This window comes from Nelumbo nucifera, chromosome 6, assembly GCF_055504915.1.
Source record: "Nelumbo nucifera cultivar China Antique chromosome 6, China Antique-T2T, whole genome shotgun sequence".
Lineage (NCBI taxonomy): Eukaryota > Viridiplantae > Streptophyta > Magnoliopsida > Proteales > Nelumbonaceae > Nelumbo > Nelumbo nucifera.
Window position 1 is genome coordinate 22,438,752 of NC_142654.1, and position 72,089 is coordinate 22,510,840.

The window sequence follows — 72,089 nt, forward strand, 5'->3', positions numbered from 1 at the left end:
TTACATTTCTTAAAGAGATGTTTGCATGCAGAAGTGCATCATATCATTAAATTAAATGGAGCAATTATCAACACGATAGTGATGAATTACAAAATAAAAATATAAATGGGGCCAATGTTCCATGTAATAGTAAAACCTCAGAGAACATGGTATTTGTGCAAGAAAATGACAATGGTAATATTTGTAATGGATCTATCCGTCCAAAAACCCTAGATAGTTGGATCATAATTGGGTAATAAACCTTTTACCCTTAACTCTAAGAAATAAACTTGTTTCTACTTTATTGTCAATTTGGTGATGACTGTATTTGGAATATAATGTTAGCATCAGTACAATCTTGGCCGCCTCTTAAGCCACCTGAGCATAAGACATAATACCCTTGACCCCTTTGCATAAAGGTAAAGTGAACATTAACCGTCCATTTGGAAGCAAGGTTTTAAAAACTGAATCCGATATGAAATCATTTTGGGACCATTTTTTGGGTTTGAATGGATGGTCTGTTCTGATTTAAAAAATTATCAAAATAAAAAATGACCAAAAATTGTTGCCTTGGTCGATGGGTCAATGGTTTGACCACCAGGGTCAATGGGTCACTGATCAAATCAACAGTTTTTGAACTAAAAATGGTTTTAGGGTGAAATATAATCAATTGCCTGACTGATTACCAGGTCAACTGGTCCGATCCTCTGATTCAGTTTGGTTTGGAAGGGCTAAAACCCATTAAGCTTGAACCATGGACAAACACAACTCCACCCATTGTTTATGCTGAAATTTAATTAATTAATTATAATAAAACAGTAAGGATCAAACACTAGATCACTTGGTCAACCTAGCTTTGATACTATCTCAAGGAATGTTTAACCTAAAGGATTAAACTGTTAGATGAGAGTCCTGATACAATAGCTTTAGGCTTTCTAGGGTGAACCCCACATGTATAGTCTATAAAATTGTATTTGGTGAAAAATCAGGAAAGCCAACATCTACTGTATCGACTGTCAAAACAGTTGAATCAGCATAACTGAATCTTCAGCTCAGCTCTCCCAAACTGACCTTAAGTCAATAATGCATGGGCAATGCATATTATTTCCAAAATTCATGGACACACATGGTTGATTTGAAATATTGATTTGGGTCCTATATGATTATTATATATGCCCATCGGAGCGGCTCTCCTTTGTGCAAACTTCCACTCTGGCTTAGTAAGTAAAACAATAATCCAAATCAACAAAGTGAGATGCATGCATGTATGTGTATGGTTGTAGAAATCAAAGATCTGAGGTGTAAACGTTGTCATCTGGTGATTTGACATGTCCATGACAGATAAGACCCATGATCCATTTTGTTTCAAAAGGAACCATCTACCTCTATTTGCAAATGGAAGGTGTCAACCGGTTCAGTTGATAATTAGGCAATGTTTTTATTGGCTGATTGTAGCGGAAACTTAGGATCAAATATTGGAACAGAAAGAAAAAAAAGCAAAAAAAACCCAAACTTATAACCTCGGGGACCCCTGGGGAAATCATGATTAAAAGATCAAAAGGAAATTTAAAATTTACATCATTTACCCTTCAAAAAAATATAAAAGATAATAAATGAATAATAACATAATTAAAATTTCAAATTAATGTAAGTCATAATAAATGTTACTAGAAAAAAAAATGATTCTGAAAAATCTCTATATCAAGGTAGCTACCATATGAGTATTATTAATTTATTATAAAAGAATGCCGGAAGTAAAATCTAGTATAAATCAATTATTTGTGATGTAAACAAATATTAAAAAAAAATCCTCAGCCTTCAAGAAATGAGGTCAAAATTGTAGCGCAGGACAAAATGGAACAAAACAAACAAAGGCTAAGTGATTGCACGGTTTGCACCATTTCAAAACAAAGTAAATATTAACTACCGTATTGTAAGGTCAGTCATCTTAATTTGGTATCTCCCTTGCCACTCTAGTATGATTATAACTTTTTCGTTTATTTATTTATTTGTTTGTTTATGTATTGAGATTTTGTATTGCAAATGCGTTAAATGCATCTGGTCAGTGGTCAACCGTGTTATCCCCTTCTGTTTGAAGTCTTCAACCAATAATACCAGCCATTGGAATTTTGAAATTCCAAAAAGAAGAAAAATTAGCAGAGCAGCCATTTTTCCGTCATGTGGCAGAGAGAAAGAGAGAAGCTAGGAGTAGGTAGGTGTTCATGGGTTTACCGGTTTTGGATTGAAGTCCGTTCAGTTTAAAATCAATTTAGACGAATTAGATGGGCCAACAAGGCAGATTGGATTGGACTAATCCGGTCCAAAATATTTATTAGATTGGATTGGATCTGGTCCGTCTGTAATAAATTTATATTGGATTGGGTTGGATTAAGTTAATATCTGGTCCATTGATATAAGATAAGAATATATGTGTCAATGGACTGGGTTTGAGTTGAAATCAATCTAAATCAAAATGAATTTGAACAGATTGAACGGTCCAAACATTAAATTGGATCGGCCCAAAATATTCATTGGATTGGATTGGACCTGGTCCATTTATAATGGACTCACACTGGACTGGATCGGATTAGACCAAATCCAGTCCAATTGACACCCCTATAATCATAATCATGGGCGGTTTTTTATCTAAATTCTTGACCTGTTTGGTTAATTTCTCTATCCGGCCGGCACAGACCAATAAATTCTTAACCTACACCCGGCCAGCTTTCACTGGCCCGACCAACCTGGACTTGGACTAGTATATTCGGTTGTTGCACCAAAGCAACCGAATACTACTACCTCAGTTGTCCAACACGTTAAGTAATTCTAAGTTTCTCACCCTTAATTGGAACATTTCTATCAAATCCATTTAGCAATGACTTTCGTATAAAAAGCCCAAATCAAACCCAATTTTCACACTTGAATCCAGTTTATTCATTGAGAATAAAACAACTAAGTCGAAAATGTACATGACACATTAAGATTGGAGTAGATAGAGGAGTTGTTACAGTTTCTGCTAGATCTCAATTCATAATCTACGCTACAACCTTTAGCTCACAACATACGCATAACTGCACCAATTATTATTTCCCTAGTTATTGTATGCTTGGTTGCAATTAATTAATAGTTTGCTGTTTCTCGGTTGAACATCATTGGATAGTATCATGCTAGGCCATTGCCAACTAATAGTCCTGTAATGGGTAGCGTGTGTTTGCTCTTTCAGGCCTCCCTATGAACAGTTCGGTCTCCACATCTGCATTTTGATTGCTCTGACCAAATAACTCAGTTTGTCTATGGTGGTTCGGATGTTCCATTTTCTGCCCTCCACACTAAAAATCAAGAAGCATAAGAATGAATCAACCAACGAGACATTATTTATCAATTTTGAGGTGCAAAGCATGCTGTGGGATATGATAGCAGAATTTTCTATAATCTCAAATTTCTTGATGCTAGAAGGTATAAGAGATTGATGAAAATGAGGGGAAGAAGATTAGTAGATTACCTTCTTGCGTAACACTGCATTTTCCTCGTCCAGGAGTCTTTCCTGAATTTGATGAAAAAATAGTAATTAGTGGAAAACTTGGTGCAATTCTCAGAAGTGTGTCTTTCAAGAGCTCTTTCTATGAGTTTCCATCTAAGGAAATAATCTGAGTGCATCTTTTTCAAACTTTCTGTTTTACAAATTACCTTTTCCTTTAGATCCTCAATCTGCTCCCTGAATAACTGAGTCTGGAGTACAAGTAACATCGAGTGTGTAAATTATCAGTTCGGGATGTTGAAACAACTCTCCGAAAAATCTAGTATCAGTGGTTCAAATTGTGTACCTTTCTTGCTCTGATGGTGGTCAGGCTTCTCTCTAGCTGGTTCTCTATCTGCTGTAATTCTTCTAGAGAACATGACCCCAAGTTTTCTCCCAACAGTTTCCTGAGTGAATTCAATTTAAAGTTTTGAACAACAAAAAGAAAAAAATTATATGATGTATAGAAAAACAGAAGCAAGTGTTGTTTATAGTATGAGTAGGCTCAATGGTTTCAAAGTAGTCTTCAAACCTTTTGGAAACTTCAAGAAGTTCAATCTTCTTTGCCATGTTCGCAGCTTCGTACTTCAAATGCTGTATTTGAACTCAATTATTGTGAGAAAGCAGAAATGAGTGCTAGGTAGAGTTTTGGTGTCTCGGAAATGCTTTGCAGTATCAAATAGTAACTTGATCCAAGTGATATTAACAAAGGGTGCCAATGCCTCAGGCTGGCTAATGGGCTGTCTAAAGGTCGTCCTTGACATCCCCAGAATGGGAAGCATTCGATAGAGAAAGCTTGGACCCATCCAATTTTAGGATACACTGAACCAATACATTGGTATTTGGCTATTATGTGACAAATCAAATGATGGTCAGTATAGGAAGTTTTAGTAGGAATAGCCACCCCAACAAGGCAACAGAGCTAGGAGCCATTCTCCTTAACGAGTGTAACTAGTTGTATTCTTCCATGACAGACAAAGATAAAGTTATATGCTGTGTGAATCCCATCCCGTCCTCAAGTAAGAGATATGCCTACAGGAGGTGGTGGAGCTTCATGGAGAAGTCATCAAATCCTGTGACAACTTCGTCATTTGCAAGAAGGTTTTCATTACTCTTATCTTTGGACTTAGCTTGGATTTTCACTCTATTTTTGAAATTCCAAGAATCATAAAATGGAACATGGCAATCCTGATCAGTACAGGTAAAGTGACAGTTGATTATGCAAGAAAATGAGAGTCGTAGATATTTCTTTCAGGAAGTCAAAGCCAAGGCAGAGTCTAATCAGTATTGGTGGTTTGTTACAGATTAAAAGCAGAGTCCGGAGGTTTTCCTTGGGATCACTTCTGGCTCCTATAGCTCGAGGAAAACGAGGGAACAAGTAAGCGGTGAGAGCCACATCAAGTGAAATTGTTTCTCCTAATTAACATTCTATAATGTTCGGGCCAATTGAATAAAATTGGTATCATTAATTAAAGGGATGATTATGGGTGCAAAATTGAACTAGTTAGCATTTTCAAGAAACAATCTTATTTCTGTTTTTAGTTAACATTATAATAATTAATTCATTTAAAAATATTGATCTTATGCATTCAAATGCAGGGTGAAACCAGATGAAATTATTTCATTCCAGGTGGCATTAACCATTTGATTGATTAGAAAGACATCTTTAAGTTTGTGTTTTCACCTACTTCCCACAATTTCATGAATAATTATCAAGGTATCAGAGGATTTGTCATGGTTAAGCACAGACCTGTCAGCCACATCAATGAGTTACTGGAACCACTATAAATATAAGTATTCATGGTCTTCATTAACCATTTTGCTAATGAAAAAAAAAAAAAAACATGCTTAGAGAACTAAAAGTTGATTGTGAGTACTTCCAAGTAGTGTAAAAGGGAATATACACCTACAACTCAATTCTTCCTAACAGCATAACAGATCATAGAAAAGAATGTTAAAAAGAAGGCTTGACCTGCATACTCTGTTCTATTGTTCTGTCGACCTGCACATCTTTTGAATATCTTTGGTAGCGCTCTATTGTCTTATTCATGCTGAAGCATCAAGAGCCAAAAGAGTAGGTAATTAGTAGAAATTCATGCTGAAGCATCAAGAGGCAAAAGAGTAGGTAATTAGTAGAAAGTTATATTAGAGCAGAAACAAAAAAAAAAGGCAGAATTAAGCATAAGATCACAATTACTCCTGCTGCAGCACAGCTTAGATCTAATTGGGTTGGGAGTTTCCAACCATCTAAATTGACTTTCCCCATTAATGCACTCATTTTTAGTTCTATCCTTTCTAGTTGTAGTCCTGCATGCATTGACAAAGTTTAATAGGGTTTAGAGCACATCTAGCACAAAAGGTTGATGATTTACACAGTAACCCAAAAATTATAGAATCTAAGGCTAGTGGAAATTTGGGATCAGATTTGACAGGATGAAAGGTTGAAAAGATACACGGGGGCATCCAAACATGGAAGCAACTGAAGATGGTTTGGCACAGAATGAAAAAAATAAATAGAATGAGTGGCAGACGCACTGGCCAATCTAGCTTGTTACACCTATTCTAATAAATTTTTTTTATCACTCTCTCCATCGACATTAAAGTTAAGATAAAGTATGAATGGACAGAGATTCCTTTTCCTTGAATTTATTCAATTTTTCTATTTTCAAGACCTCCCTTTTTTCTTTTTATTGTATTTGAGTTAAAGAAGTTGAATGAGAATGGTTCGATGGGGAATCAGTCGAACCTTGTATATTTATAGATACAAGAGTTAGAGTTTATGTACAATACTCAATTAGGAGATCAGATTACACTGAGCTCTATCAGATAGAGTTTATCCAGACTGAACTCTATCTAATAGAGTTTACCAAGTTAGTGGAGATCTATCACAAAACAGATAGAGATATGTGATGAACTTACCACAAGTTCGGATGAGCAACAAGATAACATGCTCCCACATTATCACAGTAAAGTGACAGAGCTGATGGGAGACAGATTCCAACCAAATTAATTCAGTAGTATTTGCAAGAGACCTGAATTCAGCTTCTGTACTGGACCTGGCAACTATTTGCTACTTCTCGGCACTCTAGCTCACTAGGTGATAGACGAGATAAATACAATAGCCGCTAGTAAACCGGAGGTCATCAGGGCATCTAGCCCAGTCAACATCAAAGAAGGCAATGAGATGAATAGAGGATTGAGAGGAGAAGAATAAAGCATGAACTAGGGTATGTTTAAGATACCGAAGAATACACTTGACTGCTATCCAAAGTTCGCCTGTGGGACTATGTAAAAACTGGCAAGCCTTGTTAACTACAAAGCTGATGTCAGGACAAGTGAGAGTGAGATACTACAGTCCTCCAACAATACTCCTATACTGAAATGGGTCAGAGGGAGGTGAGCCATGAAGCCTGGAGAGCTTAGTAGTCGCCACCATGGGAGTGGAGAGAGGCTTTGCACCATCAAGGCCAACACGATGAAGCAGATCAATGATATAGCAGCACTGACAAAGATAAAGTCCAGTGTGATCTCTATGAGTTTCATTACCCAAAACATAATGTAGGTCACCAAGATCCTTAAGTTGAAACATTCGGCCCAGACTGGTCACCACGGATTTAATGAGTGTTGGGGAAGTCCCAGTGAGTATAACATCATCTACATATAATAATAAATAGATACGATGATCACCATGAGAGTAAATAAAAAGAGAGGGATCACAACGAGAGGTACGGAATCTAGAGTGCCTTGGATAATTTGCACACATGAGTAAGGCGATCAACATCTTCAAAACCCTTAGGCTGCCGCATATAGATATTCTCAATGACAATCCCATTGAGGAAGGCATTGTCAAAGTCCAGTTGTCGAATGACCCACTGATGGGAGACCGCAAGAGAGAGAATAGTATGAATGGTGGTAGGTTTAATGATAGGACTAAAGGTGTCAGAAAAATCAACACTTGGTATCTGAGTGAAGCCCTAGCCGGGCTTTATAGCGACCCACGGATCCATTAGGTTTCCTTTTGATCTTACATACCCACTTAGAGCCGACCACATTCATTGAAGATTGATATGGTACGAGGTCCCAAGTCTTATTTTTAACAAGAGCCTGAAACTCTTTGGACATCGCATCACACCAATGACGATGCTTAGAGGCTTGGGAGTAAGTAGTGGGTTCAGATTCAGTAGCCACAACAGATGCATTATAACAAAGAGGAAGAGGATACCAGGTGGCCAAAGAGGCCTCAGACCACATGGACCGGGTAATCATAGAGTGAGTTCGCTGATCAGGAGCAAGAACCAGTTGCGTGGAGTCTAAGAGATCATGAACCGGATGAGTGCAGGGTCGAGTGCGCGGCAGGTCATCCGATGTGGGAACAAGTCCAGCACTTGCTGCGTCATTGTTGCAGTTGTCCAATCTGTGTGCAGAAGGCATATGATCAGTCCCAGGAGATGTCACCGAAGGAGATGCAGGCGCAGACCCCCTCTGCTGATTTATACAAAATGGAAGGAAAGTGATGCCATTAGTATTAGAATCCGGAGATGATGTCAATTGTTGCAAACCAGGAAAGAACTCTTCATTAAAGATAACATGGCAACAAATATAGAGACGACTTGTCTTGACATCATAGCAGCGGTAACCCTTGTGAGAGGAACTGGAGCCTAGAAAAATGCAAAGAGATGACATGAAGTCCATCTTGTCCCAATTGTACGGTCGCAGAAATGGGTAACAAGCACAACTGAAGGTGTGAAGAAGAATGTAGTTTGGCGTGTGATTAAATAAAATTTCATATAGAGACTTGCCTTTGAGAGTCTAAGAAGGAATGCAGTTAATCAAGAAAACCGCAGTTTTAGTCGCATCAGACAAAAAATTCTAGGGAAGAGAGGCAAACGCCAGCAAGGTGAGAGTGGACACTCTCACATGGCGATGCTTCCGTTCAACGGTTCCATTCTGCTCAGGGCAAGTGAGCCGGTGTCTGATGCCTTGTGAATTGAGATACTGTGAGAGCTGTCGGTATTCCCCTCCCCAATCAGACTGAACAAATATAATTTTTTCATCAAACAATATCTCAACATGCTGTTTAAACTTTAGAAAAATATCAAATACATCAGACTTTTGACGCATAGGAAAAATCCAAGAAAATTTAGAAAAAGCATCCACAAATAACACATAATATCTAAACCCATTATCGGACTCAATTGGGGTTGGCCCCCATACATCTGAATAAAGCAATTCCAATGGACGACTATAAGAAGTAGATGAAGCAGAGAGGGGAAGACGATGACTCTTTCCTAGTTGACAAGCATGGCAAACTGGTAAATTAAATAAACCACTGTAGGGAAGACCGAACTGAGATAGCACACGCCGAACCACTTTAATGGAAGCATGTCCAAGACGATGATGCCAGATCCGAACTAATGATTTCTCACCAATAAATGCAGTACTACTTGATGACGGAGGAGAAGGGATAGATGTTGAAGTAGAAAATTGATAGAGTCCACCTTTATTGGGCCCGCGAAGTAGAACTCTCCTCATATGGTCCTTCAAAAGAAAATGAGAATGATGAAATTCAAAGACAACATTGTTATCTTTGGTAAACTTGCTGATAGAAAGTAGATTCTTTGTAATTGAGGGAACATGATAAATATCTTCGAGATAAAATTTATGGTCATTATGAGAAATAACAAAAGAACCAATATTTTTTATCTCCAAACCTATGCCATTACCGATTTTCACCTGATCAAACCCACCATAGTCTGATCGAATCTAAAGATTGTCTAGATCGGATGTAATGTGATATATTGCTCCAGAATCTGGATACCAAGCTAGGTCAAACTGAGACAAGGTACTAGTGTGAAAAGCAACTGGATCAGGAGTAGGATTTTGAGCAGGCTATCGATCACCACCAAGATAGGAAATATCAAAATGACGCTAACACTTCCAAACACCATGGCTAGGAATGTTACACAGTTGGCAAACAATGATGTTGCCGCATCCTCTACCATTGGGATTGTTGGGAATGATTTTTGTTGGTTGAAGCAAGATTGGCACCATCATCTGTCTTAAGATAGTGATTTCTTGGAGCCAATACTCATGATTAAGTAATTGGCTAACAACATAAAAAACTCTCAGTTTATCAAAATCAAGTCAATTAGCAATAGTAGTAATAATGGATTCATATTCAGATCCAAGTCCACTCAAAATACACATAACAAGATCTTGTCGGGAGATAGGTTCAAAAACAACAAAAAGGTTGCCAACAATACCTTTGGCTTTCTATATATATTTGGAAATGGAAATGGTACATTTCTTGAGACTCTGGAGTTGTCTCTTTAATTGCAAAATTCTAGATCATGAGTGTGAAGCAAATGACTCTTCCAATGCACCCCATACTTCAGCTAACGAAGACATACCAACAACTTGAGCGAGTATACCTTCAGTGAGGGATGAATCAATCTAGCTAAGTACCATCTGATCCAGTTGGTTGGTACCAATGATCAAATGCTAGATTGATAATTTTCTTTGTAGCATCCTCTAGATCATCAATTTCTTCAGGAGGTGCAGGGGTTTTACCTTATTCCCATAAGTTTGTGAGTTCTGAGAATGGGAAGAAGTTGTGCACGCCATAGGAGATAGTTGTCATTGTTCAGCTTGATGGGTAGATAATGAGTGATGTTGGACATCGATCCTGGTGTACCTGGAATAGCTTCTAAAGTCAACGACCCTAGGCTATTGATTCCTCCTTCTATCGAACTATTGATTGAAGCCATGGTAATGTGGCTCTGATACCAAGTTAAAGAAATAAAGTGGAGAGTTAAGTTGAATGAGAATGGTTCGATGGGGAATCAGTCGAACCTTATATATTTATAGATACAAGAGTTAGAGTTTATGTACAGTACTCAATTAGGAGATTAGATTACACTGAGCTCTAGCAGATAGAGTTTATCCAGACTGAACTCTATCTGATAAAGTGTATCAAGTTAGTGGAGATCTATCACAAAACAGATAGAGATATGTGATGAACTTATAACAAGTTCATTGAATATCTCTTGGCACATCATCTTCTGATGATGTGGCTACATCTGATGATGTGGCAATATTGTTATCCTCAATAATTTGGAGTTCTTAGTGTATAGCTTTTTCAGATAAAAATAGGTCAGCTCAGGTTGGTGGTGACATGGAAGAGCATGTTGAAGTTAGATAATCCAATGTTATGGGTGCGGACTAGGAACATATGGCTAGTGATTTGAAGTTTTGAACAATCAACCAATAGAATAACCAAGAAGAAAATAAGAAGAAGAAAAAGAGAATGCACCAAGTTTGGCTGGATAGATTACTCAAAGGGAAGAGAGAAAAATATCCACTATGAGAACAAGAATACATGGCTGATCTCTTATAGTTTCACAACAAAATGTCCATCCTCACTAAACCTTAATCCTGCATAACCTAGCTTAAATAAATAAAAAACCAATTCTATCAAAATTATACATAGGCTTTGCTTCCTTTCATAAATACATAATAAGTCTTTCAAAAGTTTACCAACATTACAAGTATATAACCTCCAAAACCCTACCTGAAAAAAAATACTACCAATCACAAAATATCTCTCTACATCCTCCCTCAAACTCAAAATGAGGAATCCAATTTGAGTTTGCAAGAAAGGATGCTGAAACAACCTCCATGAAAGCTGATTAACCATTGAAACAGTATCCATAAAATTCAATATGTTGAAGTGGCCTCATAGAAACCAAAATTGGCTTTTAAAAAGCTGAATGGGGTAAAAACATGATATGAGCTTGTGCAGGAAAGCTGGAGTACAGCCATGTCATGGTCTAGTAATCACCAAACAGAAGCTAGCCAATGGAAAAACAACAAATGTCATGCTAAAAACTAAAGTTAGCCAACGAAGGCCAATCACAATCACTGAATTGAAGAGCCAACAAAATAAGCAAACCAGAGTTGGCCAATGGCAAGCCAACTATGAAAATCGAACCAGATTAAGCAACATTCATTTAGAACAAACATGAGCTGGGCAAATCAAATATTAGTTGATGATGGTAACCCAAAATTCACCAGAATATTCCAACTATCGAATCAAGTCACAAATAGGATCAAATCAAAATTGATCATGATGAAGGATGACTATTATTGAAATCCAACACCATTGGGACATTTTCTTAAATACCAAAATAGTTACCTTAAGATTTAAACTCTTTAGTGAGATTAGGTTTGATGCCATGAAGCACAAATCATAAGTCAAAGAAAACAGCAAATATAAATTTTTCCATAGGGAGAGTTGTCTACAAAATCCAACAATATAGAAAACCCAAGAAATGGCCACAATGGTGTTAAAATAAGAACTAGAAAATGCCATAGTTTACCAACCAAATTAAATTGCCTTGCACCAATGTCCTTTTGGTCTTCTTTCCTATATGTAACAAACCTAAACTCTAGAAGATGAGAGGATCAAAAGAAAATCAAATCTAAATTTACGTTGTGATGGTTTTCGACAAAACCAAGGAGAAGCATTATCACCCCTTTAGGGTCTAGAAAAATGATAGAAAAAATACTCATATATATTCCTCATTGAATGATGCAAATACCTAAAAGATTTTTTATAGGTTCAAGCACCATAGACCTTGCATGAACAGTATAACGTAAACAGTACTCATGAATAGAAACTCAATGCTAATCCTCTTTAATTCACCAAATTGATTCCAACATTAGACTTGTTTTGGTACTATGTCAACCAGAAAAAAAAATAGTAAACCAAGAAGAACATAATGAAAATAGAGAGAGAGAGGGGGGCATGGGGATTTAACGTGGTTCGGCTTGATAGCTTACATCCACAAGAAGAGAAGGAAATATATCCACTATGAGAATAACAAATACATGGATGATCTCTTATAGTCTCACAATAAAATGTCCACTCTCACTCAACCCTAATCGCACACAACTAATGGTTTAAATAAGCAAAACATCCAATTATATCATAATTATAAGCCCATCTTTCTTCTATGTAAGTCCCAAAACGTTTATCAACCTTACAAGTATACCCCTATAACATCCAACACCCTTCCTGAAAAAAATCCCAGATGCAACCAAACACAATATATCTCTCTTCATGAACGAGGATCAAAGGATGAAAACATGGTGGTCGAAGACTAAATGTAGAGGATTGAGGAGGGTTAATGAGACCCTAAACAGACGTATCAACGCACTTGGAGTAAGTCTTGCTATATAGGTGAAAAATCTTGATAGAGTGAAGTACAAACTGCCTCCTGGGTGAAGATGTAGACTTGGAATCAAAAAGTTGAGGCTAATTCAGCAATGATAGAAATTCAGAGTGTTGAAAGATCTAAAAAGGAATCTGCATTAATAAGGAAGGAAGATCAAAACCAAGGTTAGATAATAGTGAGAAAAAAGATGGAAGGCATGTCCAAAAGAGGAACAAGAGGCTTTGCTAGATAAAACAAATGGAAGCATTTGTAGATCATGGAGACAAAACAAAAGCTTTCAACCTTCGTATTCATCATCATGACGTATTCAATTAGACACATGTTTGTTTAAGAGTGAAATTAATGCTCTATTGTATAGTTTCTTTTCAAGGCTTAGGTTTTAAGCCCTCCCCTCCTATGTCCTGTTTTATTATTAATAATCTTTTTCTTTTTCTTACAAAAAGAAAAGGGTTATGCACATCAAATAATGAATTTATTATACATGGTGTTCAAATTTGGTTACCAAATTGAAAAGGCCAATTCAGTTTGGTTTATTCGATTTTCGGTTCAGTTCAATTTAGTAATTTTAAAATATCGATTTCCTATTTTTCAGTTCAGTTTGAAAACAAAAATCAACTGAAAAATCAAATTAGCTGAAACAAAGACATGTTTTATATTTTAATTATAAATGTTGATATTAGTAATATATATATATATATATTAATATATAATATGTATTTTAATTATAAAGGTTGATATTTTTTAATAGTAAATATTAATACAAATATAGCATACATTTATATTTTAATTAATCAAATTAACCGATCTAAAACTGAACCAATCCAATTCAAATTCAGTTTGATTCGATTCATGAAAATGGCTAACTGAAATATCGGTTAGATTTTATTTCCAAACCGAACTGAACTGACCCAATGAACACCCCTATTGACAGCCCTACTTCAATATACGTAATTGTCTAGTTAAGAATAAATTTAGGATAAAATATGATGATCTTGCTTTTTTGCAGTTTTATAAGTTCTATTATGATAACTACATATTGAGATTTATTGTAGCTTTTACTGTCCACTCTATCTCAGCTCACGTTATAATACAATTAGTTTGAAATGGTATTTTCTATACGCCTACCAAAGAAATGTGATTTTACGTATAAAAAATTGTCCTACTAAAAGAGTAGGTATCCAACAATGAGTAAATGACATTGTCAAGAAGAAGAAAATAATACAGTATAAATCTTAAAAAGTGGACTATCCAGACCTTTATTATTGTTTAATTTTTTTAATAAGCCTATTCTTGTTTCGATTTTGTAAACACAATGATATGATGCTTCAGCATCCATTTTGGAAGGCCTATATTTTTGAAATCATCATTGATCTGCATGATTTTAATGCTTTTGGACTAATTTGACCTTCCATATAAGCATATGTTATCACCTTAATGGGTGGATTTCTTTGTGTATTTGTACCTAACCAAAAAAAAAAAAGGTAAATTGCTGAAACCTCCCTTGAAGTTTGGTAATGGCAATCACCTTCTCCTAAATTTTTTGGAAGTTGCAAATAGACACCCTTTGGTAGAATTTTCTAGTAAAAGGCATTAAAATGTCTAAAATACCCATGTAATTACTTTTAACAAAAATGTTTATTTTCCAAATTTTCTCTTCATATGAATCATTATCCCAAACCCTTCCAATCTCTTTTTTGGAATTGATTCATTTTTTGAACTTGCCCTTCATATCAATCACTCAAAGGTAAAGCTACAACTTTAAATTCTCTTGGTTTTTGTTGTTCATAAAGTTTGTACTGTTTTTTCCCATAGAAACCAGCCTCAAGAGTAACTGCATGGGTATTTTGGACATTTTCATGCCCTTTTTGGAAGATTCTACCAAAAAGTGTCTACTTGCAACTGTATTAAAAAGTTCATGGGAGATGATTGCAATTACTAAACTTCAGGGGAGGTTTCAGAAATTTACCCAAAAATATAATTTTAGTGTCACTTTTCAGTCATCGAGGCCATTGTTATATATTAGTAAGTTCTAGGAAAGAAAAAAACACTATACAGGATGTGCTTGGGACCATTTTATTTTAAAGGTTTGGTATAAAAAAAGCAAACGTATATCAACTTGTCTTAAACAATTATTAATTCAATTAGTATAATCTCCGCACAGTGTTAGTTTTCGTTTTAATTACAACTTTATTTTGGAAATATTTGTGTAGTAGGCAAAAGAGAAAGCCAAGCCAACAACTCCAAAAACAAAACAATTCTTAAGGTAAAAAAAATTATTAAAATAAGAGAAAGAGAGAGAGAAAGAGAAACCAGCCAAGCAGGACAAGGCTAGCCAACTCAACCCATCAAAAACTAGGCCATCAAAAGGGCAACAAAAACTAAAAATCCCAACAGATTCCAGACAAAAACCTTCCCTTATAACAAAATCTAAAAGCTCCACTACACCAAATAAAAATTCGGCACATCTATTACATATTCACTATATTAAACAAAATTAAGTATGAAAAATAAGTACTTTCATTGGTAATGGAAATGAAATACAAAATTTAAAACTAACCCAAATTAAAGTATAAAATCATTTTCCTATTCAGTTAGTGGAAAATTAGTGGTTCAACCTCTCAACTTAAATGGGCCAACCCAGTTATGTCATTGTTAGATAACAAGATTTTTAAAAATAAAAATAAACACAATTTTAAAAAATAAAAATATATATAAAAAACTTGGCACATCTCTAAAAATAAATATTATAAACAAAATTTTAAAAGGGTATAGTCATAGTTGATGTATAATGGTCCAAAGCAGTGAGGTGTAAGCCTCAAAACTTAAGAATAAAATTAATTAAAGTTTATAAATTGATAAAAATAACATAGAATATAACAAATTAAAATGATAAAAGGCATAAATATCCATAAAATAAAAGTTTATAAGCAATAAGTTTCAGCATTTAAGTACTAAATAAAATAATAAATAATCAACTAACAATCACAAACATTCTACATTTCAGCTTTTAAAATACAAAGTTATCAAATTATTCAAATGACCAAAAGGAAATATATGAAGAATCATCCATATAATTGGATATTAGATTTATGGTCATTCAATAGTTTAGAAGAAAGAAAACAATTTCATTAATTTGATTAATGCAAAAAAAAAATTGATAAAAAGGAAATAATCCATTAGGAAAAGAAATGAGAAAAATAACAAACTTGCGATGTTAGAGTTAGAATAATAAGGAAAAAATCTCACATATATTCAAGAGAAACTACGAACTTGATTGGCCTTTTTTTGCATTCAAATCTCCCAAGGACACTAAGAGAAACTAATAGAATTTGTTTTTCCTATTGGTTTTTCATTTTTACTCTTTTTATTTATTTGGGTCATAATTATTTAAGTGCTTCTTCCATATATTGTGAATTATAAAAATGCACAAAATATATCTTTTTTGAATTAAGTCACTAAATAATAATTGATACTTGAGGTCTGCACCTTTTTATGCCTCAAGCTACACTTCACACCTTGAGCCTTGAGGCTTGAGGTTTATGTTTCATTCTGACCAAGGCTTAAGCCCCTCATCAAAGTTGTGATGTTTAAGCCTTGAGGCAAAATCTATGTGCCTCACCTCAAGGCTTAAGCCTTTTAAAATAACAAGAATTATTTTGTTAGTGATAGAAATGAAGTACAGATCTTAACACCAACCCAAAAGCAAAATTGTTTTCTTGTCCATGTTGTAGGACAATGGTTCAACATTTTGAGTCAAAGGTCCATCCCATGATGTCATAATTGAATAAAAAAGATAAAAAAAAGAAGATAAGAACACAAAATTTGAAAAATACTGAAATTTTGTAAAAAAATGTTGGAAACATCTCTAATATTACATACTTATCATATTAAACAAAAAAGTGACAAAAATAATTACTTTATTAATGCTGAACATATAGTACAAAATTTAAAATTGGCACAAAAATAAAACTACTTGACCCAAGTGGTGGATTTATAGCTTAATTGTCTAGTAAAATGGATAAGCCCATGCTTTCATAGTTAAAGAAGTTAAAGTAGATAAAATAAAAAAGTTTTCTATATTACATAAAGCGAATACTTGTCTTGGTTTCATTACAGCTCATGAAAGTTAAATACAAATATCATATATAATATATGGTTAATACTTACTTTAATGTGTACATAGCACTTGCTCTTACACTAGTAGAAAAATAAAACATTCATAAAAATGTTTTGGATGAATCCCTAATATTATATATTTATCATATTAAACAAAAATTAGTGTGACAAGTAAGAATTTGTTTTCGCAATGATGGGAGTGGAATACAAATTAATAATCAACTACATAAATTCTAACATGTAACATGCAACAAAACAAACAAAAAAACACTAGTCAGGTTACACATTGCTAACCAGACCAATAGCATTTTTGTGGGCAAGCAGAAAGACTTGGAAAGGCCTAAAAGTACAACAAATAGAAAAAGAGAATTAATATCTCACCCATGGTCTATTAACTAGGTGTCAAAGATGTCTATAGTTCCACCAATCAAGTCATCTTGTTGTTAACCAAGTCAATGGGTTCTTTGAGCAACGAAGTTATTTGGGTTGAAACAAACTCAAAAGTTGGTTTGTGGACAGTAAATCAATCCCACTAACCGGTCAAGTTGTAGCTGAAACCATCAATATATACTACAAATAGGAAGATTTTAAGATGGGTATTTAAGTTGAAAGGCAACAAACCCACTAATACACCAAGCTTTGATTACTTGTATTTGTTACTTTGTTCTATTAAGGACACATGTATTGTTATCATCCTCATCATCATATCACTCGTGTACCACATCAAAGTAGAAAGATTGATATAGTTTTGATGAGGGACAATTTGGCCCGTCAAATAATGTGATGACACGTGAAGCAACGAAATGATGTGAGAACACCTCAGCGGCCTTGGCAACCTTGGCAATCCCAGTCACCTCGTGCACCTCGGGTAGCCCAGCTGGATCGAGGCTCAAACAGCCAAACTGCGGGCACCGATCTGCTGGGGTGCCATGTAACTTCCATTTAGAAGCTAGCCACCTGTCTCTAATTTCCTCGGGATTATGACACCACGTTGACGGAGTTATTTTCCCCTTGCCCGAACCGAACGGAACTGAATCTCGAAACGCATAGTGAGGCCCACGGCATCTCACCTACATAAAGGCCTTACCTCCATCCTCACAAGGTACACATGACTAAGCTCTCTAAGTTCTCTAGAATACTATCTTTCAGCTCTCTCAAAACCTTCGCATCGCTAAAGTCTATCCAAACACAGCCTGTCTTGGGCTATAAGAATATATTTTTCACCATTTAAAACCAAACATTCAAGAGTTAATCGGGTGCAATGAACAGCTATTATTCAAATTTCTTAACATCACCATCTATTAAAATAGTTAGACCATGAAAAATTATTTAACTTAGATCCATAATTATAATATGGGCACCTCTTAGAAGTGACTCCCTAGTATCTATAAATTGGTGTAAGTAAAAATAATTTTACACACCAAAAACTTCTTTCTTGAATTGTTTCTATCAAGACAAAGATGTTATTTTCTTGAAGAAAATTTATCTAAATGAATTTCAGCTCTGTTGGTTGACATTCATTGCCAAAAGCTCTAATATATCTTAGAAATAAATTTTCCTACAATCCAATAGCAAACTTAGTTTATTGAGTAGGATATACATGTCGGAGTCCAACAATATGGTCTCTCGAGAACATTTTAATGCAACATTTCATTTCTATTACTACATTATTTTGGCATAGATGAACAATTGATGTACAAAATGATTTTTTTTGCAAGAAAACAACTTTTTTTTGCAAGTATATATTAACCTTTGAATTCAAAAGAACGAATTGTTTTAAATATAGTACATACTTTTCCATCAATATGTTCACAAGTCCATGTTTTTTCATCTTGCCCAGTCAGACTATTGGAGACATGATGGATTCCAACTAGTGGTGATAATTTCCAGCACAGACCGAAAACATCAAGGCTTGGGCCTAGGTTTTGGTGTTCAAAGCCCATCCCAGACTAGAAGGTATGATTTATATATTAAACATATACTTACACACATGTTTTATATCATATCATATTATATTATGTATATAAATATTATAAAATGACACACATAATATATTAAATATAATATTTTGTATTATAAAATTATATCATATATTTTATAATATATTATATCTTATCTAAGATAAAATATTATATAATTATATATAATACTCAATAATCTAAAGCCCGATTCGACATCTGATCCAATTATCTTGAACTCGGATGATGTATTTATGTAATCGGATCAGGTTCGGACTTGACTCCATCCAATCTGATTAAAATGAAAATCCAATTATACTATAATATTTACTGATATTTCATATAAATTTTATAAAATGACATTTAAATTATAAATAAATATATATATATATATCTTATATACTATGTTATATATGAATTTATATATAATAAATTCAGTATGTTATATTTATATTAATTTATTATATATAAAAACTGAAAAGTAATTAACTTTTTAATTTTTTTTTGTATTTTAAAAAATTAAAATACAAAAAAAATTCGAGTCCAATCCGAGTCCACTTGGGTTCAAATTCGAATATAACGTCTTCAAATCTGATCGAATTTTAAATCACAGGTGTAAGTATTTAATAATTGCATTGGATACAAATTTTTTTTTGAATCCAATCCAAATCTGATCTGATTATATCCCTACTTACGCCCAAAGCCTGACCCAGGCTCGGCTCATGAACCCCTAATTCCTACTCCTATATGTCCATGTCCATGCAACCGTGGCTCACAATTCAACATCGATGGACATTTCACCATGTACAGAGATGGAGAAATTTTATAAATATTTCACTAATTTTGTTAATATATATAGGAAATCTAAAAAATTAGGAAGATTTCTACAAAGATAAAATTAATTATTAAACATTCAACGAATCATTAAAATAAATACAATTGCACAGTTAAGAATCAAAAAACCATAGCAAAGAACTCTATAAATCAAATAGGACAAAATTGAGTGCCATTAATAAATAATAGTTATCTTTCTCTTTGTTTCCCTATTAGTCTTTTCACCATTTTCTCTTCATTAAATACGTCAATTACTTGCCGTTTTGACTTTTTTCTTTTTTCTTACTAGATGTTTTAATTCATTTGAGAATCATTCACACTTAAATGCATTTTACATTTTTCATTTAAATTATTGTGACTTAGTAAGCGGATAATATCAAAATACTAAGCCAATTATCTAATCACCAGTTCCCCAAGGTTCTTTTTAGGAATTTTTAAAACAATTAAAATTATTTAATGAAATGTCCAAAATCTTTTTATAATATTCTATAATCTTTAGCCTTATAAATATAGGGGATGTTTGGAATTATGGCCATTTTTCAAAAAAACGGTGCCACGTCGGATCCACATAGGTGTTTCAACAAATGCCCATGTATCTCATTGTTTGGTTCAGCCGATTATTAAAAAATCGGGCATGCCTCGAAAATCGGGACCCCACCAATGCATGATGAACCGTTTCCCCCAATGGTTGACTGATGGGTATCCAATGTGGTGCTTATCTGTCAGCACATACATAAAAAACGGTGATGAAAATCACCTTACCAAACAGTATAGTGTTGCTCACTGTCTATGTGGCAGAAGCGTTTTTTTTTTTTTTTTGTGAAAAACAGGTCTTAAAAGTATGAGCATTTTTTCTTGAAAATCGGTCCCAAAAAGCGCACACGCTTCCAAACACCATGATAGTCCATCAATAAAATCTGAAATATCATCAATTCCCCATAGCTCTACTAGAAAAGTAGTTTTAAAAAATTATAATCATTTTAATGAAATATTGAAAATTTTTAATAATATTCTAAAATTTTGAACCTTCAATATATAGTCTATCAATAAAATCTGAATTATTGTCAACATATTGGAAAAATATCGGATATGTTTTGAAAAAAGATTCCCAGTAAATTTCGTATTGCCACTTAGCAAAATGGGTATATTTTGCTAATATCGCCGATATTGTGAACCATGTGAAGTGAAATCTGTCCAAGGTGCATGCATTGAATACTTCTTAGTTCTCATAGGAAGTACACAATGATGGTCTTGTCAATAGAAGACTGAAAGCTGCACCCAATAAAGACTAATCTAACACAAGATGAAGGTTTTAAAAGATCTAAAATAATGCCAAAAATGAAAGGATTCTAATCCAAGTACCAATATATATTCAAAAACATTCAAGATTTCTCAAGCTCAATTATATTGCAATCTAAAAGACCTCTATAGCTAGAAGTTTGAGGATCCAAAATGCAAAAAGAATGAGAGAAGCATGGATTAAAGTGTTGGGGCTGCAAATGAAACAGAGAATAAAAAAAGCAGCAAATCAAGAAAAAAAAAAAGATAAAAGCTCATTTCCTCTTTTCTCCTCTCTTTAAGGAGCTCAAACCCCAGTTCCAAGCTCAAGACAATCCACATCAAGAGAAGACCTGGTCTGCATGCACTTAATTATACTTACTCCCCAAATCATAACTACAAACCACTTCAAAAAGGGCATGTTCTACACTTTTTTATATTTTCATATCTATAAAAATTATTCTTATTTGTCACACTTATTTTTATTAAATATGCTAAATATATGATATTAGAGACATGGGCAAATGTTTTCTACAATTTTTCTTTCTATTTTTATCATTTTAATTTTTATTATTATTTAATTATAACATGTAGGGTTGTTACATTTGACCCAAAAGGTTGACTTGTTGACTTGCCACCGAACAAAAAAGAAAACACAAATTTGGGTTGGTTTTAAATTTGTATTTTATTTCTATTATCAATAAAAATAAAATTATTCTTTATCATACTTATTTTTCTTTAATATAATTAATTAATATAGAATTCAATGAAAGAATGAAAGTTAATATCCTGGATATAAGACCTAATGAGAGGAAATTGAATAAGGAGAAATGTACTAGTTCAAATTACATTTGGTGCCCACACAATTGAAGAGTGACCAAATTGAAAAATAGGGATATATTTCAATGAATGTTAATGAGAATTCATACCTTAAATATAAGACTTAATGAGAGGGACTTGAGTGAGGAGAAAAGTGATTATTTAAATTACATTTTTATCCTTAAAATTAGAGATCAGCCAAATTCATAAATTGAGGTATTTTTAGTCAAACAAAAGTTCCACACTAACATTCACACTTTTAATAATGGTATAGATATTTGCCAAAGGATATTAGGCTCACTCACTAGAGCATCACAAAGTCGTCGTACCAACCAATGGTTCACTAGGCACCCAATTGTTGTAAACTATAAACAGCTATACTAGGACAAACTAGAAAGTGCATGATTCTTGAAATCAAAAGATACCTAGAAAGAACTAGGTTAGAAAATAGGCATATTGATAGTAAGAATAACCTCATGTATGCTAAAATATGGTGCAATAAGCCAATAACCTCATTTTAGGGAGATTTTTTTCTTAAAATATTTTTCGACTACTCAACCATACTAATTTCTCCTGGTTAGGTTAACAAGAATATTAATTTTTTACCTAGTGAATAGCAGGATAACCTAAGAATTTAAACCACATTCTTCTATATTATATCCTTGAATATTCCAGGTGAAGAGGGAGACTAACAGTGAATAATTAATCTTTAAGTTGATGTAGCAGTCCTCTTCCTTCCACATCATCAACACTATATAACTAAATTTTTACAGTATGGATCCAATGGACAACCCTAGTAGTGATGAGACTTGTCAACATTATTAATTCTTTCTCCTTATTGGAGGATACTTTTGGCATTTATTTCTTTCCGTATGGACCAAAAGACAGCAGCAAGCTTTCAAATTCCTCTATTTAATGTTGTAGTTTCTTTCTTATACATTTTCATATTTTATTTTTTTATGTACAATTTCAAACTGGATAACCAAAATACTGAACCATGAATTAATAATTTGACTATTTTATGTTTGCTTAAGTTTTCAAATATATATATGGCATCTTTGACAACTTTGTTCACTCATAAATAGCAAACTTTGTTCTGAACATCCATACGACAGAAGTTTAGTTTCCCTCTCCAAGACCAACTTTATAAGTAACAACTGATCTACAACATAAATTACGGAAAATAAAAAATAAAATTAAAAATTAAAAAAATAATAAAAATAAATGTTAAAACTAGCGATAGGATTAGGTACCTACTAATCTATTTTTAAGCTCAGGATGTCCTTAACGTTAAGAAAGAAACTAGGTTGGCCATCGCACCCTTTATCAATCTGAATGTGCAACTTTATCAATCTCAATCACACAAATGATAACCCGATTCCATGTGCTTTCAATCACTTGATCACTAATTTGAATAACCTATACATCCAACTGGAATATCATCAAGATTCGACTTTTTACCATGCATATTGATTATGTTTTATCTGTGCATTGCTTTTTAATCGATAGATAGATATCTCTTACATTTTCCATGAATTACAAGAAATCTCCCAGCAATTGCTTGAGTGGGTAATTTCGTTCGTCTTGATGTATCATTGACCCACTTAGTCAGAAAACTATTCTATTGCTAGTATATATTATCTCCATGATTTAGCTATAGCTCTGTGTTAACAGTAGTACATCAGGATAAAGATAACTTCAATGTAATCCCATTATATCAGGATAAGTTTTTAGGATAATCACTCTATCCATAGTCCTATCTTATCCTATTAATTGGTTCTTGTTCTTTATCTTATACACACAGTTGTAATCAACTTCTACTTCTATTATTATAAATAGAAACCTAGGATCAGTCAAAACTAACTGAATCCTAGAATACTTTCTTCAATTATTCTTTGTTTTATTTATTTGTTTTTGTTTCTTTATTCCAACTTGGTATCAAAGCCAATGGCCACCGACCTAGAAGCAAGAAACGCTGCCTCCAATATGGGTAGCAGTGGGGTCACATGGAAGCTCCTCAATCCCCTCAATTCAGAATGTTCTGCATTATCTCCCAAGCAAGTTAGGGAGTGATCACTATCTTCTCTAGTGAGCATAGTTCCCTCCCATTCTCAGACATCACCATCTAATGGAGATGGTAGAAGGTATTAAGAAACCTCCCCCCCACCCTAGAGATCGAAAATCCAAATGGAACTAGAACCATCCCACATCTAGAATTCAAACGATGGTGTGATCTATATCAGCTCATGCTGAGCTGGTTAGTTTCATCTCTTACTAAAGGCATCATGGAGCAAGTAGTCGGCTTCTCCACTTCAGCAGAAGTTTGGGGTACACTTGCGAAGAGCTATTCGACCTATTATAGGTCAAAGATTCTACAGTTAAGAAGACAACTTCAGAGTTTAAAAAAGGGATCCCTATCTATTTCCGCCTACATTCAGCGGGGGAAATCAATTGCAGATAGTCTCTCCACCGCCTCTGAACCGGTAACCAAATATGATCTAGTTCTTTATATTCTTGTTGGTCTTGGTAGTGAATATGAATCAATTGTTACTACTCTTACAAATTACTCAACCATGAAAATTAACTTGAGAAACTATCTCGCTCTCTAAATGATGGATATGTTAATGCTAATTTTGTGGGTACAAAAAATAAGAAATCTTCACAACAAGGAAAACCCAATCAACAATTTCAGCACTTCTCTAATTCTAATAGTAGCTGCGGTAGGGGTAGGGGTCGAGGACCCTTCCTATCCAATCATCAATAGTTTTATCAAAATAATCAACAATAGCAGTTTCTAACTCAATTTTCTGGTGGAGGTTGTGGCAATAAAAATTGCAGTATTGTGTCAAATCTACAACAAAATTGGTTATGGCACACTACAATGCCATAAAGCCAGGTATGCTTTTGGTTTGTAGAATGATAATTCAGCTAATGATCCTTCAGTGTTTTATGGAGGGTTGTTGACTCCTCAGTATCAATTCAGTCACCACAATGGGAATTCAATGTTTGACCCAACTTGGTATCCAGATTTGGGTGCTACTCATCATATGACTCCAAAAATTGACAATTTATAGAACTGATCAGAATACATGGGTTTTGACCCAGCTAAAGTTGGTAATGGGAAAGGTTTGCGGATTCTTCACACAAGCAATTCATATCTTCAATTCAATCAATTTACTTTCAGTTTAAAAGATATTTGTCATGTTCCTGCTATCTGCAAAAATCTGTTATCCATCAGAAGTTTCACCAGATATAATGATATGTATTTTGAATTCCATCGTGATTGTTATTTTTTGAAGGATTATATAGGGACAGTTCTTCTATGAGGGGTCAATAGAGATGGTTTATACTGCTTTCCGTTGACTGCTACCGCTTCGTCATCTGCTAGCACTTCCATATCATCTCCGCTGGCTTTAGGTGGAAACTGAACCTCAGTTCAAAGATGGCACTTGTGATTAGGACATGCAACTCTTCTGATTGTATGGCATGTTATTTCTCAGTTTGGCCTTCCTTACAGTTTGAATAAGTCGCTTAGTTCAGTGTAAGAGTCATGTCAAATGTGTAAAAATCATAGGTTGTCATTAAAGCCTTCTTCTTTTTTAGTTTAGGAGTCCTTTGGAGTTAATTTTTTCAGATATATGGGGACCATCCCTAGTTAAGTCAAATAATGGACATTGCTATTATGTTTTATTTTTTGATGATTTCACAAAATTTTCTTAGATTTATCCCATTAGTCGAAAGCCAGAAGTATTTGATATTTTTCTAAAATTTAAGCAACATGTGGAAGTACTATTTAATGCCAAGATCCAAGCTTTTCAATCCGACTGGGGAGGAAAATAATGCAAATTGTCTAAATACTTGGACTCGTAGGGTATCACCCATCATCTCACCTGTCCTCACACTCATGACCAGAATGGAACGGTTGAATAGAAGCACCAGCACATCATTGAATCGACCCTCTCTTTATTGGCCTCCTCGAAACTCCCGTTCTCCTTCTGATGTAGCCAAAACTACAATTTATTTGATTAACAAGCTTCCTACTATATCTCTTCATGGTGGATCTCCTTATGTGGTACTCTTTCAACGACCACCGGATTATTCTATGCTTAGATGTTTCATATGTGCTTGTTATCCTCTTCTCTGGCCATATAACAATCACAAGTTCATGTTTTGATCACTTTAGTGCATCTTTCTTGGGGACAGTCATACTCATAAAGGGTATCGATGTTTTCATCCAACTTTTGGCAAGTTATTTAGTTTAAGGCATGTGGTTTTTTATGAGTCTCTATTTCTGGGTTTCTCACCATCATCATCAGCTCTAGAGGTTTCCTCCATTGGATTTTTATTTCAACACCACCATGGACCTCTCCTTCTACACATGTGTCTTCTCCATCAGCAATTGCCGACCTGCCAAGTCTTGAACATGCTGCCTCTTCTAATTCTCCTATAGTTCAGCAATCTTCAACCTCTGCCTCTCCTCCAGTTCAATATCGCAATATCCAGGAGGTTCTGAATACTGCACTAGTTGTTTCGGCTCCAGCTTGTACACACTTTATGATCACACGATCCATGGATGGCACATTACTTGTACGTTCTGATCAGGTATCGTGATAACCTCTCCCCAACTCCATTATTTCTTTTCTCACCTCCCGAGAGGCAGAACCTCAATCTCACATTGAAACCATGAGATACCCTCATTGGCGTAATGCGATGCAAATAGAGTACAATGCCTTAATTCGTAACAGGACATGATAACTTGTTCCGTACACTTCATATATGAATGTTATAGGCACTAAGTGGGTGTTTAAAACAAAGCAAAATTCATATGGTACTTTGAACTACTACAAAGCTCATCTTGTAGCACAAGGATTTAATCAGATTTTGGGTCTTGATTATTTTGACACATTTAGTCCAGTTATTAAACTTATGACTATTTGCACAATACTAGCCCTTGTTATTTCTCACAATTGGCCAGTACGTCTACTAAATGTTAATAATGCCTTTTTACAAGGTCTTCTGGATGAGGACATCAATGTTCACCAACCCAAAGAGTTTGAAGATCCTTCTTATCCAAATCATGTCTGCAAACTTCGCAAGGCCTTGTATGGTCTCAAGCAGGCCTTGAGAGCAAGGTATTCTCAACTCAGTAACACTCTTTTCCATATGGGTTTTTGAAACTCCACCATTGATCCCTCTATTTATTTTTGATCGTGGTGGAACTAAATTGTTTATTCCCATTTATGTTGATGATATTATTCTTACTGGGAACTCCTCCACTACAATTGATCATTTCTTACGCTCTCTCTCCAACATCTTTCCATTGAAAGATTTGGGTACCTTGCATTACTTTCTTTGCATTGAAGCTCAGCACAACTCTTCCGGATTGCATTAATCTCAACAGAAGTACATTGTTGAATTACTTCATCGCACTCATCTAGATGGCATTAAACCTGTCTCCACTCCTATAGCCACTTCAGTGAAGTTGTCTAAGATTTCTAGAGCACCTCTGTCAGATCATACAGAATATCATAGTGTTGTTGGCACTCTGCAATATGTTACATTGACAAGACCAGACATCTCCTTTGTTGTAAACAAATTGTACCAATTTTTACATTGCCCATCTGATGAATGCTAGAGTGCAGTGAAACGGATACTACAGTATCTAAAAGGTACTATTGAATATGGTATCCAGTTTTAGGCATCACCTAATATTGTTCCACTAGCTATTCTGATGTCGATTGGGCAAGCTATCCTGATGATCAGCGTTCTACTGGTGATTACCCAGTTTACCTCGGACATAATCTAATTTCATGGAGTTCCAAGAAGCAAGCCACTATTGCTCGCTCTAGCACAGAATCTGAATTCCGTGCTCAAGCTAATTCCATTACTGAAGTCTTATGGATTTGATCTCTTCTTGCTGATTTGGGATACTCTATATCGGTTCCTATTGCTTGGTGTGACAACATTGGAGCTACTTACTAAGCTGTCAATCTAATCTTTCATGCTCGAACCAAACATGTAGAAATCGATTATCATTTTCTACGAAATCTAGCTACTAGAAAGCAATTTGCAATTCGGTGCATTCCCACCTCTGATTAGATTGCTGACATCTTTACAAAACCTTTGGCTTTAGGCTGGTTTGATCTACTTCAATCCAATCTTTACATTGCCCCGTTCAGCTTGAGCGGGGCATGTTAACAGTAGTACATAAGGATTAGGGTATTTCCAAGATAAAGATAATCTCAGTGTAATCTCTATCTCAATGTAATCCCATCGTATCAGGATAAGTTTTTAGGACAATCACTCTATCTAGAGTCCTATCTTATCCTACTAATTGGTTCTTGTTCTTTATCTTGTATACTAACAATTGTAATCAACTTCTACTTCTATCATTATAAATAGATAACTAGGATCAGTCAAAACTCTCTGAATCCTAGAATACTTTCTTCAATTATTCTCTACTTTATTTTTTTGTTTTTATTTCTTTGTTTCAACTCTCTGAAATAGAAGATGGGGAAATTACTATTGATCAAACTTCTTCCATATCTGCTTGTTTTAGGGATTAGGTTCATTATTTTCACTACCTGACAGTTCAGCAAGCATGTCAGCAATGCCAAGGATTGAAGTAGTGTCAAACTCTTCCCAAGTGGGTGAAGGCAGATTATCCTAGAGGACCCATCCATTTATAGAAGAAGAATTTAAAATCTACCACCGGATTAGATTTCACACCACAAAGTCCAAGTCAAAAATTGTTTAGAGTATTTATATAGGTTCTGATGAGTTCCAGCGTTTAAAATGCCACTCTCATTGGGAATATTAACGACTTAAAGTAAGATATGTAAAAATTTCATGCATAACTATTGTAAAATTTTAAACCATTTAAATATTAATTATAGAATATTTGCTAATATCTATTTGAATTATAAAAGGGCATACTCTTTTGGATCAATATATTATTATTAAATGATAAAAAAAAGATGTTCTTGAAATGATTATATACAATACCCATATTGATATTTTAGTTAATTATAGATATTATTGTATCATGTTTTAATTAATATAAGTTACTATTTACATTATAATTATTCTTCTTATGCAATTATATTATTTAACACTATTTTTGTGAAATCGTATATAACTAAAATATATTTCACGAAGAAAAATAAAAATGAGAGTCACCTATAATGACAAAATTGAAAAATATTTTTTTTGAAAAAGAAAAATATAATGGACTAGAGAATATGATAAAGTAGAATTTGTGAAAAACAATATAAAATATTTCAATGCACTAGAGAATATGATAAAATATGTCCGTTAACTTGAACTTCAAAGCTCTTTCTTCTCTCTAGACTTCTTATTCTAATAAAGTTTAAAATTACTATATAGAAAAAAAGGTCTACAATTCTGATCATAAATATCATGGGTATTTGAAGATGGGAACTTTTGCATGAATTTCACAAGAAATTTTCATATTGGCATAAAACTTTTCTGTTTGAGAAAATACTTGGATAAATATGCAAGTTCAAATTGGAAAGGAATTTACAAAAAATAAAAAATGAATGGTTACAAATCAAGACAAAAATACTATAAAAGGCCATTTGCTATATATGGGAAAATATAAAAGGTAAAGGTGTTCATCAACATAAACCTATAAGACACAGTGTTGTTCAAAGTGAAAATAGTATGTAAATAATTGAAAATCTAGTACCAGATAAAATCTATAGTTAGTAGAAATGCAACCAATACAATTTAGAATGGTCATGCCTTGCAGTTCAAATCACCATGTATTTAATCAAATCCCAGTGCCCTTGATCAAGCATTTGTCTGACAATAAGGTTTAGGCTAGCAGGTTCACTTTGTGTGCTTTTAAGGACTACTGTTCAGCTATTAGATGTCACAGTTGTCCTTGGCATCCCTACTGTTGCAAATGGATTTTCAAATTCGAAGAACTAGGCAACTGAATATGCTGAGGCGTACCTTCACTCTAACATGACCTCTAGTTTATTTCAGGATAGATAATAGCTATTTTTGTTAAGCTTTCTCCATCTATATCTGAAGGCCGGTAATTTACCAAACTTCATTTCAGGAAACTCTCTTACACTGATTCCTATGGAAGAAATTTACACTCTTTATCCAACTTTAATTGTAACCACATTTAACTCCAAAAAGCTCTTTAAAGGTTTTTCTTTCTTTCTTTTGTTTGCAGAAACTAAAGTTCGTTAAACGGTTTACATAACTGGTTTTTTTTTTTGGGTACATATATAACTAGCTTTCCTGAGTATTACGGTGAGGAGGAGCGAGATCGATATGGAGTTTTGAAGTCTTTCCCTTTGATTTCTCCTTTTCTGTTGCACTCGAATTCATTCACTTTTAGGCTCTAAGGTACGAAAGCGTTAAAGTTTTTTTTTTTTCTTTCATGAGGTGGGCTCCTAAGAAGTTATGATATTCGGCAACGAGATTGGTTTTTGTTTTGTTTTTTCCCCCTTAAACTAATTAAAATTAAAAATAGAAGGGATTTGTGTAACTGTTTTACCACCTAAAACTGTTGAAAGGTACACAGACAAAGATTGACATACTATTTTTGCAGGAAAAAAAAGATCAACATACTATTTCATTTCTGAAAATTTTGCTAGTGAACTGACCAAGACCTCAAGTCTTTATATTCCTTCTGCATTTTTATTTTTATTCATTTTTCCTTTGGTAAGATGTAAAAAAATATGTCTCATACTTTAAACGATCGATCTAGGTAAAGAGATAGTTCAGTTCAGGAGACGTGAAGGTACTCATTTTTCTTTCCACTTTTGTCTTCGATCTTCCTGGTTAGCTGCATCTTTCTTTTTATCTTTGATATTGCACTACACAGCTTACCCCACTCGTACCCACCCAAATACGAATTATTGAGTACAAACCTGTAAAGTTCCTAAAGAAAGGGAGAAATTTGTCAGCAGCAGTTCTTTCAACAAAATTCTAAGCCTTAAACCCTAATATTAGTGCTCAGATTGTAGTGAAACGAAGACGATTCAAGTTTGGAAAACAGAGAAGAAAAAAGTACTGGGTAACGAAGTTCTCCATTAACATTGAACTTGTTATTGTAAACTAAAAGAATCATTGAATAACCTACACATATAGGTGTAAGTTTCAGGTTGAATGTCGGAAACCAGAAGACTAGCAACTGAACAAGAGCTGAGCAGAAGAACGATGAAGACAGCTGGCATCTCTTTAGATAAAGAGAAACGTTCAGCCTCGAGATGTAAACATACAAACGAAAGAAGGAGCGAGCCTCGAGCTAGAGAGAAAGACAAGTTGTATTTCTTTACCGTAAAGAGAGAATGTACGGACTTGAATATGCAAGAAAGACGACCTAGAGAGAAAGAGCGAGAGAGATTTGAGCGGGTGCACCAGTACGAAGAGAAGCAATGAAGTAAAGATATTTCAAATCAGACTAGACAACTTCATCATAGTCTTGTTCTTCTTCTGGTTTGTCGTCGTTTTCTTTCTTATCTTTTTCTTTTCTATTTCTCTATTCCTCTTCGAGTATAAACTATTAAAGGAAAGAACAGTCACAAGGAAAGCAACCTCGAGAATCAAAAGAGATCTCTAAGATCATCTGTGGGTACAAAATGAAATCTGTGCTCAAAGATCTGCTCCTTATTAGAAAAGGAAATATAAAAAATGAGAGCCTGGAATCATAGTACGCTCGAGTGCAAACCCGTACCCTATTCATCTATTGCTAATGTCTGATATTTACTGCTGCTAATTTGTCCGATACACAATAAAAATTAGAGATAAAACGCTCAAACAATTCAGCCGCGGAGTAGTGGAGAATTAAAAAAGAAAGAAAAGATGAATTTCGTGAAGAATTTCATGGAAGAAGGTAACTAAAATAACTAAGGTGTACCTGGAGCTGGAGAACTCATAGAGCTTCCCTCTGGGAGAGAAGACGATGAGCGCCACTTCAGCATCGCAGAGAACCGAAAGCTCGAACGCCTTCTTAAGCAGACCATTCCGACGCTTTGAGAAGGTTACCTGCCTGCTGGTGGCGTTCTCTATCCGCTTCATCTGCGTCTTCCCCCTCACCATCTTCACTGCTTGAGAAATGCGCGCAGTGAACAGCGAAATAGGAGGAGGATGAACGAAGATGATCAAAAGACTGATCGTATATTTGCAGATTCAGCGGAGGAAACAAAAGACAAGAACGAAATTTTAAGTCAGATCAGCCGAATCCAGGAGAAGTTTCAAGTCAAGTTTTCAAGTTTCAAAGCAGCTAGCTTTGAGAGAAGAAGGTAGAAAACATGATAATAACCAAAATCTTACCTGAGACTGCTGAAAATCTCAAAAAAGCTTCCACCACCTCTAAAAATAGAAAGATTGAAATCCCACAAAAACGCTTCCAGAACCAGAAAAAGGGAGGTTTTACATACAAGTGTTCAACACTCCCAGACTTGCCTTTTATCCTTATTCCCTTCTCTCTCCTTTAATTACTTCTTGACAAACAACAACAGAACAGGAGCAAGTTGAGGAAAAAAAAGGCCAGTATCTCACCTTACCTCTTTTCCTGTTTTGGTAAATTCCACAGCACAAAGTTACAGGCATGAAACCAGAGAGAGAGAAAGAGAGTGAAATAGAGAGGAGAGAGGAGAGAGGAGAGAGGAGAGCGAAACAACCAAACGAAACAAAGGCTAATAACAAGACTTTGTTCGCTCTACCAAAAGGCTGAGTCGATCCCCAGTAAAAAATAGTTAGTCCGTACACATGTTAGAAACACGTCAACATCCTTCGTACATTAACGTACTCGCGTGGCTAGTTACATATAGACACGTGTCTGCGGTATTCATCGCCATCCTCCGCCTCGTCAAGTGTGAACGGACCGCGTCACGTGGCTCCTCCTTGTGTGTCGCGTCCAAACCTACTTTATTCTATCGAGCAATGTTGCTCGCTCTACTGGCAGCAACGCTCGACGCTCTGATCTCGTTCAGATTGGAGCTTCACAATAAACGAGGTGGGACCCGACGTTGTTAAAGTTGAAAACAGTGAAATATTCCCGCGTGAATCATGTTTATTTGATTTGCTTCCTACTGATGCAGTTACGGAGTATCACTACCCATTCGACATCTTCTGTTCCTTTTCTTTTCTCGTTTTTCGGTTGGTGGGTGGTGGCGGCCCCACGAGATGATTATTTACGGAAATGCCATTAGATAGTTAAATAAATATATTTTTTGTTCAGATATATTTCTCTATTCACAATAAATAAATAAAGATAATTCTTTTTACTCTTTTGTGTTGTAATGACGGCACCGACTTGGCGGTTTTTTTGCCATTTATGCTATTGGCGTAGGTTTCTCGTTTCCCAAATCCTTTTTTTTTTTAATTGTATAATTAACGATAGAAGAAATAATGACGTGGGGACCACAGCCTGGACACTCGACACTGGAGTGGCTTTAACTTTTTCTTTATTTTGACTTTTGGAAGCGAAGGCCACGGGTGGGCCCTCCTTCTATGTCTGGAGAGAGTTCGCTTCCGTCAGGGCAACGTCCGTTCGATCAGCCTTTACAGCCTTGCATGAGAAATGAAAAATCTCTCCCTATTCATGATATTCTCGATGCAAAGTTATTAAAGGCTGTTGGAACGATGTGAGCACAGGCGTGTCATAATTGAAGCCAATCTCGTCAGGAGCAATGATTTCATGAGCACGCTCCCATCCGTAGATATCGTGGGCGCCCCTGTCGTGTCCATCGGTCATTGTCTAAAATTTTCAGGCATTTTCAATTTTTCCGCCTCAGACAAGAAGGGGAATTGTAAAGTTTTCTATTTAAAGCCAATACATGGACAGACAGAGCTTTTCTTAAGACCATTTCCCTCAAAAGGGATGAGGTCTAAGACAGGCTGTCCTTTGTAGATCCAACGGTCTACAATTGATCTCAAATCCCATTATCTCTCCATCTGATCTGACTATTTCTCTATCCCTTCCTACGTCATGCCTCAGAAATAGGGTGTCGTCAACTTTATTAAATGCCCAATAATTCTGATTCAGGTTCAGGTATCTTATGTTTAATTGTATAATAAATTTTGGTTTATTTTTGGGAAAATTACGATCATACCTGTATTTGGCTCGATTTATAATTTGGTCCCGAACTTCAAAATGCGACAATCCATTATTCAAATTTTCAAATTGCGATAATCTAATACCTAAATTTTCAAAATATGATAATTTAGTATTTGTCATTAACCAGTTCATTAATCAGTTGCTAAGTAACATTTAAAAGGTTAAAAATCCCTTTAAATGCCATCTAATTCTTTTTGTCAATCATTCAAAACGTTGATAAAAAATTGAACAGTCTCAAACCTTATCTTTTTCTATTCATAAAAGTTGGTGAATGTTCAGAAGAATTTAGAATTTTTGATTATTCATTTTATTATAAATGTTTAAATGATTGATAAAAAAAATTAAATGACATTTTTAGGACATTTTTAACATTTTAAATGAATAAATTAATTAACAACAAATACTGGATTGTCATGTTTTAAAAATTTAGATAATAAATTATCACATATTGAAAATTCGGATTCTGAATTATTATATTTTAAAATTCGGATCAAATTATCACTCAAAGTAGGAATTTTCCATTTATTTTATCATTGAGGTTTTACAAGGTAGAAGATAGGACGGTTATGGACATTGGGTGGGAGTGGGTCGGCCCAATCGGCAGAATCAATCATTCGTTGACCCATCAAGTGGGAAAGGTCCAATAAGTGACAGGAGGGTCAGATCTGGGAGGGAGGGAAGGAGGGAGGGAGGGATTGATTTCCATTTCCCTCGGAACTGGACCAATCAGGACAAGACAACGTAGAAAGCAAGTGTATTGCGTAATTCATACCGTTTTTGGCAAAGTACTGTAATAACGACTAAATTGACACATACCTTTTACCTGTTCGTGTCGTTCAGTTATTGGTCCACCGTGCAGCCTTGGAGGGTGTTGTGTATAGAATCCACATCATAAATACTGATTGACCCCACATCAATTGTTTGTTTCTGATGCACATGTAATTATAAAAGTAGAAAGGTTCCTTTCCTTCCTTCAAGGGTAAACATGTCATTTAGGTAATCCCTTTAAAGCGAAATCTTTCCTTTTATGAATAACAATGCTGCTTCCTTCCTTTGGTTTCCTTCACATGTTGCCCTTTTCTTTTCTTTACTCACTCTTGGAGTTTCACAGCTTGGAAGGCAACAATTAATACGGCCAAACAGTTTGTAAAATGACTCTTCATGGTCATGGTTCCAACCCACTTGCAACCCCTCGAACTTCAGTCCAAAAAAGAGTACAAATATAAATATGTATAAACTTTATATTTATATTGTGCACAAGGCTTAGTTTGGAAAGAGTATAAATGCAAATATGTAGAATGTAAAACTTTTATATTATTTTGCATGGAAAGAATACAAATACAAATTAATAGAGTGCAAAACCTTGTATTTTGTATGTATTTGCATAGTACATATTTGTATTTGTACTCCTTCCAAATTGAGCCTAAGTTTATTTTGGAAAGAGTGCAAAAATAAATATGTTAGGTGCAAATATAAATGATGTCATTTTTATGATTCTTGCATGTTCATATTTGCACTATTCCCAAATGGAGTCTTAATTTCAGTATGGATAAAATAATATATGCATGAATTTTATACTAAATTATACATTTTTATGTATCATTAAAAGTAGGCATTATGAACGCATAAAAAAGCTCCATGCTAACTCTTTTCTCCTATGCAGTTATTTTGTCTGATGAAAAAAAAAACTATGAAAACATTTTTTTCTTCCAATATTTCAACTCAACCATCATCTAGTTTTCTCATTGTCACTTGTTTTAATGCTTATATACCTACCAATATATACAAGTTGTAGAGGAAAATTTACCTATATAACAGAAACAAAATATAGCAATTTGTATAAGTTAGTATTTTATTTGTTTTCCATTCAAATTAATTATTTTAATTGCTTATCCTTTGCTGGTTTCAAAATATTTTGGTTTTTCTAAGAGCCTATATTATTGTGGTGAAAACTTTGTTATTGATTATAATAGCATATTTAGATTGAAGAATATGGTGTTATTGATTATATCAGCATATTTTGATTTGATAAACATGTTGCCTTCTATGATTACTACATATCTTGTGTTTTTTTTTGTTAATCTCAGATCTAGTAGAAAGGAATTCTACTTGAGCTAATATATTGTTTTATTCTCTTATTATATGTCTTATATCTTATGCAATGAGGAGATTCATCAAGACTGAGAAAATCATACATCCGCATGGGACTTATGCACAAGAGTTGAACACCAACTTTAACCCAAAAACCTAAATCATTAGGTTGTGGGTCAATCCCTTGTATATAAGTTCCTTTCCAATATGGGACTCTTAAGTCCATATATTTATACGTTAATTTGAACAATCTCCTACTCATGTGTGGGTCTCTTCTACATTGAGTGCTCTGTACTCCTTCTCGAAAGCCATTATCATGTTGCTAAGCTTAGAGCCCATTTGGTACAGCTTCTACATCAAAGGTGAGTAGCGATGCTACCATGGTGATTTGTGTTCCAGAAAAGCTACCTAGAGTAGCTTCCTATTATAGTCACGATTCTGACATTTGGAACATAGTGACACATATTCCAGATTTTCACCAAACATAGCGGTCCCAAATGCCCTCTCAAATGGGCACTTAATGTGCACTAACCAAGAGCCCTTTATTCATAACCATAGAAGAGCCAACTATGGAATACATTTCCATGGATAGAGTCATTACGGGAGATCAATTGCTTTTACCAACCACTCGACTGTGGGAAAAATCAATAAAGTCATAGGAATCATCGCGTACCTCTTAATACTTGTGCCCAATGGAACCTTTCGCTCTAATACCAAGGAGCCCATAAGTGAGTATGGTGACTTATACTCAAGAGTTAAACATCATCTTTAAACCAAAATTGTAAGCATTTAAGTTGTGGACTAATCCTTGTATACAAATCCCTTGCATCTCTTTCCTTTTTCTAATGCGAAACACTCTTCACTTCATACACTCACACATAAATCCCAACATTATATAACAAGTGGAAAGAGTATCATTAGAAAACCATCCATACACATCAGTCCCAACTGGGCTAGGCTCACATGTGCACATACACCTACCTACCACCATTCCTAAACGTTTTCATGTTTTAGAATTTTTCTCATACACTCACCATGTTTCGGCTATCATCATCAATATATATCATATAGAAAGAAGACATTAGATAGAACAACTATGCTCATAATGTTCTATAGAAAGGTTGTTTTATGCTTCATCCTCTATTTCTCTCCCACATTCTTGCTATTGTTTTTCTGCTCTACTCGATTTTGCATTACATAATGGACTTTGGTTCATTGATTTGAAATGTTAGCGCATACTATACGCCAAGGCATATATAGTAGTTGCATCTGAAGGCTGATCCAGTGCAATTATATTCATTTGATCAAGTAAAGTTGTTATATAAATAGATGGGTAAATGGTTGTTTTCCTTGCTAGGTAAAAAAATGACGACAATTGATTTCTTTTTCCTTGTCCCATCCAAAGCACATGTTCACCAAATTATTCTAAAATGCCTTTAATACCGTTCAGACACAATATAAACCAACTTTCTATGATTATTAAACCCTCATAAATTACTGTAAAGAACATGCACCACCTTTTTACAACATTGAAATGATCAAAGTATCTTTTACCTTTTTAAGATCATGTTAACCCACCATTATTATCCATCATGATCTAAGTCAATTTCATCCATAAAAATAAGATTTAAAAGAGTACAAATATGTACAGTATAAATACATAAAAATAAAAAACCTACGGCCTAAACGGAATGGAGTATGGGAATTGAGAGGGATAAAGTACGATGTTGTAAACTGATACAAACTAAAAATAAAAACCCTAGGGACGAATAGAATATCCAAGCATCCATTCCTTTCCTCTTTCTTCCTTCACATCACTAATCACTTTTTTTACTGAAGTAGTAATAAAAAAAAGAGAGAGAGAGAAAGTTGGGAGAACAAGGACGTAGAGTAGTAGAATTTGGGAAAATGCAAATTAGAGAAATGGGGAAGTAATTAACTATATATAAAGTTGAAGTTTGGCGTGGCCACATGCTAATGCAATAAACGAAGGGGATGTTTGGAATTGTGGCCGTTTTTCAAAAAAACAGTGCCACGTCGGATCTGCATAGGTGTTTCAACAAACGCCCATATATATAAATGTTTGGTTCAGGCGTTTATCGAAAAATCGGGCATGCCTCGTAAATCGGGACCCCACCGATGTATAAAACGTCAAATTTGGTGTTTTATGCATCGGTGAACCATTGCCCCCAACGGTTGACTGATTGGCGATTACGTGTATCCTATGTGGTGCTTACCTGTCAACACATACATGAAAAACAGTGACGAAAATCACCTTACCAAACAGAGTAGTGTTTCTCACTGCCTACGAGGCAGAAACACTCCCAAACAAAATCAAAGCATTTTCTTTTGTGAAAAACGGGTCTTAGAAGCATGGACGTTTTTTCTTGAAAATCGGTCCCAAAAAACACCCATACTTCCAAACACCATCTAAGTTCCTACAAACTCTGATTTGCTGAATCGAAACTATTTTTACTAGCTATGATAAGGAAAAACCCTCAAATCCTGAACCCATTACAAGTGACACGTTTAACCTAAATTGCATTTTAATTTTATTTTTGAATAGTCAGTTTCATTTTACCAATGTTTCATATTGTCCCTTTAGGCATTTATGACCCTAAGATGAAGATGCCCTTCCTATATATCACCAGAGTTATCCATGCAGTCTTCTTGGCTTCGACAAGCTCAAAAGACTGAAAATCAGTCTTTTTCTATTTGGTCATTAAAATTTGGAAAGATGAGAAGATATGTTTACGGAAAGACTTGAAAAGACCAAAAACACCAAATTTTGGGAAGCTTCAAATGAAGTTTTCTAATCTTTTTACATGATAGATAGCCTCTAAATACATTTTTAAAAGCCTAGTAGATCGAGCCACTTACCAAACAGTCTTTGTCTTTAAAGACAAGACCCCAAAAGCTTAATGTCTTTTGGCCATCTAGGCTGTCAAAGATCTTCTTAAAAGGATTTGCAAAACAACACGAGCTTTTGGAGTCTTGTCTTTAGAGATCTAGACCATTTGATAAATATCCTAATCTACCATGATCTACAAAGCTGTTAAATGAAAGATTTTAGGTGCAGAAAGACCGAAAGCTATAAAGCTTCCAGATTTTTGACTATTTTGAGCTTCCATGAGCTTTTCACTTTTTCAGGGAATAAGTCTTTCTAGCTTCTTGTCTTTTCATTGCCAAAAAGAAACAGATCAAATTTTGGTCTTCCAAACTTTGAAAGGCCCCAAAGACCACACAAAATACTTGCCAAATGCCTCTTACTTTTCTTGACTTCCATCTTTTGCATCATTTTTGCTCCAAAAGTTTATGTTAATGTATTCCTCTTTATTTCCTATTTTATAACATGCCATCTAATAAGATGTAAAAGTGGTGCATGACTCATTGGGCAAAGGTTGCCCTTTATCCTTTGCTTTTTCTTTCAATTAAGCCTCATATTTTGTTTTTAACTTTTTAGTGGGCATACCTATTTATTAAGGACCCTTTTTCCTTAAATAATTTTATGTATTCTTGAATCTTCCAAGTTGTTTTTTGTAATATTAAGGGTCAGTTTGGAAGGAGTACAAATACAAATATATAGAGTGCAAAGCCTTGTATTTTGTATTATTTTGTATGTATTTATATTCCTTCCCAACTGAGCCTAAGGTGTTTCCCTATAAGAGTAATGAAGCGGATTTTGAGTTTTCAAACTTTTTTTTTACTTTCATGATCATTTTTTATATTCTCCATTATGTTAATTTTTTTTATAAATGAAATCTGTCAAATTTCTATGATGGGTGATGATGATGATGATGATGATGATGATGGTACTCTCATTGTCTTTTAATGATTCATCTCGTTAGAAAAATAAAAGTCCTAAGCGCAATACTATTTTGTTCTCTTGTGACTAAGACTATTCAGGATAATGGTACTCTCATTTCCTCATGGCATCACGTTGAGTTGTTGACATCCTCATATTCTTTTTCTATTAGTTGTTCTCATCATGCTAAAGCAAGATAATCATGCAAGTTGGGCATCTAAATAGGTTTAATAAGGCCAAGTGCCTAAATTCCTCACGGATGCTTAATTTTATTCTTTTTATATGGAACGCACAATTTGAAAGTTATGGTACCACCATAGGATGGGTTACTCTAAGGTACCTATACCTTTTGCAGGAGTTCACATCTGCACCCCACAACGTCCCACAGCACATCCCTGCCATGCATTGGGAACATCTTCCAATAATAGTACCAGTCTTGATAATGTCATCATTGGGAGATGTTTCCAATACATGACAGGGATGTGCTGTGGGGCGCAGATCTGAACTTCTTTTGCAGATGCAATGATATTTTCTTTCTAATAATAACCGGATTCATGTATGGTGGTGGTGGTGATGGTGACAGTATTGAGTTCACGTTCATATTATAATCAATTTTTCATCTTCTTGTTATAGTGACCAATTACACCTACTTAGTTGGTAGCAACTTCCTTTTCGAGCTTTTTATTGTATTTCTGCAGCATCAATTATAGAATGCCATTCAACATCTTTCGTGGCTTTTTTAAATGTAAAATAGATTCACTATGGTGCTTGTAAATCATTAGAGAAGCTTGAACAAATTTATGTGGCCTCTCTCTACTCTATTCCTCATCCTATAGAGAACACCAGTTAGAACGTTTTATTCACAGTGAGAGAAAGAAAAAACAAAAAAAATGTTATTTACTAAAATACCCCTATAGTTTCAAAATTTACTAAAACCTACCTTATAGTTTGTGTTTTACTAAAACATCCCCTATAGTTTGCAATCAATTTACTTAATCGACCTTACATTAGATGAAAGTTGAAAATGGCAGTGTTAACACTAAAATCCATTCAAATAAATTTAACCAACATCAACTAAAAACAGGAAATTCATTTTTGTCCCTAGTGAAACATGGAGAACCACTCTATTTTTCTCAATTTGGTCAATTTTGTTTTCTACATACAAAAAAGTGTGAAGGATACTTTTGGAATATACAACCATAGATTCATACCCTTGAACATTTTTCACTCAGTTTAGGGGTACTTTTGGAATAAACAACCATGGATCCATGCCCTTAAACATTTTCACCTAGTTTAGGTGATCATGTTATTATTTTCATATGGCAAAACAATAGTTCTTAATAAAAGGTTGATTAAGTAAATAGGTTGCAAGCTATAAGGGGTATTCTAGTAAAATCCAAACTATAGGATAGGTTTAAGTAAATCTGTAAAACTATAGGAAGTATTCTAATAAATGATCTAAAAAAAGCAGTACAAGATCTAATATGGCTTTATCTATAATGTCTCATGCTAAATTACCAGAGGTCCCTTAAAATGCACATGCTTTTTTAAGTAAAACTGAAATAGAAAGAAACCTCAAATTTTCTTAAATATAAAGTTAACCTTCTTTAGATTCATATTGAGGGTTTTGAATAATAGTCCTTCCCGTGAGCAAAGGACAATAGAGAGGAACATAAATTTATGCATTTTGCATTTTTCATGTATTCCCTACGTTATGCCATCTTTTGTTTGCTTGTATTTTTTATTAAGATGGTAGTTTCCTTTTCCTCATGAATTCTTGGTCTCCAAGCTTGGCATGGACTACCAAATGAAAGAGAGGGCATAGCAACCCAAGATGCCCATTTCTCTCTCTCTCTCTAAATTTAAGCTAAGATTCACATGAATCTATAAAGACAATATCACATGAAAGAGAGGGCATAGCAACCCAAGATGCCCATTTCTTTTTCAACCACATTTTTCTATATTTGCCGTCCGACCTATATTGTCCTAATAGAAATATATAATAAAAGGAACATTTTGATCATAGGAAAATGAATTACTAATTTCCTGATTTGGTTGGCAACCCAAGATGCCCATTTCTTTTTCAACCACATTTTTCTATATTTGCCGTCCGACCTATATTGTCCTAATAGAAATATATAATAAAAGGAACATTTTGATCATAGGAAAATGAATTACTAATTTCCTGATTTGGTTGCATAGGAAATGATGTTGTCCAATCCGAGGTATTTCGAACCAAGGTGCAAAGACTGAAGCCACACACTGGAATCTGCAACCAAGAGGGAAGGTCAGAGGCCCGAGGAGTTATTCCTTGGGTAGTTACTCCAACGCTCGTGTTAGTTAAATTGAAGGGTAGGTGGTCGGGCCGAGTAGGTAAGAACAGTGCTAGTTCGAGCAGAAGAGGTGGAGCAGAGGTATTCAAAGTCCAAAAGTCCCTTACCTTGAGTGGAGGTTACCTATTTATAATTGGACATCCGTGTTCTAATCGGATGAGGCTTTCGGGGTTGTCGGGATGAGGTTATCCGCCGAAGTCTTCGAGATGTCCCCTCTTCCCCAACGAAGTTAACTTCCTCATCCATGCAGGACACTCCTTCTAGGTCATGGTTATCCATCATGCGTGGTGTCGACGTGGTTAGAGAGAGAAGATGGCCATGAAGACTTCCATGTGGCATGCTTGGCCAGTTCAACCATAACCCAAACACCAATCCCTTAGTTCCGAAGTCGGGGAGTGTAGTGCTCGGTCGCGGTTAGGCATGGAAGAGCTTTGTGGTCCTTGGCTGAGGAACTCCAACTTGTTAATTAATTTTTCTTTTCCAGGTTGAGTGGCCCAAGGTGAAGCCGGTTTATGAGGTGAACTGGCCAATTTGAAACTCATTTCGTTTACGAGACGGGTCGGCAATTGCGCCATTTAGTCTTCCCAAGGTCACACACGTGCAGAGTGCGGCATCGAATCGATGTGTTGATCTAACTTCATCAGGACCGTTGGTTGGCTTTATAAAAGGGGTGGGTGAAGAGCTATTTCACTTTGTCATTTGCAAAGAGTTTGCTCCTTGGAATTCGACGAGAAATAGTCCTCAGTTGGTGCTTCGGTTATTCCATAGTGTAGTCTCTTCATTTCTTCCGGTAAGATGTTTTCATCATCCTCATCTTCTTATTCTTCCTATTCATCCTCTTTTTCTGGTTCATCGAGTAGTGAGTCCAAACTAGGGTCTCATGCCAAGGCTATCACGCTCGTCGTCTATGTGACCGATGGCCACGGGGCCAAGATTGACAAACTTGGGGGTGAGGTTGAAGTAGTGGAGGAGGCCGCGGTGTTGGGGGATCAAGGTTGATGACGCCGAACTAGAAATAGTGTCAGATGAGGGGCCCAACACCCCTGCGCAACTCCGTAGCCGCTTTGCGTCCACTCCGTGAAGTCTGACTCCGGGGGACTTGGCTTCAATCCAAGCTCTATACTGCAATTCCATGGAGTATGAGCTAAGGTGCCCGAGCGCTGGAGAGAGGGCTACCTCGGCTCATCCTAGTGAGCTCTGTATCTATGAGCATAGCTTCATAGTTGGGCTAAGGTTTCCTTTAAGCAAGAGTATTGCTACGGTGTTGAGGTGGTACCATGTCCAGCCGGATGCCCAACTCCTTTAGGTATCTATCTGACTTCTCTGCTAGTATTTGGTCCATGATATAGACATTACCCAGCAAATGTTCACTTATTTATTGCACTTGAAGAAGCCCCAACAAGGTTACTACTATTTCTCGACTCGACAGTATAACAAAGTGCTCATCGGGGCTCCCTCCTTGGTGAAGCACTAAAATGAGAGGTTCTTCTTTGTGTGTTGCTTGGGGGGCTGGCCATTCCCTACCGAGCTATGTGTCCCGAGGACCGAGGTGAAGCCGCCAACGAGGTCGAGCTGTCTAGGGAGGAGTTGTCGGTCATAAGGCAGGTAGAGAGGGTTAACGTGCTAGAACACACGTCATTCTTGATGCTGATCCGTGCCTAGCTGATGAGCAGTATGGCCGAGCACTACCAGTCTGGTTCGTGGGTTACACAGTCTTTCCTTTCTTTATTTTTTTGGATCTTGTCTTTACTTTGTTCTGACTTCGTGGCGAATCGTGCAAGAACAGACATGGCTAGTGCTGAAGAGAGGACAAGTGTATGAGGGTCGTGGCAAAGAGGAGAGCATAAGCAATTAAGGCTTTAGGTGCACAACCCAGGGTCACGAAGTAGCAGTGGCGTTCGACAAAGTGCATGCCTCAGCAAGGAAAGAGGTTGAGGCTCCCAGATGAAGAGGTTGTGGCTTAGTTTGATCGCCCGTTATCACCAAGGGGGGACATTCCAGAGCGTTCCGCGATAGAGAGCTCAACCGAGGTGTATATACCGTTGTAGTATGTTCGGCTAGAGGACACCCTTGAGACAGAAAGGGTGTCTGAGAAACTCGCCTGGGGTCTGATGCTCCCCGACATTAGGTAGGAGGCCATCAGTCATACTAGCGAATTCTTGGAGAGCGTGGCCATGCACCAAGCCGTAGTGGTGAGTTCTACTTCCTTTGTTGTTGTTTATTACTCCTCATTTCTCATACCGATAACTTGTCATTTTTGCAGTCTGTCTGCTCGGTCGTTAGTCATGTCAATTGCCTTCGCGTACTGCGACGCCTTTGTGAGGCGCAAGAGGTCGAGTACAAGCAGTTGAAGGCAGAGTTGGCCGAGATGAAGTATGGTGTCGAGGAGAGGGACGACACCGTTTGTAAACTAAAGGGCCACATCTAAGACCTGAAGGGGATGCAGGATGCATTGAGGAAGGAGCTTACAGACGCCAAGGTGAGATTGCTCGGGCAAAGGAAGAGGGCGTCATTGAGTACAAGGCTTCGGAGGCCTACTAGAACGATTTGGACGACAACACCACCGAGTCTTGGCAAGAGGGGTTCTCTCTTTTCTAGCGAAGAGTCATGTGTCACTTCCCGAAGGTGGCCGAGGTTGTTTAGCGGTTCAACCTGTTCGATGCCCCTACGCCTAAAGGGAATGACACCATTGCCGATTTCCAAGAGCGAGCAGATGAGAACCTAGCTGATGATTGAAGCGCTTCCCTTGTCTTTTTTTTTCTATTGTATGCAGCTCGGTATGTTGAGCTTTGATCTCTATAATTAACTTTATAATTAATTAAAAAAATAATCTTTTGATGAGCATCCCTTTCTTTTCTTTCACTGTTACGTCTTGGAAACGAGTTGATTGTGGATCTCAGACTTGTGTTGGCTGAGGTGTCCAATTGTCGAGGTCATGGACTCCATGGCCTTGGTTTTAAGCTAGTTGAGGTGCTTCCGAGCTCTCAATATCTTTGGGAAGCTCATGGCGCCTAGTCTCGGGGGAGGCTTGTGCTCTGACTAGGCTAGCCATGTTCCTCGGTTGGCTCTAGTCTAGTGGTTTGTCAATTGGGTATGTGGAGTTCGATGGTTGTCCCCTTGCCCTTTGAGCAGTGATGTTGTTCCCACATGGGGCTCGACCATTTTAAGTCAGTTGGGTCTCTATTAGTCGTACTAGTTCGAATCGACGGTGCCGTTGTGTGGTGTGTGTAGTGACGCTTCGAGCACCTAAGTCGTTGGAGTTCGGCTAGACGAGTATGTGTTGTGCTTGGACACCTCAACCGTTAGAGTTCAGATGGGTGTGTGTGTGTTGTGCTTGGACACCTCAACCATTAGAGTCCGGCAGGGTAAGTGTGTGCGATGTACTCATCGGTCGTATGCAAAAATATGAGACTTCATTTCTTAGATAATGTAGGGTTGGTGCTGCCCTTGCCTACTGGTAGTACATCCTTAGTTCCCAGTGTTCCAGCTCCTCAGCTCCGGCTTTCCATTGAAATCTTCTAGCTTATAAGTGCTCAGGCCAAGGACTTTGGTCACCCTATACGAACCCTCCCAATTGTGTCTAAGCTTCCCTTCTCCCGGTGTAGGTACTATGACATTGTGGAGGACGAGGTTGTCTATCTTGAACTCCCTCCTCCGAACTTTAGAGTTGTAGTATTGTTGCGCAAACATCCTAAGGTGTGCTCAGTTGCGGGCTTCCTCCACTAGGTCGAGCTCTGCACAGAGATCTTCATTGTTCGTCTCATCATTATAGAGGTCGGTTTGGAGAGTAGGAGAACCAATTTCCACGGGGTCATTGCCTCATATCCGTATGTTAGGTTGAACGGTGTCTCTCTGGTTGTTATTCGTGGTCTAGTTTTGTAGACCTAGAGGATGCTTGGCAGTTCCTCCATCCATCTACCCTTAGCCCTGTCAAGTCTAGTCTTCAAGCCGTGGAGCAGAGTTCAGTTGGTCATTGAACGACTATAGTCTGGTGATCTATTTTGAGCTCTGTGTAGAAGGCCTCGAACTACCAGTCGATGAATTGGGAGTCGTTGTTAGTAATGAGGACCCGAGGAATGCCAAAATGATAGATAATGTTCCGCCATACGAAGCTCAAGCGTTATGTGCATTGATGTGTTCTAAGGGCTCGGCCTCCACTCACTTTGTGAAATAGCCCACCGTGACGAGGAGGTACTTCTTCTACCCGGCCACGGTAGGGAAGGCCCCAAGGATGTCCATTCCCCATTGGGTGAAGGGCCACGGACTGGTAATGGGTGTTAGGGGAGCCGCTAGCTAGTGGTGAAGATTGGAGTGCCTCTAGCTGTGGGCGAGCCTCTTTGCTTCGGTTCGGTCGAGAGGGAGGGTGTCGTCCTATAGGTACTGTATTATGGGGTCCATCCACGATGGCTCTTGTTGAACATGGAAGATTGGTCGGGCTATCTTTGAGATGCTAGCCTGTGCTAGGATGTCCATCCTGAGAGTCGTGTTGAGGTCTGCACGGGGCAAGCTAGCGAGCTTTGAGAGTGCGTCACCTCGGATGTTCTCGGCTCTGGAATTTGCTATATGGTGAAGTGTCCGAGCCATAGGATGAACCCCTGCACTTTCTGCAGGTAGCTCGCCATAGTTCACACCCTTGCTTCAAATTGGCTGGTGACAGGATGATTACTAATTGGGAGTCACTGAAGGCCTCTACTCACCTAGCTCTGATGTCTTCGGCGAGTCGAAGTACAACTACTAGGGCTTTCTACTCAGCCTCATTATCGGATACTTTGAACTCGAACTTAAGGGCATGCTTCAAGATGGTATTGTCTATGCTGAGGAGGATGAATCTGGCTTCACTGCCTTGCTGTTGGACGAGCCGCCCACATGAAGAGTCTAGGCTGGTGGGACCTCGGTTGGATCCTATACTGAGAAGGTGCAATCGGCTAGGAAGTTGACTAAGGTTTGGGCTTTGATGGCAGGCCTTAGTGCATAGTTGATGTCAAACTCACTCATCTCCATGCTTCATTTGATCAGGCAGCCAGACGTCTCTGGCCTCTATAGGACCTACTTAAGCGGTTGATCGGTGAGCACTCGAACACTATGCGTCTTGAAGTATAGTCTGAGCTTTCTTGCCGAGGTGACTAGGGTCAGGGTGACCTTCTCCAGGTTTGAGTACTGCGTCTCTGCGCCTATAAGGACCTTGCTGGTGTAGTAGATCGTCTTCTAGGTCTAGCCTTCCTCCTTTACCAGGACTGAGTTGTCCACCTCATCACCAGCCAATAGGTAGAGCAGGAGTAGGTTTCTTGGGTTCGGCTTTATGAGTAGAGGTGGTGAGCTTAGGTAGCTTTTTAATTCCTAGAAGGACCATTCACATTCCTCAGTCCACTAGAAGTCTTATCTTTTTTAACTCTTTGAAGAAGGGCAAGCACAGGTCCGCGAACTTGAACATGAATCTACTGAGCACGGCTATTCGTCTGGTAAGGCGTTGCACTTCTTTATATGTTTGCGATGACTGCATGTCGATGATGGCTTGGATCTTTTTTGGGTTAACCTCGATCCCCCTCTGTGAAATCATGAACCTCAAGAACTTGCTAGAGCCAGCACTGAAAGCACACTTTGTCGGGTTCAGCTTCATCTGGCATTTCCTTAAGGTGCTAAAGACTTCCTTTGGGTCGGCTAGATGTTGCTCGCCTTTTCTTGATCTTCACTATCATGACGTCCACATTTTGGCCGAGCTGATCCCGGAATATATGGTTCACTAGCCACTGGTAGATAGCGCTGGTATTCTTCAGACCAAAGGACATCACTTTGTAGTAGTATAGTCCTTGGTCGGTGATGAAGGTCGTCTTTTGTTCATCATCTGGGTGCACTTGAATCTAATTATAACCCGAGAAGGCATCCATAAAACTCAAGAGTTCGTTCCCCACCATTGCGTCGACGAGCTAGTCGATCTTCAGTAGGGGAAGCTATCTTTAGGGTAAACCCTATTCAGGTCAATGAAGTCAATGCAAATTCTCCACTTCCCATTGGCCTTCTTAACCATCACTACATTCGCCAGCCAGTCTAAGTACGTGACTTCTCGAATGAAACCGGCGTTGAGCAATTTCTGCGCCTACTCATTGATCACCTACCACCGTTCTGTGGCAAAACTCCTATTCTTTTGCCTCACAGGTCGGTAGTGCGGGTCAGCGTTTAGGCGGTGGGTGATGACCTTGGGTTCAATCCCTGGCATGCCTTCTGCCAACCAGGAAAACACGTTAGTGTTGTCCTTGAGGGGCTATACAATGTCATCTCAGAGGAAGTCTTCCAGGAAGGACCCAACCTGAACTGTCTTCTTGGGGTCTTCACTAGAGAGAGGCACTTGGATGAGATCTTCCACGAGCTGACCACGATGTGTCCGCAGTTCATCCCTCAGGTCCATGTTCTCTGTGTTGAACGTCTCGACGACGTGCGGTCTTCTTCGACAGGCCGTTAGGTAACACTTTCTTGTGGTCCTATGGTTCCCATGAGCAACGCCTAGTCCATATGGGGTCAGGAACTTTACAGCCAGGTGGTATGTAGAGACTGAAGCTTGTAGAGCGTTCAATGTTGGCCGACCGAGGATGGTGTTAAAGGGGGAAAGGGCACTAACAACAACGAAGTTGACCATTACCGTGGTGGTGATGTTACCATCCCCTATCAGCAATGGTAGGGTGATCTTCCCCTATGGCATGAGGGAGTCCTTGGAGAATCCTACTAAAGGAGTGAGACGATCCCTGCTGATGCCGAGCTACTCAAAGACTTCTTCGAGAGGATATCAGCCAAGCTCCCAATGTCAACCAATTTACGTCAAACTTCAAAGTTGGCCAATTTTGTAGTTATCACAAAGGTGTCATCATGTGGAGTTTGGAGCCCCCCTAAGATCGTCATCAGTGAAGGTGATCATATCATCTTTTCATCATCTTTTCTGCTCTCCCCCCAGATGCCATTTCGCCTGAGATGACAACAATGACTCCCGCTGAGGGAGCTCGAGCTAGTGGTGCGTCGGGGCGATGTGCTTCCTCCTTTGGCATGTACTGCTTGATGTCCACCAACCCTCCAAGGTATCCACACCTGACGAGGTCCTCCAAGTGGTGGCGCAGATCACGATAGATAGCTTTCAGTCTTGTGGTTGTAATTTTGATGGAAGTTGCAGTATTTGTCTCGACTTCTTTTGTTGTTCTAGGACTTCATCTTCTCAGACCACCTAACAAAGTTGCGGTCGTGAATCTGCATCAGGATCTCGGCCCGCAGAGCATTAAGGGGGATGAAGTTCCTATACATCAGTGATGGAGTCCTCGATCTTCAGTCAGGTCATCGGTCTTGCCTTTTGCTCTTTTGGTCTAACCTGCGCTCATCATGGTCCTTTCTCTTCCGGTCGTGTTGCTCTTCCTTGCTCCTTTGCAATGCCTGGGCTTCTTCGACATTCATGTACTTTTGTGCATGCTTCATGAGTGTCGTCAGGTTGGGGGAGGATTCTTCTTTAATGAGAAGCTAAACATAGAGGAGTGCAGGCCACTCATGATAGTTGTCACTTCTACAGACTAGTCCAGGGCTCGGACCTGTAGGCCTCGTCGTTGAACCTTGCCAACTACTCTCTTAAGGTCTCTCCCTTCCTCTACCGCACATGCATGAGGCTAGCCAATGTCTTCTAGTGTTTCTGACTAGCTGTGAACTATGCCAAAACTTAGGTCTCCAGTTTCTCCCAAGAAGATATAGACCACGGAGGAAGGGAGGCAAACCAAATTCTAGCAACTTCGTGGTGGGTGGCGACGAAGGCCTTGTACATTAGTCCTTCTGAAGAGCCATGCAACATCATCACAGCCTTGAATCCTTTGACGTGGTCATTGGGGTCCAAGGCTCCATTGTACTTCTCGAACTTCGGAGGTCACCAACCAGCTGGTGGGAGTTTTTCCACTATCTCTTGAACAAAGACTGTTTCCTTTGCGAGCTGGCTATGGTGTTCTGTGGGTCGAGCCATTGGAGGAGCTGCGCTTCTATCTACTTGGCTATGTTCCAATTTGGCTAGTCGTTCTCTCAGTTCCCTGGTCTCAGTGTCTCTGTCAGCTGGGGCCACGCCCACGAACCTTTCTCCCTTTGGAATTGCATGTTGATCTTGGACTAAAGTAGAGTCGACTATCGAGATTGATGGTTGTGGTGGACGTTGGCCGAGCCGTTCTCTTGTTGGTAATCAGGTGGAATGGTGTGACTTGCTGTGAATGTCATGTGCACAGGACCGAACTGGAGAGTCTAGTCTTCTAGATGGCTGCTGCCTTTCATGGTCACGTCGAACCCTGTGTTTGTCTGTGTGGCGCTTTTTGAGGTCCTTAGTGTTATGATCAGCCATGGTAAGTGCCTGCACGGCAGGGTGAATGGTCTGAGGGGCATGAGCTGGCTATCCCAATGTCTCCATCATTGCAAGAATGTTGTCGACCTTCTATTGCATCACCTAGAATTGCATAGGATCGACTGTGGTCTACTATTGGGGCTCTTGAGGTGGAGAGCTACGGTGAGAGCAGGAACCCAAGATGGGGATTGGGCTCCAGAGTGGTCAAGTGTGTTTCTAGGCATGGTTATTTTGAGTGCACAGAAGGAGGTTTGGGAAATGACTTTTTGTAAGGTTCCCACAGACGGCGCCAATTTGATGTTGTCTGATTCGAGGTGTCCCGAACCAATGATGCAGTCAGATTATCCTGCCAAATAGATGAAGCTGAGTTGGAAGGATTAAAGTCACGCACTGGAATCTGCAACCAAGAGGGAAGGTCAGAGGCTCAAGGAATTATTCCCCGGATAGGTACTCCGACGCTCAAGTCAGTTAAATCAAAGGATAGGTAGTTGGGCGGAACAAGTAAGAACAGTGTTGGTCCAAACAAAAGAAGTAGAACAGAGGTATTCAAAGTCCAAATCACTTATCGTGAGTGAAGGTTACCTATTTATAACTGGACATTCGTGTTCTAATCGAATGAGGGTTTCAGGATTTAAGGATGAGGTTGCCTACCAATATATTCGAGATGTCTCCTCTTCCCACAAGAAACGCCTGTATCGGCATATGCCGTACTGGGCAGATAGCGAATAAGCCAAATCCCACCTGCAAGGACCCTTGTTGAACGAATCGCCTGCTTACATTCAATACTCTTGTACCTCCCAGTCGGTCACTCAACCAAAGAACCCTTGAATTTAGTTTGCTTTGTGTTACGTCGATCTGGCCGTTCCCCTTGTCATTTTGAGTGGCAAGATTAGTGATTGCTGAGGATTCTTGCATGAGATAATTAAGGGTTAGCTAGGTATAGGCGGACCAGGGGGATATCCCCTAGTTTTGAGACTGTCCTTCTCACATATAATTAGTTGTGGATGATAGGAGGTGGACCCCATAATCCTTCTGATGCTTTGTACAGTTGGCCAACTAAATGATGTAGTGTAGGAATAGGACCTGCACCATCACATGTGTAGTATACCATGTATTAATTGCTCCCAATGCGTCATTGGCTTGGATGGTAATGTCATTTGCATTGGCACAAAAAGTGGGGAATGCAAATAAGGTGAGAACAAATTCTGATATAAAAGTTTGGGAAAATTCTCGATCAGTATCCTTTACTTTGGGCCTAAGAGTTATTTTGGTCCCCAAACCTTAAAAAAGATACAAATGCTTTACGAGTGTTATCTAATTTTTTTTATCAACTATCCAAACATTGTCAAAAATTTAAGTCTCAAATTTTTGTCTTTTCTATTCAAGAAAGTTGGGAAGACCAGAATGCCCAATCAAACATAACCTCAACTTTCTTGAATAGAAAAGGGCAAAGATTTTGGACTGTTAATTTTTTGTCAATGTTTAAATGGTTAATAAAAAAAATTAAATAACACTTGAAGGGCATTTGTGTCTTTTTCAAATGCCACTTAACGATTGGTTAACAGCTAATTAACGACAGGTACCGGATTAACTATCACATTTTAAAAGTTTGGGTACTAAATTATTGCATTTTAAAGTTCGAGGACCAAAGTGACAAATACAAATATTAATCGAGAATCTTTTTTACTTTGTTTTATATGGTTGTGGTGTGGATAGAGTAAAATAAAACCTAAAACAAGGTGAAGTAAAACTCAAAGTAGAGGTGAATTAGAATTTATTATAGCTTCGGGTCAAATTTCGATAAGGGTAAGGTTCAAAGTATCAGTACTCGTTACTACTTCAACTTTTTATGTCCTAGACAAGGTACAAAGTAATAATTATCATTTGGATCTTTTAAACCATCTAACTTTCAACATTACACATGCTAGTGACTTTTAAAATCAATATGCATCATACAATATGTATCAATATGTTGTGATATAATATTTTAAACCAATCTTATGAAAATCTTTGACAGCCAAATGTATTTTGAAATATGACATACATGTAAAACATGGATTTGAATTTGATTCATTTACATAATATCTTATATGAATTTTGATTCCATGAAATATCAATAGGGCTGTCAATGAGTCAGGTTTGGGCCAGGATCTGCTAGAACTAGAATCAATCCGACATGAAATATTGAGGACCCAAAACCGAATTAAACATGATAGAATTTGTAATTTTTAGACCCAGTTTCGAATTGGTCAGTTATATATATATATATACATGCACACATACACGTTTAATATATTAAATATATATTATACATCATATATATTATATGTATATAGATCGGGTAAGGTCTGAATCGATTTGGGACTGAGTGGAACCAATTCTAAATCAATAATAATTGGGACACAATATCAGGCATGGTTTTTAAAACCGAAACGGTCAGGGGTCTGGTTACCAGTTCGAACGGTTAGCCTGTTCTAACAAAAAAAAATAAAAAAATTGAAAAACGGTCAAAACCGTTCGAATGATTAACCAGCTGGTTCAGTGGTTTATTGACCAAAATCAACGATTTTAAAAGAAAACGGAACCAGTCAGATAATCGATTCCCGGAACCATGTCCAACCGGCTCAATCAGGTCGGACTCAACTCATTGACAGTCCTAAATATCATTAAACATGTACAAAATTAGCATAAATTTATAAAGTTAGATATAAAATAAGATACATATACTAGAAAACATTTTTACATCTTATTCTATATACATCCAATTATGAGACTAAATAAATATATAAATCCAACTTAAACAAATTGATTCTAATTGAAATCATACAAGATCTGATCCACTTTTCTCATTAGCACTCCCCTACATTTCTATTAATGCAAACAAAATTGCACCCAAAGAAACTATATGTTTACCCCAATTTGGTAACAATAACATGTGCGATGTTACTTGAGGTACTTGGGTAGGTGCCAACTGAGTACACTAATAATATTTCTTGCGTCATACGAGATTCTTTTTTATTTTTATTTTTTTATGTATGGCTGTAAGCAATGAATGGACTAGATTCACTACGTACACTTACCACTTAACCACATCAAAGTGGGGGTCAAACCCTAGGACAACAGTGGAATGGCGCTTACATTGGACTTCTCCACAAAAAGCTGTATTCATTGATGATCATGAGTATCACATGGACATGGCATTGCATTATTGAAACAAATCTCTCTCTCTCTGCAACCACTACGTCCATTGTCCAATGAGGGACAAGATGCCTTAAAGCCCAATAAAAACCAATAGAAAGAGGAAAATTCTATGTATCTTTCTAGATCTTTGCTTCTAGCTTTTAATGGCCACAGGAGGAGGCTGAGGTCATTAATGTTGGCCGGGACCGCCAATCAGGTGGTAGGGTACCACTGGTTTACTAGAAAATGCGGGCATCAACATCAATGGAAAGTTACAGACACATGCAACCAGCTGGCTTGAAACGGTGACCACTCATCATCCATTTTTGTGAAACTGCAGCGATGCCAGACAGAGACTTTTGAGATATTCTGAATCTTCCTAGCAGCTGGGCGTAAACCTATAAATCTTTATCTGCCAAGTAATAGCAGACGACCTTTCTTATTCAACAGGATTCAGGTAGCCAATCCCACATATATTTACTATTTAGGATAAGACTTGAGTGATGATAAAATGATGATATAAATGAGTATGCGTTTTTTTTTTTTTTTTTGGATTGGGTTGTGCAATCAACCCTATTCTCTCCCTCTCCCATCTCAGCCATACATTGTCAGCCACTTGCAATAAGCCACATCATTATACTTGCAATAGCCACGTATGAGTTCGTATAAATAAAGACTTTCAAAAGAAAATCCTTATCACGTTTCTTTCACTGAAGTAAGTATGTGTTTCAAGAGAAAAATTAATTAACCGAATGTTAAGTCCTTCAAAACATAGAGAAATATCTTCCTTCTTGCCGAAGATGACGTTTTTCTTTCTTTCTTACCGGTTTATAGACCTGTTCATGGGCCGGGTGGCCCGATGGGCCGGCCCGGCCCGGCCCGACCCCCGGACGGGCTTGAACAGAATTTTTGGCCCGCGGGCTTAACCTCGGGCCAAAAAGCCCGGCCTGCATAAAATTCGAGCCGGGCTCGGGTTTTGCCAAAATAGCCCGGCCCGGCCCGACTTATAGTTAAACTTAAGTAAACCCGGCCCGACCTATAGTTAAACCTAAGTAAAAACCCTATGTGATGTCTATTTGAATAAATGTTTTAATTTGATGTCATTGATTCACTTGTAGACCCATTGTTCATTTAAATAGGGGAAAAAAACATTTAAATTAAAATAGAAAATGTCAGAAAATTTTGAATTTCTTTTATTAGGTCGGGCTTCGAGCTTTTCATCAGGGCCGGGTCGGGCCCAAGTTGTAGGCCCGTTGGTCGGGCCGGGCTCGGGCTCGGGCCTAACAGTTTTCTGTTAATAAAGTGTCAAAGCCCGGCCCAGCCCATGAACAGGTCTACCGGTTTATAACTTCTTCCCACCCATGTTGCATCCTTTTCTGTTCACATCTACTCCCACTTTTTTCCCATCCATCTATTGCAAAGCACAACACCACCACCCTTATTTTGGGACTCGGTTCCATCAACCAAAGCAGAGCAAACCCCACCCCCATTTTGAAACTTAGTTGATCAGTCACCAAAAGGTTTGATTGCAATCTTACACTTTTCTTTCTTAAATAAATTGTTTAGAATATATATAAAATAGACTATATTTGGATTTCTCCTAGGTTCTACTCTATCTGGACCACAGCCCCTTCCTTCTTTGAGAGAGATCTAAGCACAACCCATATTGCCCCTATTTTGGAACACAACTCTTTTGATCGAGCAAAACCCAGCTATGTTTTCCATCGTTTATGTGTTAAAGCCATCTTCCAAATCGTTTTCTGTGTTAAATCCACATCCATCCCACCACGTTCAGCTTTATATGCAACAAAGATTCAGGTCAAGAAGATCACCCAAATCTGGGTGAACAGGTCCAATATGGATGTTATTAAATGATTTATTTGTTGTTAATGTTAAACAGTTATTTTTTCTTTCTTTTTTTATAATAAAAGTAAAGGGGGCATGGTGAGTCAGCCAATCTGCAGCCTGATTTGCTTAAAGATAAATATGCTTGTAGATGATCCCCTTCCCGCTCCTCTCCTTGAGCTCACAGCAGTCTTGAATGATACTCCTCAGGTTTCATGCGCACGGACGGGACTTGTTGAGGCAAGAAATCACAATCTTGGAATCACCCTCAATTATGATAGGATAGTTAGAGAAATTCAGAGCTAAATTATGGGCTTCCCAAGCAGCCCAAGCTTCCTCCCTATTGATGGAGGTAAAACCCAACTTATAAGCTTTAATATCCAAAATTGCACCCAAGTGATTTCTAGCAAGAGCCACAATGGTGCATAAACCATCCTCCATCTGAGATGCATCAAAATTGATTTTAATCTCACCATAATTCGAGGAATTCCATCTTATGAATTTGTAGTCTTTGTTTAAACCATCCTCCTTAGGCTTCTTTGAAAATTCTTGAAATTTCATGAGTGAATCGAGGGCCTTTTCAATGACCTTAAAATGAGGAGTCCAAAGATTTTTAAAAACCCTCAAATTTCTGCTCTTCCACAGATGCCATAATAGGAAAACACATTTTTCCATAAACCAATCCCCTTCAAGCAACAAGTTCTTTGAAAGGTCCAGTCACCAATCTTTTAAGGATCTATCTTGATCATCAAGCCCTAGAACATTCAGGAGAATAATTTCCCAACAGCTCCTAGCAACTGGACATTTCCTAAATATATGATCCACATCCTCTTCTTCACCACAAACATCACATTCCCCATTAATGTTGCACCCCTTCCTTCTAAGGAGAGCCTTAGAGGGAAGACGATAATTCAACAAAAGGTACAAAAATATTTGAAGTTTAGGCAGGCATTTAAGTTTCCAAATGTTTTTGTTCCAATTAAACCTATCAATTGAGTTCGAAATTTTATCACATTTCAATTTGTAGGCAGAATTTAAAGAAAAATTTCCATTTGCATTATACCACCACACCACTTCATCCTCTTTGGAATTTGATGGGATGAATATAGTTTTGATCTTCATCCAAATATCATAAGGAACAAGATTGCATATTTTCTATATTCCAATTTTTCCTTTCTTGGTCAATTACATCACTCACAAGGAGCTCCTCATTCTCAATGATTTCTTGAGGAACCAACTCTATAATAGTTTTGTCACCAATCCATCTATCTCTCCAAAAATTCACTAAGTAACCATTATCAATTTTCCAGCCCAAACCCTTCACTAAAAGCTCTCTAGCTTTTAGCATACCTCTCCATGCCCAAGAGACACCTTTCTTGCATTTAGCATCCAGGAACTTGCCTGCTTTAAGATGTTTACTTTTAATAATTCTAACCCACAAATTGTTTTCATCAGTTAGGATCTTCCACCCTAATTTTGCAAGATTGGCTTCATTGACCCATGCAAGGTTCTTGAGGCCTAAACCTCCCTTATCTTTAGGAGTGTAGACTTTTTCCCACTTCATAAGGTGAATTGGCTTTCTACCATCAAAGTTGGACCAGAGAAAGCCCTTTTGAATTCTATCAATCTCCTCGATCATGCTCTTTCGAATCTGGAAGGATCCCATCCAGAAATGAGGAATCATACCTACAATGGAGTTAAGAAGAGTGACTCTACAAGCCATAGAGAGTTATTTTTCCAATTTGCCAACTTACAAACAATTTTCTCACGGAGATCAAGAAAAGTGTTTTTTGTGACCCTTCCTCTAATAATAGAGGCTCCTAAATATGATTTGTAGTTTGCTTCCAATGGAATCTTCATAATTTTTGTTAGAATCTTTCTGAATCTCACAGGCATGTTTTCAGAAAAAAAATAACTGAAGATTTTAAAAAACTTGGGTTTTGACTGGATGCCTTTGCATATTTATCTAGAATTTCTCTGATTTTAAGTCCTGCAAGGATCGTTGCTTCAGAAAAAATGAGACAGTCATCAGCAAATTGAAGTATGGGAATCTTAGGAGCACCACTAGCAATTTTGTAGCCAATAGGGTTTTTCATTTCCAAAGACTCAAACTCCAGCAATCTAACTAAGACTTCTGCACAAAGAACAAAAAGATAAAGGGAAAGAGGGTCTCCCTGTCTGAAACCTCTTGTGGGATGGAATTCTCTAGTAGGCTTCCCATTTATCAAAATTTGGTAAGAAACTGTTTTGATGCAATCCATAACCCAATTTACCCATTTCTCATGGAAACCAAATTTTCTTAGGACTTTCGCAATAAAATTCCATTCCAGTCTATCATATATTTTCTCCATATCAATCTTGCAAGCCATCACCCCAACTTTGCTCCTCTTCTTTCTCATAGAATGATGCATCATCTCATGAGCAATGAGAATATTATCATTTATTTGCCTATTGGGGATAAAAGCCTACTAATAAAACAGTTATTAAAATGGTCGGTTATTCATGCCCCTTGTCCCATAATTAAAAATTCATAGTAATTAACAAAACTAATAATTACAAAATTATTAAAGAATTGAAGATTTAATGATGATTAAGAATTATTGAATAATTAAAAAGGTCCAATTTACTTTAATATAAACTCTTGAGTTGCGTTAATGAATTAATTATGTTAACTAAATATTTACAGATTACGTTAATGATTATATTTATTATTTACTGATTTTTATAATTGGTAATATTAAATATTATTTTCAGTAAGTAAATATTTCAATATTATAATAGTATAACACTATAAATTATAATTGTGTTTTAACGTTATCAGTCACTCAATAATTTTAATATTTTATATTCAAATTTTAATACCTTTTAAGTCTTAGCTACTAAATTTAGGCCCATTTGGTTCACAGAAATAGGGGTATGGAATCGGAATCAGAATGGACTATTCCAATTCCAACTGTTTGGTTGAGCGGAATCGGAATCCCATTCCCATTCCTGCTAGAATAGCATTCCCCCATTTGAGGGGATGGCCATTCTCTGTCCCTCCCTTGGGAATGAAATCCCATTCCTACTGATTTTAATTTCCAATCCCATTATTGTCTGAACCAAACAGATTATGGGAATGGACCATTCCAATTTCGGTGGATTTCTATTCCAATTCCGACTGTGAACCAAACGGATGCTTAGTTATTTCAGACATTAGTATTTTTGGTAATTATAATACTGAGAATTATAATATTACTGAATTCTCAAAACAAAAAATAATTAAATTTCTGATAATTACTAAATTCAACTTAATTTTTGAATTATTATTTTGAAATCTGAAAAGTGTGAAAATTCTGAAATTGAAATAATTATTGAAAAGAAAAAATAATTATATGAAAATCTAAAAATTCAAAATAGTTACTGAAAATTGGGAGAATTAGTGAGAATAATTAGTAAAAAATTACTTACATTGTCTGAAAATTTGTGAAATTTCAGAATTAGTGAGTTTTTGTATCCATTTGATCTTATTGTTAGATTTTGAAATTCCATTTTATTTATATAATTTAGTGAAAATACCATTTGATATTATTGTTAGATTTGGAAATTTTGTTCTATTTACGTAATTAAGTGAAATATCCATTTGATCTTATTGTTCAATTTTGAAATTCCTTTTTATTTATGTAATTTAGTGAAACTTCTATTTGTTAGAATTTGAAATTCCATTTTATTTATATATTTTCTTGCTTATTTTGCTTATTGATATTTGGTGCTTAAATCACGGTCCAATATTATAATTTGTTAATATTTAGTGTTTCAACTTTTGTTGATAATCTACCTAAAATTAGTGACTTTATTCCATTACCCACTTATTACTATAATGGGTTGGGTCTAACACAAATTTGACCCTGACCCATCCAAAATTCAAATGCTTTATTCAATTAACCGGGTTTGTGTAGTTTATTGTTATTTACATAACATACATTATTATTTACTTTGCTTTTTTTCAATTAACACAAATTATTGTTATTTTCATTTATTGTAATTATTAATTTAATAGAAATTATTTTCATTTTGTTAATATATCTATTTATAAAAGCTAATTATTCACCAAACATTCATTTACAAATAATTAATTTAAGTAAATTTTTTATCAAAAAATAATAATTTGTTTTTATAATTTTTCAAATATATTTTTTGGAAATATTGATAATTAATTTTGGTAATTTTGATCATTGTATGGTAATTTTTTAATTTTTTATAATTTTTAAATTAAACATTAATTAAAATCCTAGAAACTACCACTTTGTTATTGTTGTTTGATTGTTAAATTAATTGAAAAATATCTTTTAGAGTTTTGGAAAATTATAAATTTTGGGGTGGGGACAAGGAAAATATTTTTGCCCCAAATTAGGGATGAAGTTTGCATATAATTACCCAAATCCAATGGTAAATTAGTAAAATATCCATAAATTTAATATTGATTTTTAAAATATCTCTAAGTTTTCCTCATATTCTTATAATCATAGGATTCCATAATTTTATTTATAAAATATCCCCAAATTGTCATAATCCAATTGCTAAAATACCCCCAAATTCTCATAATCTTCTTTGTAAAATATCCATAAATTATATTTTTTTTATGTGGTTACCTCATAGTGGGGGAAATTTGGAAATTTCCCATCCCTGACAAGGAATGGGTGCCTTGCCCTGAACCGGCCCTTCCATTGAGATCGAGGCAGGGATGGAGTAGAGTGTCTTGACTTACTTTTTCTTCTTTTCAATGATGGTTAATAAATTCTTAAGATAACCACATCTCTACTTGGAGCAAAGTTTGGTATCAAAAAATAAAATTAGATCATATATGATCAAATATGGGTGTATCCATATCTAATCGTTTGCAACCCAACTTTGGAGTTTCTGAATATACATATTCAATTTCTTAGGATCCATTTGGTTCACAGTTGGAATTGGATTCAAAATCAAAATTCCTCGGGAATGGAATCACAATGATCTATTTCCATAGTTTGGTTCAGACAATAATCAAATGGAAATTGGAGTCAATTGAAATGAGATCTCATTCTCAAAGGGAGGGGGAGGGAATGGTCATTCCCTCAAATGGATGAATGTCATTCCACCAAGAATGGAAATGAGATTCTGATTCTACCCGATCAAACAGTTGAAATTGGAACGATCCATCTTGATTCAAATTCTATACCATTATTCCTGAGAACCAAACAGATCCATTAATTTCTTGAGTCAGAGTTAGCTATGTACCATTTTATGTTGAGCTTTACCTAGTTCATATGAGATTAACTAATACGCGAATTTTTTTGGTATGAGATCTGTAAGGTAATTAAGGATAAAAAGACGTACCTCAATTTGATTCTTTAAAACTTTAGATATTGATTGGTTTGTAAAGAACGTACAGAATATTGATTTCAACATCAGAAAGGTGTGATAAAGAAAGACCACGCGTGGTATATGTAAGCAAGGTTCAAAGTATTGACACGTAACGGCCCGTATCAGTCAATATGTATCGTTCCGGCACCCCACTGATATGCCCCTACAATAGGTGTATCGGTGATCTGACCGGTTCAGGGTGTGGCGAAGACCAAAACCAGCTCCCATGAACCAGTTGGCAAAAAAAATCACCAAAAGGAGTATCGATTCGCCTGATACGCCCATACCGACGTATCGGGCATATCGATATTTTGAACCTTGTATGTAAGTATGTAACAAATTAATAATAATTCCCTTTTATGTTGAATAAGAAATTAAATTCAAAGAAAGAAATGTTTTAGAGAGAGACTAGACAAACCACAACATCAGTTTCCTTAGTACCATAAGCTGATTGTAGCAACAACTTGAATATATAACCATTACAATTTTTACATCTGGTTCAGATTTACATATATTTATTTGTAACTAATAAGTGTGTACATGTTTTGTATGTGGTAATTTTTTTTATAATGATGATGTTTAGGGGTGCAACTCGGGGTTAGGTTGGGTTGAAGGTAAACCTAGGCCCAACCCTAAAGGTGCAAACCTCCAACTCAAGGTTAAGCCCAAGTTTATCAACCCAAGCCCAACCTGAATTTTAACCCGATAAAACTCAGGTTGGACATGGGCTTTAATGAGCTTTATGACCCAATTTAAGAGTATAATTAATTGAAAATATGTACAAATTTCATTTACAAATGTATGTTTACAACTTTATGCATATACACGTGCATACATAATTAAAAAGAAAATATATTTTATATAAATATAATACACATACGTATGTATTTTTTTGGGTGGGCTGGGATTGGCTTGAGTAGCTCGAGCTTGACCCAATCCCAACCCAAGTTTAGGTCAGGCCTGTGTTTTCTGGCCCAAGTCCAACCCATAGCACCAAAACTTAAGCCCAACCCGTGCAAGAAATCGAGTTGGGATGGGTCGGGCTCGGATTGGACTATCCAAGTTGCACCCCTGATGATGATAGTAAATAATATGTTTTCCAAAATTTTCTACATTTTTTATATTTTTATGTCTAAAAATGTTCTTATTTGTCACACTTTTTTAATATGATGAATATATGATATTAGATATAATTTTGTGTATTTTCATTTTTTTTAATTTATATTATTATTTAACTATGACACCAAAGGTTGATACATTTTGTTAGCTCACCAATAAACAAGAAAACAATTCCATTTTTTGGTTGGTTTTAAATTTGTATTTTACTTCTACCGTCAATAAAAATAATTATCTTTTGTTACACTTGTTTTTCTTTAATATGGTTAATTAATATAGGATTTAATGAAAGAATGAAAGCTAATACCCTAAGCATAAGACTTAATGAGAGGGAATTGAAGGAGGACAAATGTAATAGTTAAAATTACATTTTGTGACCTCGCAATTAAAAAGCGACCAAATTAAAAAATATGAGCATTCTAGTCAACAATATGATCCAATAAATGTTAATGAAAGTTAATACCTTAAATATAAGACTTAATGAGAGGAATTTAAATGGGGAGAAAAATAATTATTCAAATTACATTTCTGTACTTACAATTAGAGAATGACTAATTCAAAAATTAGGATATTTTAATCAGACAAAAGTTTCAAATTCTCATCCACAATTTTAATAATAGTATAGATATTCATAATTCACAATTCTATTTTATTGACACAAAATTCTACTTTTGTCAAACTTGTACTCATTGTTAGGGGCGAAAATATACATCCCAAAAATTGATGCAAAATTTGAGACACTTTCTCGGCCACCCTATACATTTACACCAATGCATATTTAGAATTGTAGATAATTAAGCTAGCTAGATTATAACTTCTGCCTATCTTTTTGCTTCTCTAAAAACTACTTAACAAAATAACAAAAATAAAAATAAAAATAAAGCATTCTATAGCTTACCTTGTATTAATGTAAATATGCATGAAAGAATGGTGCCTTTGTTTTTAGCCACCGAAAAATTATCCATTCAATATTAGATAATCCAATTGGACTAATCTTTTAATTAAAAAAATATTAAGGAAGCAACCAGCAAGTCAAACGCTATTAGGATTAATAATAAGGATATGTGCACATTGAGTGGCATTGTCATTCTACAAGAAGTACAGTGGTTTTCCCTTTCTGGCGAGGTATAAGTATAGTGGTATTAGGGGTACTATCAACTGATTTAATAATAAGGATAAATTATTTAAACCTTCTCTACTTGTATACAAATTATACAAATGAAACTCTTCTATTAATTTGACGTTAAGGCTATGTTTGATTTTAAGGAAAAGATAAAAACATTTATACAAGATTTGTAAAAGTTCCTCTACTTTTTCCTTCAAACCAAACACAACAAAATCTAAACCAAAATGATTATGTTATGCTTTTAAACACATTAAATTTCCGGTTTGCCATGGATGATAATATGGGAGTGTCTATCAATTGAAATACCTCCACTTTGCCCACGTAAAAAGGCTCTTTTACATATTCATTAACTGCAAAGTTTGACTTTCTAAACAAATAAAGGCTGGTGGGGTTTGAGTGGCTTTATAAACTTGGAGAGGCAAGTGCCATGTGGGGCCTTTCTCTTTGGTAGGGTAAAATTGGTACATGAAATGCTGTACTTTTCCTTTTGAAAAATGTTATAGGGGTATAACAGTAATTTCATTGTTTCCATCTATGTTAAGTAATAGAATGAGTTTATTGTATAATTTCTCCAAAAATGTGAAGCAAAATTTTAGGGAAAGTAAACAAAGTATGGGGAAGGTTAAGCATTTTTAAGAAAACAAAGGAGTAAGTGGAGGAGGGGTTTATACATTAGTTAATATGTACATTTTTAGGTTCGACTTTCATACTAGAAAATTTTGTAACCATTCAACAAATATAATAAAAGTGGTAACCAATTAGCTGGTTAGTTAACCTCACTTTAGTCTTAGAAGAGGTTATAGCGCACTATGAAGAAATTTGGAATTTACAGTGTATAGAGCAATAGGAGACCCCTTCTCTCCCCACATCCCACCCAAGGTCGTGACTCCCTCCTTCCTCCTAATGGAGCAATGGGTCTGCATTACTTTAGCACTGGAGTTATATAGACTTAGGAGGATAGTTTTACATGGCTAGAAGCCTAGAACCATAAAGCACTAACTTTCCTTGAGGGCATTAAGTTGGCCATTGAATTACAGATCTCTGCCATTGTATTAGAAGGAGACGTGTAAAACATAGTCTCTCTCCTGTTGAACTCCTTTTAGTTAGGAGTGAGCAAAAAAATCAAAAAACTGAATTGACCGAAACTAAATCAAAAAATCGGTTAATTGAATCGATTGATTCGGTATTGGTTCGATGTTTTAAAAAAATCGAAAGTACTGATTTAATTTTAGTTAACTAATATAAAAAACCGATGATTAACCAAACCGACCGGTATACATATATTTATATATATTCACCCCTACTTTTAGTAGTCCGCATTCATCACTTGATAGCCGAGTGGTCCGAATGCAGAAATCTTTTGCAACTGTTCCATCATATTTCTCTCTCATTTGTATATCGTACGGATAATTATGTGGCTCGTTCTATTGCAAGAAGGACTTGTTCTTTATCTAGACCAAAGACTTGTCTACTCCACCTGATTTTTTACTACTGTACTTCTGAATGATGCAATGAGATGATTCACTCTATGGACTTTATATATATCATGTCTTTCTGGCAGCATAAATTTTTCCTTGTAGTTTTATATTAATTCTGCTAGGGTCTCTTCTTTTGTATGTAAAATTTTGCTTACTATGTTCATTCAAAAACTAATAAAATCAAAAAATAATAATGCCAACGGCATGAAACTCCAACAGCCAGAGGTATCTATATCTATCCTCCACTCCAATCAGTCGCTCAAGAATAAACTATCCATCTATATCTATCCTTTATGGCTCGTCTCATCCTTAACAAGTTGAGTGAATTGTCAAGCCGGCGGTATCAAAATTCCGAAAAGGGGAAACAATGGATATTAGCTAACGTTTGAGCGTAAGCACGTAGACACAGAAAATTAGCGTTTGGTGACAGTAAAATTAATGAGTATTCATTTCCAAGTGCTTATATATTTAATAAAAATAAAACTTTAGGGTATTTCACTGTTTGTCTCGACAACTAATTAGGGTAGTTGCCTAGTTAGGTTCTTAAATTAAGTTAGTTTTTACTTATTTAATTTGGAAGTACATAGCGTTAATTTCTAGTGGAATGATAACAAGTGCTGCCATGTCTACTAATATATCTTCCTCTCCTTTTTCACACGTATATATTTATTTTGAAATTTAATATAATAAGTCATCAAAATTAAAATTCTTGTGAGTCTTTATTATCTTTCATAAAATTCATATTTACTCTCTAATAAAATCATTCTTTCTTCTTCTTCTTCTCTCCCATATAGTTAATGTTTATAGCATCTCTCCTCCTTATCAAATCTCTTTTTTCCTCTTAAATCTATTTTAATATCCTTTGACTTTTTGTAATAAAGTAGGGGATGTAATAAGCACATTTCCATGGGTTATATAGTTTTTCTCCCTTTTTTATTAATTTAATGTAGATTTGTTTCATGGATTGTTTTGGATCAATGATACAATATAGTAATATGCACTTAATGTGAGCCTTTCATTAATTTAGTTTTGAATTTGTTTCTTTAATTTATAAGGGGCCATTTGGCAAGTCTTTTTGGGAAGATCTTTTGGTAGCTCTAACTAGGGGCGATCATGGGACGAGCCGGGCTTTGCGCTTATGGTAAGAGCTATAGCTTAGGTTCGGGCCCAGCCTGGCCTGGGGTTTTGAGCCTAAAACATAAGCCCTAGCCCAAGTCTACACGGGCCCGGGTCGGGCCAGGCCTGATTTTGGGCCAATGTCTTTCATATATAAAACATTATATATCTATAATATTTTATATTAAATGACATAACATGCATATAAACTTATTTTATACATTATATAATATAAAATATTACATATAATATAAATTATACATGTCATGTTATAATATTTATATATAAAATATATAATCTTATGTAAAATAACATGTATGTAAATGTATACATTATACACAAAATGTGTAAGTTTAAATATATGCGGGCCGAGCCGGGCCCGGGCCGGGCTTGAAGTATTAAGCCCAAACCCGGCCCTAAAATTTGCGGGCCTGATGTGGGCCCAGGCTCGGGCTGGGCCTGAACACAAAACCCAAGCCCAAGCTTGGAATTTTCGGGCCGGGCCAGACTGAAATGATCACCCCTAGCTCTAACAGTCGAAAGATGCATTGAGTTTTTGCGTTAAGATCAGAGCAACGTGAAACCCATTTGGTTAAGGCGTGTCTTTTTGCACATCTTTCTATGCAAAGACGAATAGAAAAAAAAAAACACAAAAACTCCAGTTGGAACTTCCCGAAAATCACCCATTTTAGACTTCTCATATCTTTTCGGCACATCAGTTTTTGGTGGTTAAATCTATCGCAAACCAAATGAAAAAACACTGAATTGCAGTATGTGGGGCTTGTAAAAGCTGACAGACCACACAAAAAGATACACCAATCAGGGTCGTACCATTTTTTTAGATTTATAGGCTTTTTGAGATAGCTTCAGCATTGATTGAACTATTTCAGAAAACTACTTAAAATAGTTTCAATGGAAAGTTGATTTCACAACATAAAAGTATATTATTGGCTTTTCGGGTTTTCACCGAACCTGACTTCACCACTTTCTATGTAAAATCTACATTGCAACACCAGAAGCAGCTGCATGAAATTCTTTTTAAACGAACACATTTACACACATACACATATATATAGAGATAAATAGATAGATAAATAAATATATAGATAAATAGATAGATAGATAGATAGATAGATAGAGAGAAGGAAAGAGAGAGAGAATTTATGATCCGTTTTGCCCTGTTGAAACCTTGCAAGTCCTTTGTGTTTGGCTACATTTCCCCAATTACAATTAGTGATGAGGAAAGGGTTAGGATTCGATATGGGTTTGTCTTAATCTAATTGAATCCAAACATGACCTAAAAGCTGTTCGAGGTACATACCGATTGAAGACAGGTTTACCATTTAACTGAATCCATTACATCCCTGTCCTCCACACAATAAATCTCCACAAAATGTGAAGAATTTATCACTACTTCACTAGCATCACAGGGCCCATTTAGAAACAGCCAACACCCTAGAACACGTAAAACGGAGGCTCGGGCCGACCATGGTCCATGAATATGGTTCATGAGGGGATAGAAATATTGTGTTAACCGGTGCTTATCAATAAAGATGATAATATCAAGTTTTGTTTTCTTTCTTGGTCGAGAATGGAATGCCCACGGAATTTTCCACGTTGAAGCATGGTGGGGCCCAAAAAGGCTCCACTTGTAATTTTATACAAAGAAAAATAAAATAGATAAAGCCTTTGTATATCCATAAGTAATACTTTGGACCGAGATCATCCAAGGCCCACCCCAATGATCAATACTTTGGACTGGTCCTGGGCCTAGCCACTGAGCCCAGACAATCCAGACAAAAACCCAGTCATTCGCCAATCGCCAATGCGCGAAGAAACCATGTTTTTATTTCTGACATTAAATTTATGATACTGGAAAGACATAGTACGGAAGAATTTTGACCGATCAAAGTATCTCGTAAATTTTGATAAATATCATTTGATGGGTTATTTTCTGACATTAAATTTATTATAGTTGAATCTTTACTGTTGTTGTCTATGAGGGTCTTTTACCGTAAGGACCCTTGTAGATCTTAATTTTGTCTAACAAACCCCACCACCATTCTAATAAAATCATTCTTAGAACTATTTCACCCATCAAATCCTTGTTTCCTTTTAAATCATTTTTGGCTTCTTTCGGCTCTCTTAAGAAAGCAAGGATATAGATTAGAGGGGTTGGGTCAGGTTAAGGGCCAACTTGCCCCTAAACATGAACCGTGGCCTACACCCAAACTGATATTTAAAACTTTTTTTTTTCGAAAAAAGCCCGTGAGCAAAATCAATTCATTGAATCTGCATTCAGTACAGGCAGCAAGAAATCCAGTAAAGAAGACCAAGTTGTGGGTAAACCTAATGTAAGCATGGATTTATTTGCTAGTTTCATGGGAATTTCCTAAGAACGCATAACTTCATTCATTCAACACAGATACGTCAAAAACTGACAATGTACAACAACATTTTTTTTTCTGAAAATGAGATACAATTCAAGAGAAAAGAAAACAGCAATGGAGGCCAAGTAGACAATTATGGCAAAGATAGAGAAGTAAAACTAGCAAACCAAATTGCTGTTGGGTGTGGGTCCAGCCCATATGAGGGGCTCACCCCACCTTTATTTACTCCCAAAAGGAGCCGTAAGAAATAAGAGAGAAGAAATAACAAAGGGTTTTCTGGGTTTTGAGTTTGTGTGAAGAGAATAAGAGAGTTGGTTTTTCTATTCCATTTAAGGCCAAGTTTGGAGGTGTTCTAAGTCCGTACTTAATGAGTTTAAGTGTTGGAGTTAAGAATCCCACTCCAGTTCAGATTTGTTAATACTTTATTCTTCTTCTCAGTTCAAATTTACAGCAACTTGGTGAAATCTAAACCTCTATTTTTGTTGTATTCACCATGCATTTGGTAATATTAATTCTGTACTTCTGAGCCAAAGATTATTTCCTTGATGTTTGTAGACCTCTATTTGTAACTATAAAGAATTGATGTACCCATTAATTTCTGAATTAGTGGAAGACTTTTACAAACCATAGGTCCCATGGTTTTTTCCCAATTTTGGGGTTTTTCACGTAAAAATTCTAGTGTGTTATTGTGTGGTGACTGCTATTTGTTTTTCTATTACTTGACTGAGTTGTTTATTTGTTATCATTGTTGTTGGCAAACCCATTTCGACACACAAACTTAAGGGAAAGGTCTTACTGTCCCGGAATTGTTTTTTCACTCATTTCTGCTATTGTAGTGTATCTTCCCCAACAATTGCTGAACCAAGAGTAGGGATGGATTTGTGCTCAAATCGCCATGGCAGTACGAGGCTCGAGCACGGTTCGAGCTAGAACCTTGAGCTCGAGCTCGGCTCAAGCTCAACTTAGGAAAAATGTTTTATAAAAATAAAAAATTATATATAAAAAATATTTTTTATTTGATATTTAAAAAGTTAAGAATTATAATAATTAGTTATTATTATATATAAAAATAAAAATATTATATGTATTATTTTCTATAATAATAATAATAATAATAATAATAATATTATTATTATTATTATTATTATTATTATTATTATATGTATGTATGTATGTATGTATGTTTGTATGTAGCTATTCGAGCTCGGCTCAATTAATAAATGAGCCTATAAATTAAGCTCGAGTTCAAGTTGAAGCTCGATTGAAACCAAGCTTTTCACAAGCCAAGCTCAAATAACTCGTAAAGAGTTCGGCTTGTGACCACCCCTAACCAAGGAGGAATTTCGTCCTCCAACAAAGATTGAATCTTAAAGAAGTGAATCTCCCACAAACTGAACATAAGAGAAAACCGGCCTTTAAAACGGAAAGGTTCAAAGATTAATTCTTGTGTCCATGAAATAGTCTTGAACTGCCAAGGTGGACCCCAGACAAGCCAGATTTCATCAATGCTGACCCATGAGAAACTACCTCACCCACCAAAGACCACCACTATCCATGGGGAGAAAACATTAACCGTTCTGAGAGAAGATCAACCACTGAAAAACACGGCACCACAACTTTTCGGAAAAGCAAGGGAATTGCAATCGTAACTATCCAAACGACTCTCATTGGCAATGTCGGCAAGTGATTCCAGGCTTTCCAGTAGGTCCCCATTGGCAAGCAAATCACTACATCTCCCTTCGTCAAGAGATAATGGACTTGTGTCTCAGTGGAGGATGTATCATCAATATTATCTCCAAAACAAAATAGTACAACTTCTCGCGGATCATCGGAAGTGGGATTGGTATGGACACATGATTATCGAAAACTGCACCAACTAACTCGTTAATTCCATCTCGTAGATCGGCAGTCCAAGAACCTCCTTCCTCCTTGCTTATATTTAGTGTGTGTGAATCATCACGATCCAAAGAAAAAACCAGCAAGACTTCATGAACGCTTTTTGAAACATTAACATAAACCCCGATAAAAGGACGGAAAGATGCGAGAAGTAGCACAGTAGCACTCGCATACAAAGATACGAGAGAGATAACTCGTCCCTCCCCCCTCAAAGAGGAAGAGAGGGAGAGAGGCCCTCACTTGAGACTTGAGAGGGAGAGACCCTCAAAGCCGTTAGCGGACTGCTAGTAAATAAACACTTAATTTATGTAACTCCTAACTTTCTTCCCCCTACAGGCAAGGCAAGTGAGTCTTTTCTTGGGTTCGATCACCAAGAGTTGCATAAACTCATTGTGTATTTGCATTCATCCAATAAATATGTTAACATCAGAGCAAAATCTATGATATATCAAAAAGACGTAATATCCGAAGAGCTTTAACCAATCAAAACACCCCGTAAATTGTAATTAACACCACCTGATTGGTCATCTTTTTTATCATACCGATTGATTGGATATAAGTTTTTCTGTTATGCATCGTCTCTAATTAATCGGTCAACCAAGTTTGCCCCCTTTGAATCTGAGGCTTTTGCTTTTGGAGAAAGTTCACTGTTCGCTAAATAGCTCCATCTAGATAAAATTTTGATTGAAGGAGATTCGCTGAAAGTAGTCCATCCCATGCTAGAGAGATCTCTCTCTAGTCTCTTCTCCTTGGGGCAGCCACCAGCTTCTCAATTTTACATGTAAAGTAACAGTATTGCTACCTAACAATCTTTGCTCTATAATTCTTGCAATGAGCTGGGTGGGCTCTCATTCAGTGTATCTCGAACTTATTGGTACATAATTACCCCTCTGGATGTACCCTGTACATATATCTGATGTGATATGATCCATTTGCAACTCTGATATTTGATTAAACATTGATGAAAGCCAAGTCTTATCCATTAACGAAGGAGAAAAAAGCCAAAGTCTGTAATCCTGCAACACCATTGGACCTGGTTCTTGGGCTCAACTTTCAAAACTATTCGTGAATTCAACGTTGGAGGCCTTTTAATAGCTAATTTGGGGGTTGGACTTGATTGGGGATGGCAATTTCTACCCTTACTCAGTGGGTATCCTCTCTTACCCTCCTTAATGGGGTGGGTTTTTTTTGCTTGAAAGATGGGTTTTGGGGTGGGGAAGGGTTTTGGGATCTTACAATCCATATGGGTATGGGTACAGGTACTATACTAGGCTAAACCTGACCCTCCCCGACCCGCATATTGTTAGAAAGCATATAAGCTTTAGGTATAAGGTATTGAGCTTAATAATATTTTGAATTTTGTGTGAAGGATAATTGATAAATTATATATTCTTTACATGTTTTAATCAAATAATTGAAAATTTTGTTATTTGTTTATGTTATTTTATTTATTTATTACTCATATATAATAAGAAATAACTAGAAATTAGATGCAGTTTCTATACGCAACCCGCCCTACCCTTGACTACAGAGAGGGTTTTGTATTTTCATGTATGGAGAGGGTTTGGATTCTCAAAATCTAACCTGCTATAGGTTTTGAGGTAAATACAGGTTGGAAGGTTTAGGAAAATATATAGGATTTAGAATTTACAAAACCAACCTCGTTGTCATTCCTAAACTTAATAAAACTTAACCATTTGAAGTAGAGCTAAGTCATTGGAGTTTGCCTTGACTCTTTCAGGTTTCCACTTTCTAGCTTTGCCCGAGCTAAGTAGGGCCGATGGGCTTCCCTTGCTTTTCATATAGTTGCATTATTTGCCCCCTTGGTATATTCCTTTCTTGATACGTTTCAATAAGTTTTCTTGTTCCTGTATAATATAAAAAAGGATCATTTACTTAGACATTAGGTTTTTCTTTTATTTCAAAATTGGCAATTCTCATATCACATGCACACTACATCTTCTATGGTCTACCAACCAAGTTATAATTGGGGGTGGGGGAGAAGGGGGGGTCAATGGATCGATCTGACCTGACGAATCTAAATCGATTTGTCAGTTATGGTTTCTGATGGATTGGTTCCGGGTTCTGATATATTGTCCTAATTATCATCATTTTGAAAATCAGTTTCACCTAGTTCTGAACTG

General features: G+C 36.4%; 1 protein-coding gene across 2 annotated transcripts; it reads right to left on the reverse strand.

Moving 5' to 3' along the window:
- Window positions 1-2,889: 2,889 nt before the first annotated feature.
- Window positions 2,890-32,388, reverse strand: LOC104608344 (MADS-box protein SOC1-like). Of its 2 annotated transcripts, XM_010274299.2 has the most exons (8): window positions 32,052-32,388; window positions 31,636-31,887; window positions 5,469-5,547; window positions 4,029-4,090; window positions 3,804-3,903; window positions 3,667-3,708; window positions 3,482-3,523; window positions 2,890-3,308 (listed from the first exon to the last, which is right to left on the reverse strand). In XM_010274299.2, exons 2-8 carry the CDS (start codon window positions 31,815-31,817, stop codon window positions 3,162-3,164), a joined length of 654 nt encoding a protein of 217 aa, XP_010272601.1. In that variant the 5' UTR covers window positions 31,818-31,887; window positions 32,052-32,388; the 3' UTR covers window positions 2,890-3,161. The 2 variants fall into 2 exon arrangements, with proteins under 2 accessions (XP_010272601.1, XP_088746572.1); XM_088890446.1 differs by lacking the exons at window positions 2,890-3,308; window positions 31,636-31,887; window positions 32,052-32,388 and adding an exon at window positions 7,719-8,142 and having other exon boundaries at window positions 3,455-3,523.
- Window positions 32,389-72,089: the final 39,701 nt, after the last annotated feature.

Coding starts and splice junctions, on each gene's coding strand:
- LOC104608344 (XM_010274299.2), bottom strand. CDS start 31,817: ATGGTGAGGGGGAAGACGCAGATGAAGCGGATAGAGAACGCCACCAGC. Junction 3,904..4,028: donor CTTCTTGAAGTTTCCAAAAG/GTTTGAAGACTA, acceptor GAATTCACTCAG/GAAACTGTTGGGAGAAAACT. Junction 3,524..3,666: donor TTGAGGATCTAAAGGAAAAG/GTAATTTGTAAA, acceptor CATCAAATTCAG/GAAAGACTCCTGGACGAGGA.